Source organism: Chenopodium album, chromosome 9 (assembly GCF_948465745.1).
Source record: "Chenopodium album chromosome 9, dcCheAlbu1.1, whole genome shotgun sequence".
In the NCBI taxonomy this organism is placed as follows: Eukaryota; Viridiplantae; Streptophyta; class Magnoliopsida; order Caryophyllales; family Amaranthaceae; genus Chenopodium; species Chenopodium album.
In genome coordinates, this window is record NC_137842.1 from 57,218,432 (window position 1) to 57,290,520 (window position 72,089).

The following is a 72,089-nucleotide window of genomic DNA, read 5'->3' on the forward strand; positions in this document are numbered from 1 at the left end:
TAAGTAAAAAAAGTTGTGATGCCTAAAATATCCCCATTTTAAAATTAATTAAAAAAATAAAAATAAAAATAAAAACCACCACCCTGCCACCACCTTCCCCACCATTCCCTCTCCCCCTCCCCCTCCCCTTCCTACACCAAAATCGACGCCGACACCGGCGCCCAGCTCTACCTTTGCTGGTGCGCCGGCCTCCCCTGGTGACGCCCCGCCTCCCCCGCCCCCACCTCCTCTCTCTTTCCCCTTTTCGACCCTTCCTATTTTCCCCACTCAATGCCCACCGCCGATCACGTACTCTAACCACCACAAAACCGGTGCCCTTCCCCGACGACCCCCCTGTTTGCCGGCCAAAAATCCTAAAAAACCCCAAAACACCAAAAAATACCCAAACCCGTTTAGGGTTTTGAAACCAAACCTAGGAAATGGGTTTCGGTTTTCTGGTGGTTTTGGGTAGATTTCAAGGGTTTGTGGTGGTTTTGTCGGGGAATGGGTTCGTCGGGAGGGGTGTTGGTTTTCGTAGTGGTTTTGGGTGCGATAAGGGCCCGACGAACGGTGGTGGGGGAACTGGGAAAGAGAGGAGGTGGGGCGGGTGGTGATCGATGGGGGAAATGGGAAAGGGAGGAACGGGGCCGAGGTGGGGCGTCGCCGGCCGGAGGTGGTAGAGGACAGGCGTCGCCGACCGGAGGTGGGAAGGCAAGCTGGCTGGGGGTTAGCCGCCGGCACTGGTGCTGGTGGCTAGGTGAGGGGTTTGGGTTTTTTTTTTTCCTTTAAAAAAAATCTAAGAAGGGGTTAACCATAGGGTCAAATTAGTCATTACATCATTAGTTAACCATAGTTACGCTTAAAATGCCTAATTACCTTGCTTAATGTTTCCATTGATAAAACTTTTTAAAACATGGTTCACCAAAGATAATAACTTTTTTTTGCATTTGACCACTGAGAATGTTTATTATTAGAGGTCTACCAAAGAGAATTTCCCTTTTTTTTTTTAAGAAAAAGTATACAATTTATTTTCTTGTTTTCTTAGTACATTTGTTGCTAGTTTGTGTATTTGTTAAATTCTTAGTCTATAATGACAATGCTTTTGTTTTCAGTGTTAAGAAAACACAAATAATGTATTTAAGGCATTACAAACTACATATATGTTCGGTTTATATATTTGCATAAAATTAAAACCAATCACAGCAGTCTGTTTGCTTACTTATTATATACATATACATAAAATGTAGACTGATCATAATAGGTTGTTGTTTATTTAGTACATATAAGCAGCTTGGTAATTAAAGATACTGCCTGGTTGACTGTCTTAGGCATAGACATGAGGGAGAGCCCAAAAACTAAGCTGTTACTGTATGGCTATGTGATCAGCAAAAAAGGCTTCCAGCACTATACACATAACCCAAAAGGCATTTACAAGATGTCAGTAGTTCATTGAAGCTGATATTATACCAGAATCTAAAGAAAAATGTTCATAAATTGTTTAGTAGCATAGCATACCTTAAATAAAACTTATATTGTTGTTTAGTGAACTATGCCGTACTGAAAAAGGATGTCAGTTGATTGAAAAGGCTAACCTGCAGAAAAAAATCAATTCAACAATTAATCAATTAAAGAAAAGTATCTAGTTGGGTAATCTAATCTAAAAATAAATCACAAATCTTTAATGCACTATTATAATAAGAAATAAAAAGAAATCACTCATTGATGTAGCTAGATGATGCTAGCCATACAAAGAATATCATAGGATACTACATTTCTAACATAACCCAGATCTGCCTGATCAGCATCCATATCAGTTATAACACTTACATTTGCTGCTTCTCGAGCTCAAGACAGGGAAACAACATACAATTGACCATGAGAAAAACATGATCGTGGAAGATAGACAACAAATTTATTAAGTGTTTGCCCTTGAGCTTTGTTGATGGTCATTGCAAAGCTTATCTTTAAAGGAAACTGTTTACGCTGAAATTGAAAAGGATAAGCTGAAGACTCTGATGGTATTAACTTAATTCTTGGTATCAATACATGCTCTCCTTTATGATGGCCAACAGCAATAACACATTCAATGAGATTTGGGAAGAAATTTTTGCATATCAGCCTTGTTCCATTGCAAAGACCTGATGATGGTAAGATGTTACGCAATAATATAACTGGACTGTTGACTTTCAATAAAATTTCATGGGGACTCATGCCGCCAGGACAGAGCTTATTTAAAAATTCTGTAGGATATATGGGGCAATTATCGTCAATCATGGAATCATAACTTTTGTAGGCCACAGGTTCACCTGGAAATTTTGCTATTAAGATTTCATTAATAATATCTACATCGTCATTGATTGGTGTGAGTATAGCTATGGTGGTGAATATATTAGCATCAAATGGAGGCATATTCATTTCTGGAAAAGCAACTGAAGTCAGCTGCATATCTTGAGCTACAACAACATCTTAAGGCTGTATAATTGCTGGTGGAAGCTGAACAAGAGCATTATCACTGTTCTGCAACTGTCCATTTCCTAATGCCAGCAAAAGGCTACATAGGTTGGATCTTGTCTAGCTCGAATATTCTCTGTTAATCTAAACTTAATTAACAGCGGCCACAGAACATAACAGACCAGGCTAGCAGCAACTGCTTCGCGTTGTGTTCTTTTTGGGACAACCGGAAGAACTTGCCCGAAATCTCCTCCAAAGACGATAATTTTCCCTCCAAATAAGAGTTCAGGGTTACAAATATCCCTGAGTAACACATCAAGTGATTCAACATTTTTTTTTTTTTTTCCATTGAAGCCTCATCCCAAATGATGAGGGTTGTTTCTCTTAGTAGTGCAGCTAGATTGCCTTGTTTAGGCACATTACAAGCAAGTGACTCAAGAGGATCCAGTGGAATTTTAAACCGGGAATGAGCAGTCATTCCAAAGGGAATATTGGCTGCAGCTATACCAGATGTTGCAGTTGGCAAAACAATCTTATTCATGAGCCTTATTTCAGCATATAAAGCATTATATAAAAAGGTCTTTCCTGTTCCACCAGGACCTTCTATAAAATATGCTCCATGTTTTTTCTTTCTAACGTGATCCATTATAATATTAAAGGCCTCTTGTTGAGCCTGATTCAACTGACTCTTGCATTGTAAACAATGGTCTGGTATTGGAGCATTCAATGCATCTTCTATATCCTTTGTTCTTCGTATTTCATCATCATCAGGTTGAACTAAATGGTCTAAGCCATATGCAGCAAGAGAGCTGCCCATCGATTCCAGAAACCACTCAACTGATCTGACATTGAGTTGTCTTACTTTTTGTGGATCAGAAGCATATATGTGTCTAAAATCCTCGGACAAAAAGCTATAGTATTTCATCCAGAGAGAGACAGGATTGCTAGGTTGGCAAAAGATAAGTACAATAGCAAAGAGTTTGCGAACTGCAATTGGCATCTGAATTGCACAACCTTCTTTCAAACATAAATAAACTGAATCATCTTCTTCTAATAGCCTGAGTTTGAGTGCAGCTTGCTGAAATGTAGCACATAAATGACCATTCACTGTTCGCAGATCTTCAAATGACCTGGGACTTCTGACATTGTGCAGCAACAATCTAAGATAGTATCTTTCTCCTTCTGAAGGTCCAACAAAGCCAGTCTACCAATGACTATCTTTTTATTTTTCCTTTTATACCAATGTTTGCTACTTGCATCCCAACGATAGTGCTTAGAAAACTCATTGTATAACCAGCCTGTTCCAGATGGTAGCTTACAATTCATGCGGAAAAATTCTGTAAGGCAAGTTCTTGAACGCTTGTCATCTGAAACCACCGATGTAAGATGTTCATGGGGTCTTAACTGTATAAGCTGTGAATTGGGTAAGTGTACAGGAAAAGGCAAAACTGGTGGATGCATTTCGTATAAAATCAAAACCAAAAAGGCGCCAAGCAGCTTCACATGGAGAAACCCAACGACCTGATTGATATTGCTGTATTTCATCATGAATGGGCATAACATCTTTAGATTTCACAACATTGAAAGATATCTTGTCATGACCCTTATAAACATATTTGTATAGATACTTCACCGCCTCTATAGTAGAACAGACTTCAACATTTAAGTGGCAGTAAAAAAATGATGATAAATATGGATTATATGGAATGACCCATTGATTATCCATGACTGTCTTTCGAATTGTAACAGTCTCTCCTGTATCTCTTCTCCGATACATTGGATATCCATCATTGCTATTTCTTGTTTCATCACAAAACTGCTTTGGATACCCATATTTACAACGACCATGACTTCCCTTATGTTTCATGCAAGGACACTCTGGATCCAAATGACCACATGGACCATGCATCATGTACTTCAGAATAATTTTCCTAAGATGATTGTTGTCAGCAGATGGTATTTCAGCACAGACAAATTTGTCAAAGTCAGCAGGGCATTTGATTTTATAGTCCTGCTTTAGAATTATCAGGAAATGAGCATGAGGTAGGCCTCTTTTCTGAAAATCAATTACATAGATCATTGCTGCTACCTCACCAAACACCTTTTTCTTTTTAATCAAGTGTTTTAAAGCAAGAACTTTTGCTCTAAAGATCCTTGCAACAATATCTGGCCTGTCTTGTGCCTTTTCTCCAATAGCAAGCTCTTGTTTAATTTCAGGTCAATTAGCATTGCAGGTTATTGTAATGAATAAGTCGGGTTTGCCAAACCGCTGAACCAAAGCTATTGCATTTAAGTATCTCTTTTTAAGATCTCGAGGACCACCAATGAATGTTGGAGGCAGTATGACCTGTAGCCCCACATTTGATGCACAATTCTCACCACAATCAATAGTATCAAGGATTCCTTGATAGAGATCTGCTCTTATAGTCTGCTAATTTCTACGGAAAAAATATAACCGTGTATTCTCAACTTTGACATACATATCCACTATGTACTGTTGAAAGCATCTACCTCCTCTTATCAACATGTTATTAGGTCTGCACTGAAGCTTGTATGCATAGTATTCCCTAGCTGAAATGTTCCTATCTGTCTTTGATGAGCCTCCACTTGCACCTGAAAATGCACAATTTTTTCCCAAGTTTAAAGAATTGTAAAAACAGTTCACAGTACAACATTGAAAATCCCATGCTAGAATATAACCAAGCATATCACTCTACCCTTTTTCAGTAATAATCTGTCTGCTTTTATTCTTACTATACATCTCCTATATACATGGATTATCTAAGTGTTAAAAGATATAGAATGTACATACGCCTTGCTTCCTCCTCTAGCAGCTCTTCAGTAGTATGAACACTGCACGAAGAAACAAGATCAGTCTGTGATTGTAGTTGTTGTCTTCCACCTCGAGACATCTTTTTTAAACCTTGTGTCCACCCGCAATCACCATATGGAAAAAGCAGCGGATATTTAAAAGGATCATAGCAACCATAATAATGCATGATTCTATGACACAAACTCTTTTTAGGTAGATCATTATAACTTGACTCATCTTCTGATAAATCATTTTCAGCTAAATCATCTTGAGGTCTATCATGCTGAGATGTATCTTTTTTTGCCGTCACCAGAATATGGGGACTTTCTGATTCACTAGATGATGTACTTTCTGGCCATATGACAACAAATTCATCAGTTGAGGGAGTATTATTGTAAACACGCTGATCTGGCACAGTTGTCTTGTTTATTAATATTTGTGTAGATTCAGTCACCTGGATCTCTCTTAGTGAACGAAAGAATCTAGCATAAGGATTTAGTTTAGTAATCTCCATCAAAATAGCTAGCACATCTTCCCTGAGTTCTAGAAAGCAGCCAAGCCTTTTTTTGGCCTCAAGTTCTCCATCATAGAAATAGAGCTGCATGTACTTAGGTCTTTCCTTTCCAGGGAGTAAATAGGGAATATAATGATATAGCTGACCATGTAGCTTAAAGACATATATCCCCTTTTTAGTCTTAGCATCGAATTTTCCACCCAATGATGTAAATGCAAACATGTTGTTATATAAGCGTATATACTGCCTAAAATGTTTTGTATCTTCGTCCATAGAAGTAAGCAATCTCACAAGCTGTGCAGGGCATTCGTTTGCTGCAATCTCAACCTCACCATCAGCACAACAGAAGTGAGGTGTTTCAAAAGCAAATTTACGTGCCCCACACTTGGGACACTCAGTAGGAGAAGGAAGTTCATAGGGTACTGCAGGTAAGTTATTGCCAATTGCTGCATCAGGGATCCCTGCTTAGCAAAACATATTTGTAAAACATTGAAACATATATATCTTAATTAAAATGGGAGATACAAATACTGAATGTATTTATATTTCTATTCAAATGATTGCCATAAATATTCAGTGTCATATAAGATATGGCATAGTCTGAATTACTTGTAACAGGATGCTTGGGTTTAGGTATTTTGGCACGCTTTGTAGCTGGCAGACTCTGCATCCTAGCAAAACAGAAGCAGCAAAACACGTAGCTATTCCATTAGGTACTTTTCTAGGCATGCATAGCCTCTATTGCAGGAATTAAATGATATTTCTAATACGGAACAACTTCATGGATGTGAAAATTCACTGAAACGCATTTCAACATGTAAATATACCTCTGCATTTCATCCTAAGACCCAGATTCTAAACTTTTAAGTCGTTTAGTATTATATCCTTTTGAAGATGATGTTTCTCGTAATAACCGATCTACACCATGATTTTGAAAACACACAGCTCAGAATAAGAACCTTAGATGTCATATCTATTTATAATAAAGATAAATCACATGTTGCAGGACATACTCATAGCTGAACAGACAACGACTTCAGACAACTATCGTACTATAATTCCATAGTATGAGCAACTGTACTACATAGATCCTGGTTATTACCAAATATAGAATATAATATATAATATATATATATATATATAGTTAGCCAATAGCATTGCAATCACTTTAATAAACAAACAGCATAGAACAGCACATACATAAATTTTGCATATCTCATAAATCAAGAGAACAGGCTCAACAACAATCATACATAAAAACATTTAGCCAAGTCCATTCTATTATTGCATCAAATATATACTATACAAAATACATAAGATCAAAAATGCTTGTCACAAAAGATGCCTTACACAATGTCACTTAATACAGTCCTGATGTCAGACTGGAAAATAACAGATAGTCCTATGATAATTCTAGTACTAAGGAACTAACCCAGCTACACAAATAAACAAAAGAGCTAGGTAATACAACTACAGCAGCACCACTAATCTGCAATACACTAACAGGACCTAATTTTTCTTAGCACCAAGCTTTGCTCGCTTAAAACACTTAGCCAAATCTTTTGGAACTGGAAAGACAGAAACCATCTTATAGCCAGAATCTGCAGAAGGAGATGTTTCAGCATATATGTGTCTTAAAAGCCGCTTCTTAGGAGGCAAAGCAGGTGGAATAGACACGGGCACCTAAAATTCCTGTCCAAGTGGAGTAAGATAATCCTGCTCAATAAGAACAGTAGAAGGTTCCAGCTCCTCTTTAATTCCCAGCACACGTTCTTTGACACCTACATAGCTCTCCTTCTCTAAGGTACATAAGATGGCATCAAACCTAGCTGTTGTGACCTTATAATTGGCATCAACTATGACAAGGTTAAAGACATCACTAAGATAATCGATAGCCTTTCTAGCTAGGATTTGCTTAGCTGCAGCTGCAGTTTGGCAACGATCACTAAATAAACACCGAAAGCCTATTCCTTCTTTATGAGGCATGACAGTAAACCAGGAAGTATACTCGTCAGGAGAATGTTCAATCGTTTCAATTGGAGTGCACCTTATCTCAACAGTTCTAAAGATGGTCCTTAAAATGACAACAAAATCCACAACAATCTTCCTATAGTTATCCTCAGTTCCAAAATGAAGGTCTTCATACATACACACCTTACATTCCTCCTTTTCAATGCGATTTAGCTCTTCCTTCTTCAACCAAAACAACTGACCACGGCGATCATACATTTATTTCCTTAAATAAGTCACATCCTCAACAATTAATTCATATTTTTTCATTAGGTCATAAACAACCTTTCTAGTAGCCACTTCACAGGACTCTTCTACACTGCTAGTATAGCCACCAATGTAAACAGATGCAATGGGACCGCAATCTGTCTGGATCACCACATAAGCAATGCTTCCTGGCTCATCAACAAATTGGTAATCCGGATCAGGAAAGTTCAAGTACTTGGTAATTTGCTTTAGAAGGGCACGAACTGGCATCACTACTTGTGTGGGTGGCAAGTCCATGACCTGTAAAAACAGGCATCAAAATTTTTAAAAGACCCAAAGCACTAATCATTATATGCAACCCAAATTTAGATACCTAGACAATATTGGTTGACTTTTTACAGCAACAAAGCAGCCTATGATAGGACCACATATTCTCATACACAAACCTAGAAAAGCAGCTCATAGCAGCAGCATATATGACAACAAAAAAAACATTATTAAAGGGCAAATATATAGTTGCATACATGGACAAGTATAACTAATGCATAAAACAGGATACTTCCTAGAAAAAAAGCTACTCCCAAAAAAACTATAGAAGAGATGACATGAAACAAAGGATTCTCCTATGACCATATAGTATAATCTAACAACACACAAAGCAAGTCAACATTTCCTATCATTCATGACTACTTAGAACCATGCTTTCATCACTTTTCACCACCAAAGCACAATTAACAAATGACAAAAAATACATGCAAAACCCAAAGAAAGACTGACCATAATGCAACAAACATTTAGCTTAGCCCATAAATTCCAAAGCTACTCAACCTAAATACCAAATCTCCAGACCTACTGCATTACATGGCTAAACTCTGCAAAGCAGCACCCAAACCCCCAGAAAACAGAACAAGTATCAATCTACCACCATTATCTAACAAACACACAAACTACTCCATAAATCCCCAAATTACTGAACCTAAACAACACATTCCAAAATTAGCTACAACACACGACTAACTCAGCAGATCAACCTCAAAGAGCCAACAAAATCGAACCCCAAAAATCTACGCTCACCTTTTTTGGGTTCTATAAAAGCAATCCACTCAGATGCTGCCTAAAGCAACCGATTTATATTGAATAGATGCAAAAATTTGCTTATTCATAAATGAAAAAATCTAATCTATTCAAATGTCATACTACTTAGCATGCACTGATAGCTAATTATCTTTGATTTTGCAATCAAGAAAAATAATGAAAATTTCATAATTGGAAAGTATATGTTAATACGAATTTAATGACGTCTCAATTGACAATGTACAAATAAGGCTAAAAGTGTAGTCAAATTTACAAATAAGAAGTCAAGAACTGATCATAGACTATGTGACATACTCCAAACAACACAACCACACCTCCTAACAACACATAACATAATTCAGCAGATAACATCACACTAAACAGACCGCTCTCCCAACAATAACTAACATAAAAGCAACAGTATAGCATCTAAACCAAGCACTATATTTCATAACAACCAAAACCATACATTATGAAAACCTAATCCTACATTCCATGACTAAATCACAACAAACCAATAACAAATCATTTCACTGAACGCATCAAGTTCCATTCATCAAACAGCAACATAATGACACACCCATGTGTATACAAATTACAATAGAAAATCTTTTATGTCCTTGTCACCGTCCTGTAATATATGGAATTGTCTTGTGTCATGGATAATCAAAGTCTAGGTCCATAAGATTATTGGCAATTGTTCCATAGATCATAACAATGAAATAATCAATAAGATACATATATGCAATATACATTTATCCCAAGAAGCTAACAAGATTTAAGTTACCTGATTTTCTTTGCTTAAAACTAAATCACTTTGCTATGACTTTTTTATATAGCACCAACAGCAGAACAAATCAAATGAAAGAGAGAGCTCAAGTGCTAGACTTATTTAACCACAAACAAGGAAACTCATTTATATAAATTCACTATAAGTACAACCCAATATCCCTTTTTTTAAAAAATAAATACAAGTACACCTAATTTCAAAGTCTATTGTTAGTCAAAGAAGCATACACAAGGCTACACTCTAATAACCCCTAAAATATGGAAGACCAAATCCTTACAAGTAACAATTCTGATTGACTGAAAAAACATCTCCACCTCACACCACTTCTTTTCAATCTAATAATCACTAACATTTAATTAGCAACAAATTACTAATTAATTTGTAACCGAAAACCTTTTTAAAAAGCAAGGCAATTTTTTCAGAAATTCAGACAAACAAAACACGTGCACTAAGCAACACAACAAAATGCTTTAATATTAATTTTCAACATTAATGATCAACAATAAACCAGGTACGAAATAGTTAATGACTAAATCAAAATCACATGTGGCAAACTAATACATTACACTAAATCACCCATTTTTTCATGACTAATTATCAACACTGCTATGTAAAAGCCATTTTCTATGTGTTTAGTAAATAAAAAGGAAAACAAAACAAGGTAGAAAAAAAAACCCAAAAATCAAATCCTAAGAAATCAGTCTTTCCTTTTTTTCTTAAAAATATTTTTTCATTTGCTAAGAAAAAAACAGAATTGAGGAAAAAAAAATAACAAATCGTTTTTGAAATACCATTTTTCCTTTTTAAAAAAAAACAAAGATAGATTTTAAAAAAATTCTAACAATGAATAAAGGGGAACCCCAAAAAGGGAAAAGGAAAACTTTTGTTACGTGGGACCCACATCAGCTAGATACATTAGAAATCAGTGAAGACATTAGATACATACATTAGGAAAAAGGAAAAAAAAAAGGCAAGAAAAAAAAAAGAAAAAAAAGGCAAGAAGGGTAAAAACGGAAATGGACTGTAGATTTCAAATAGTGCCCACAACTTCTGGTTTTTAAAAGGGTAGAGAAGTTAATCAGTGATGTTCATTTAGAATACTCCTGTAGTCCTCCTCCATAATATGTGTGAATATTTTAAGGTACAACCGCCTACACCTTGCTTGGTACAGATAAAAAAATGTTGAAAGAACATATAGTTGTTTTGTAAAAAACGTATAGATATTTTGTAAAGAACATCTAATTTTATGTTTTTTTTTATATCTAAAAAACATTTGTAATATTAATAAATAACATGATTATATTATGTAATGTACATTATTTATATGCACCCACCATAATTTAAAGACAAAAAGAATATTACACAATAAACAATGAACATTATATCACAAATAAAAGTACATTACACTCACAATAAAAGAACATGGACATATGGTTTTTTCACTCGTTTTTGGTGCAATCATGTTCTTTTTACTTTAGGTATATGTTTATTATTTTTTAATAGTATGTTATTTTTACTACAACTGTATATTCTTTACATTTGTAGTATATTATGTTCTTTTCGTAAAACGTCTGTACGTTGCAAGGTATAAAAGCCCGTAGGAACCACACACTCTAATAAGTGTAAGCAGTTTTAAACAGTGGCGGATCCAGGATTTCCATACCTATGAGTCACCATGTCCATGTGAAAGCTAAGTACAAAAAATTTCCAGTAATCTAAGATGGAAAAGATTAAATACGATGGTTTATCATCATTTTCCAACAAATAATTTTAATTTGAAGAAGAAACAAAAAAAAATGTATCATCTCCAATGATCAGAAACCTCATTTGGAAGAGAAGTAAAATATGAGATGTTAATATAAGTCCATTAGCATTCAATGGACTACATCTATCTTTTTTACCATAACAAGAATAATAATTTTAGAATTACTGGAAATATTAGCAGGAAAAATTGAAAAGATTAAACTTAAAATTAACAAATTTTTTACAAGAATTAATAAAAAATTTAGCATTGAACACGTTCATAGAAATTCTGCAATTCAATTGGAGACATTATCACATTAACACAATCATATAGCAATTAATTATGAAACAAATCAAAGTACCAAACAATAACCAAATAGCCAACACTACCAAAGTACCAATACTACAATAAAATCAATGAAACACAACGATGAACAACCAAATTGCATCAACAAAAGTTCAATTCAATTAAACATAATCATGAATACCCAATATTAAACCCACCAAAATCCCTTTAAAATTCATTAACAGTATACATTAAAGCAAAAATAAACCCTAACTTCAGATTAATTCATTAATTACACTATCAATTAAAACATAAATTCAACAAAAACTTCTAAAATTCAACCAATCACAATGAAGGCCGCCGTTTACTCCGCTAGTACCACTACTCCCCGGGCTACCATTTCGTACAATAATCCCATTTTCTGGATAAAAAAATGGTTGAAATTTTAAAATTGAGAAGATTTAATTGATTGAAGACATTATTTTTTGATTTGGTAACATGGGGTAAATTAGAAAGAGAAGAAATTGATGGAATTTGCAAGAGGAGAATAGGAGTGAGAGTGGGAAAATTTATTTAGGGGTGTTTGGTCGGCTGGTTGATGTGAGAGAGGGAGTTAGGGTTGTGAGTTGTGGTTTGGTTGTTCGCTTCTTTCACGCGTTTTTCCTCTTCTTCTTCTTCTTTTTTTGGCACTGCTGAGTCACGTGACTCAGTGTGTACACGTGTAGGTCCACCAATGCTTTTAAAATGGGAAATAAATAAATAATCAAGTGTTCATAATTCATCATGACATTGAATGCTCACTTTTATTCGATAAGATGTTCATTCTCAAAAAATCAAATGTTCACTTAGTTTTCATTTACCTCACCAAAGTAATAGGTTTAATTTTTTTTCTTCATATTCATGTTACAGGATGTTATTCTCAGTATTTAATTGTTCATCTTAATGTTATAGGATGTTAGTTCTTATAAAATTAAAGGTTCATTTTCATTTTCAATTAATATTGACTTTTGTGTTTGTTAATTTGTCATGAATGTTCATTTTTGTGTTAATTGATGTTCAGTTAAAATTCTGTAATAACATTGACAGTTTGACGCTGAAAATAAATATTGGAAAAACACAGTTAGAAAAAGTTCAGGAAACATAAAGGAATATCAGATTATGTTAATATGATCTTTTTTTTTTTTAATTTTTTTTTTTATTTTACAGAATATGATCTTTACCTTAATAATTACAATATATATATATATATATATATATATATATATATATATATATATATATATATATATATATACATACATATAGTTCATACTTATTATGTGTAATGTTCATTAATAATATATAATTTTACAGAGCTTTTTTGGTGCAGTAGGCCACACCGTGTGGCCTGCTGCCAAGTCAGTATAAATAACGGATACAGACGCTCGCATAACGGGGTTACTATTCACGCTGATAACGGGGTTACTGGTTTTGTCAGGATTACTTGTATTTTTCGGGGGTTACTGGTTTTGTCAAGGTTACTTGTATTATTCAGGGGTTACTGGTTTTGTCAGAGTTACTCGTATTTTTCAGGAGTTACTTGTATTTTTTTCAGGGGTTACTTGTACGGATTACTTATTCAGGAGTTACTTGTATTTTCAGGGGTTACTTGTATTGTTTTCAGGAGTTACTTAAATTTATTTTAGGGGTACTTGTATTTTTTTTTTTCAAAGGTTACTTGTATGGGTTAATTCAAGGGTTACTTGTATGAGTTCTTTATTCAAGGGTTATTTGTATGAGTTACTTATTCAGAGGTTATTTATATGAGTTACTTCAAAGGTTACTTGTATGAATTACTTATTCAAGGATTACTTGTTACTTATTCAAGGGTTGCTTGTAGGCCCCATACCAAACCATTAACACCCTACAAGTAACCCTTGACCAAAACCAGTAATACCCTACAAGTAACCCCTAACCAAACCAGTAACACCCTACAAGTAACACCTTCACCAAACCAGTAACACCCTACATGTAACCCCTGACCAAACCAGTAACACCCTACATGTAATCCCTGACCAAACTAGTCTCACCCTACTAGTAACCCCTGACCAAACTAGTAACATCCTGCAATTTTTGACGAAGAATGTTCGATCTAAGATTTCATGAAGAAAACGAGCTCACATTTCTTTGGTTCTCATCGATTTCACTACTTCAAATGTTGTTGATGATCTTAAGGATAATAATCACAAATTTTCACAGCAATTTGACACCCAATTTCTACAATTTTGGGCTTTAATTGCAGCAATTTGGCAAAGAGGAGAGAGAAAATGGGTGGAGTAGAGATATGGTTGTTGGTGATGTGTGGTTTGACTCGAAGAAGAAGCTAAGAAAAGAGGAGAGAAAAAATGGGTGAAGTAGAGATACGGTTATTAGTGATGTGTGGTTTGGCTTGAAGAAGAAGCTAAGAAAAGAGGAGATAGAAGAGATGTGGTATTTTAAAAAAATAAAAATAAAAATAAAAATTGTGGCTGGCCACGCCGTGTGACCAGCCACATACAAAAATTTGTGATAATTTTAATAGGTATAATGAAAAGACCTAGAATATCAAGTTCAAAAGGTAGCATCAAAAGAGAAAAGAATTCCATTCAAGAAAAAACAGTCCAAGAGTGGGCACCTCATGAAGCTAAAAAAATAAGGTAAAGAAGAAGAAGCAACATTGGAAGCTGCTAAACAAAATGATGTAGAGCAAAAACAAAGCTTCTAAATAAATCATTTTTATTTATTGCAATGTTAATACCAATTTACGTAATAATTATTTCTCTTTTTTTTCCATGTTCTTCATTGTTGTTATATAATGTTCGCTTAAGATTCGGATTTTGATTTCCAATTTCAATGTTGCTTTCAAAACATGTTCCATCACAAAATGATCATTTTGTTTACATTTAATGTTCGTTTATTAAAATGAGGAACCAACCAAAGTTAGCTGGTCGCGAGACTAGCAAAAAGTTTGCGTTTTATTATTTTCCTTCATACGAGAGCCCGTTGGTCTTGAAATGTGGGATGCAGCACGGGCTGTCCACATACCTTGCGTGAAATATTCCATTTGAAAGTGAGGTGGATGAGATGTAAACTCATAGCCTTTATATCACATGACTTTTAGAAAATGCAGTTAAAAAAAAAGATCATGCACTCATGCTCTATACTGTCATAGTGTTATACATGGAGATTAGCAATAGCTACTCTCTCAAGTCTCTACTACCGAGGTCCAAAAACCATACATGGTTTATATACCATACCTTGCCAATATATAGAATAGGCCGGGTTTCGACTTTAATTTGAAGAAAGATGGTATTCACTTCTATGTTATAAGTTTGTAACGCTAAACTTATGAAAGACAATCAGTCAAATTGTAAAGTAGTCTTAGTTTAGATTTTCTCAAAACAGATACTCCCTGCATCACCAAAAGATTTCTACAATTCATTTTGCATGTATTTTAAGATAGTAATTTAAGGCTCTGTTCTTTTGATGAGATGTATGCTCTGCTTAAATTTGTTCTTGTAGCACCCAAATGTGTCTCCCCAAAACCAAACCCAGTGATGAATACCTTTCATGTCATTTGTTATCAAACAAAGCAAAAGTGTGAAAATTCTAGTGATGAGGATGTTTTTATTAAAATATCTCTTAAATCTGTTTTTGAAAATATTTCTTTTCTTACCCTATTTTTGAAAACGTGCATTCAAGTTTAGTTTGGTGCATGATATGGGTCCAATAATAGTGTAGTTGGATGGGGCTTGAAAAGACCTTTCCAACGATATATTATAAGCCCAATTCCGATAAATAATGAGGAAGTTATGGCCAAAATACTAAACTGGGCCCAAACCGGATTTTACCTACTAATACTAAACTGGGCCCAAAGGTTTTTGGCGACTCCACTGGGGAGGATTTCTATTTTAATTCCTAAAATTTATTTTGGGAATGATTTAGAATGAGTGGAGGAGACTCGAAAAGTTCTAAGTATTTCATGTGCGTAATTTTGGTTGACATTATTGGCATAAGCATAAAAAAGGTTCTCATTGGAAAGACCATCCGTAATGAGTCAAAAACATAGGATTTTTACACGTAGGAATTTAGGTAAATATCTTTCACAACTAGAATCGAAATAATACTACGAAAAAACTGAAAAATTCAAGAACAGAAAGCTGCTGAGGCATGTAGGAATTAGCGCTGAGAAAACAGCGTCGGCGCCTAACGTTGGCGTCGTCGCCGACGGGGCCAGCGTCTGGCGACGAAACTATTTTCTCGCGCCAATTTCTTCCACTATTGAGCCAGAAATCTACCTTCTTGTTTCGACTAGTTTTCTAGTACTGTTTGCTCGGTTTTACTTCCTGATTGAGTTTTTTCCTATTTTCTGAAACTCATATGTGTTCTACATATGGACATAACCCTATGGGAATTTATGCTCCATTTACCCAATCGAACGCTCCTGGAAACGAAGGGTACATCCGAGATTGTTGAATTCACCAAACCATGGAAGCGAGTTTAACTCGCGGGGTCCCATCCACACGCGCCAACCCTTCCAAAGGTAAGGCTTCCGCGCGGTGCATTTGGACTCATAACCATGGACCCTCTTTGACTAACCCATATCCTGAACTTTAGAGAACTAGAGTCATGGTTAGGTTGCAAACTCATTACATCATGTTGTGACTATTTGACTACTTGTGCATTATTTGCTTGTGCATACTTACATGTGATTAAACTGACCGTTTGGTTTGACTTGTAATTATGAATATGCTTGAATAAACTAAACAAGAACTAAATGACTTTTCTTAATTAATTGATTAATTAATTTGAGCTAATAAATATGTCTAAAATCGAGTCATAGTTCCTTTAAGTCAACCCGGATTTTTATTCCCTGATATTGCACAAACGTCAATTTGTTTTGGTCATATCCGGAGTTCTAGAAAAATTTAATAGTCTTACAACCTATGGATTTGTAGCCCTGAGTTTTATCTTTAATTTGGCGTTAGTTTTGTCTCAATCGAAGTCACAGATAAAAAGTTATGACTAAAATACTACTACCTGTCCAGTTTAGTGCACATACATGAGGTCTTAACTTAGTCTTTGTTCGAGTCTAGTCACATAGTCTAGTCACATGGTCATGACACACGTTTTAACATGTCACCTACACTCACTAGTCTTAGCACACACTTTGTACATACTCTTTTCACACCATGACCATGTTTTAGGTTCATGCATGAGTCGTTTTCCCGTCATTTGAGTTGAGGGTCCATCCCATTTCTATTTCCTTCCATGTTCTCTTCCCATCCATTGCATGTTGAATAGAGCTTGAGTCGAAATAATTAATAAAAAAATTTACCCCTAAATCCCCTTTCCACTACATTTGGTCAAGGAGTGAAGGGCGATTGATTAAGGACAACACCTTCGTTCAAGTGCTACTTTTTGACAAACCAATTAGTCGGAAAAGAAAATCTAATAAGAAGATAATGGCGTCTCAAGAACAAGTTAATGAACTCAAGAAGGATGTGGCCAACTTAACTGAATTAATGAAGAGTATAGTTCTTCAAGTCAATGACCCTGTGAGGCAACAACAAATGGAGCTCATGCAAGAAATCTTAAGCAAAGTATCCAATGACTATAGATTCCAGGGCATTAGCTCACAAGGGATCTCAGTGGACAAGGAGCTTCTTCCGCAGAAGTTCAATGCCAATGACATCCCTAAGTTTCAGCCAACGAACAATACTTACTTTCACTTAAGGGCCTTTGAAACTAGATGAACATTAAGGGGATTGATAAGAATATTTTTCACTCTTTATTCTCAATATCTTTAGAAACTGTTTGTCAACATTGGTTCTTTTCTCTTGATAAAGAGAAAACCTCTACTTGGGATGGAATAAAAAACGCTTTCATTGATGAATATAAGTGTAATATTCAAGTTAAAACCGACTATAGACAACTTAAGATGGTAAGACAAAAAGAGAATAAAGGCTTTACTTCTTTCTTTAATAAGTGGAGGGAAACTTCCGCTAAGATGATTGAGGTGCCCACCGAAAAAGAATCTGTAAGGATGTTTATCAAGAATCTCCAAAAGAGGTATTCAAAGCATTTAAAATATCAACATAATTTGAATACTTTCAAGGCCGTCTATGACATAGGTATTGAAATCGAAGATGACCTCGCAAAGAAAAAAGGTACTAACAATAGTAACCACAATTGCTGGAAAGGAAAGAAGAATGACAATCCTTCTTCTTCCGAAAACACCTACTCCAATAACAATGTTAGTACCTTTAACCATAACGATGTCTTAGCTATGGATAATCAAGGATCTTAAAAGAAACCCAAAAGAGAGTTCACACCCATTGGAATGACCTAAAATGTTGCTTTTGATCGTCTCTATGATCGAGGATTAATCAAACCTATTAGCCCTACTGAAGATCCAACGCCAGAAAAACGATCTTCAAGATGGAATCCCAATTATTATTGCAAGTACCATAAAAAAATGGTCATACCACTGATGAATATTACAGATTTCAAAATCTCATTCAAGATCTCATAAAAGCAAACAAGATCCTATTGCCTCTAGCTAGCAAGAAAACTGGGTGATGATAAGCACAAGACACAAGACGGGCTTCCACGACAAGATTTCACAACCTCTTTTTCTATTTTTTTTCATTATTCATATCCCCAATAAGTCTAGCATAGGCACCTTTTATTTTTCCTTAGATTATTTCGAAGGTTTTTCCATTTTCCCTATTAATAAAAAGAGCATTTGTTTTCTTGCATATGATCATTGCATTGCATTGCCCAAACAAAAAAAAATAAAATCCATGTCTAACTAAGCACAAGGTATACTAATGATTTGAGGCACCTCTTGTAGCCATGTTATACCTTTCACCTTGCAAATATACAATCTTTTCTTGATAAACCACTTTGAGCCTCGTCTAACGATAGACCTTTATTTCTTTAACCCACATCTACCTAACCTTGGGATGGGATGGTGTGTAACTTATGCAATTTTCAAAGAACAAAAGCTTGAGTGAATCAAAAGAATAAAACAGCAAAAACAATAAAAGTGTACAAAAGGGCAAGTGTTCCAATGTCTTTGACATGAACATGTCTTTGATATGAACACGTCTCAGATTACGTCTCTTATCAATGCTCGGTACTGTGCCTGAGAAACATGAATGCCAAGTGAGTGATAGACCGTATGATCGGGATTGGCCACACTTATATAAAAATATTCAAATATGAAAAATGAAAAAGCAAAAAAAAGAGTAAAATGTAAAGAGAGTTTAAAAGTGAGAAACCTCAAGCATAATAATACAAAGATTTAAAAGCAAGGTTGCACACCTGGGGGGGCTTATCTAGGGGCTTGAGCCTTTATCCTTTTCTTCTATAACCCTTAGCCTAACCACGTTACAAACCTTAAAAGACCTCTTTGAGGTATACGCACACTTGTGCGTGGTTCGGGTAGAGCTACGTTCGGCCTGATTCCTAACGGATACGTAGGCAACCTCACAAAGAGGAGCGGCCGTAATAAAAATGCATTCATATTTACGTTCACAATTGGTCATATCAAAGGATCTCCAATGCTCATCCCTATCCATTTAGAGCTAGACTTGGGGGCTTGATCCTTACATTATTAGCCTACCCAGCCTAAGAGTCACCACCATTCAATATATACTTCCCTTAGGAACCCTTTGTCATGAAATCTTAACACAACGCCGAAGCATGCCTTGTCATATCAACATCAATCATAATTGCATCACAAAGTATGAAGTACTTAGCCTCTGCGCCTAAGTTACCTAAATACTTTTATTATCGAGTCTACTAGGATAGTCTAAGATGTTACAATCCTTATACTATGAGAGACAACATTAATGGATTAAGCCCATTCAACATGAAACTTTAAACACTTCGATTCTTTTTTCGCGTTTTTCTTTTTTGGGAGAAAGTCGGTACCCTCCACAAAAATGACTGGAATTTTTGTTTTTCTGTATTTCGAGTCATGTACATATCGAGCTTCATGAGTCAACATTATGCACACATGAGTCACACAAAGTGAGTCATCATTAAGTCAAGTTTATACCTTGAGTCATGTCAAGTCAATGAGTCAAGCAACACTAAGTCTTAAGTCAACCCTAAAGAAAGATAAGCAAATTCCTATAGTCCAAAATATAAATGCAGGTACATTCCAGCGAGCAAGAACATTCTCGGATTTTTTTTTGAAAAAACCGCGAATAAAAACCTGACTCCAGCATCTGTAGACTCCTACTTTTGGCCTCTTGTACCAAAAGAAAGTGCGATGATGTTTCAAAAATCCGTTCTTCATGTTAGATCAAAGTTAAAGTGTGTATGGACTACGAAAAGCATTATGAAGTAAGTTAAAACCCATATTTGAGACCAAGTTATCTTAGATCCTTGTTAGATTACTAATTAGGCCTAAAACGTGTTCATACATGTTTAAACTTGATTAATAACGGACCCAAATGCGTCAAATGCAATGATTGGATCCAATGGAACCTACATTGTTGAAAACCGAGCCAAAAAGATAAACCAACTATCAAATTCCCGTGTAAGGACTATACAGATGGATAGCTTTTTCAAAGAGCTTTCCAACGGTACATTATAAGCCCAATTCCGAGCCAAAACGAAGAAGTTATGATCAAAACACTAAACCGGGCCCTAAAGCCGACACCCTTGCACTCCAACGGCCATAATTTTTGATCCATAACATATTTTAACCTAATTCTAACAGCATTGGAAAGTAGACATTTAGATATTTCCAATGATATCTCACGCGCCTTAATCCAACTCCGCAATCAAAAGTTATGGAAGTTTTAAAAACGCGTTTTCGTATAAGGCAAACCGCAAACCAGCGCAACTCAATCAGTTGCGCGCCTTGCGCGCGCGACTCATTGAGATGCGCGCGGCACCCAGCTCGACTGAGAGAGTTGCGCGCGCCACCTGACGGAGTGGCTCTAAAACCCTAAACCTAGATCCCTACGCCTATAAATAGGGGTCTTCGTTCAGCATTACGAGGACCGGAAAAATCAGAATTAAAACCTTTGTATTCTCAAAACCCTAATATCTCAACTTCTCTTACTATCATACTACTTTTTTCTTCTCTCTTCTCAAATAATTTCCAACCCTAATTGAATCCATTGAAGTCCTTGGAGGTACGAAGAAGAAAGAAAGTCCATAAACACATTAAACGGAGATTTAACATTAAAGAACGGTTAGTTTCCTGAGCACTTAGATAAATCACTTTTCTTTTATTGTTTAAATAACTTTAATTGATTAATTAGTGTTATTTGATCACTTTAAACAAAATTTTAATTTATTAATTCACATAGTACTCTTTCGTTAATCAAGACTAGAATTTGAATAATTAATTGTTGTTTTACCACTTAAGACAAGGCAAATATTGTTTATTTATTGTTCTTTCACGAATATTGATTAAATAAGATTAACGACTTTTTCAATGTAAATCCTACGTGATTAATGCTTGTAAATAAAATCAAATAACTTAGTCTTTAGGTATAACGTTGCATATATTGTTTGGTAATGAAATTGTGAAAAAGGAAGAGCTAGTAGAGGCCGTACTAGGGCTAGAGTAGCGATTCCTCCCTAAAAGGAATGTTATTTTAGTACCCTCACTCCCAAACTCATTTCTGGTTTATGTAGACTGATTTGGGCATGGGTAAACTTCTGATTCGTGCTAATTATTCCATGAACTCCACATGGAAGAAAGGAATGAATGAGGTTTATGAGTTTTCCTAAAACTCATTGGCGACTCCTACTTATTTCTTACAAAAAGGCGTGATGAGAGTATCATTTCTAATTCAAGGTCTCCCAAACACTCAGGTATTCAAATCCTAATACACCCTAACAAGTGTAAAGTCCTAGGCTTTTAAATGGAAAATGGGCATCTGAGGAAGGACCCCTTTACGATGGGATCACCCTCCTCACAGCATTAGACGACAAAATCTGTCGACGCGACGACAACGGTTTCTAGAGTGCGCTGGAGTAGCAATTAGATACGTGGCCCCATATTGGATTATGTGGACCTTATACAACAATTTCGGGTTCCTTGGTACGCCACTTAGCCCCTATAAGCTAATTTACATGATTAGTAGTTGGCTCGATTACAATCGCAGTAAGTGATTGACCTGACGACGATCGTCTCACTTAGCTTAAGCGCCTAAGCATTGGCTCATTACAAGCACCAAGGCATCGGTTCAACAACAAGCACTTATACGACAATTTTTCCAAGATTGGAATTCCATCCCCAACCGACAATATTTCCAAATATGGATTGTCACGCATTCTTCTTAAACGACAATTTTTCCAAGATTGGATTGTCATCTCTGGCAAAGTTTCCAAGCGTGGATTGTCGTGCTCCTGCTCTATTTGGCAATTTTTTTCCAAGTTCGGATTGTCATCGCTGGCAAGTTTTCCGAAACTGGATTGTCATATACATAGTTCCCTATGGCAAAATTTCCCAAAGGATTTTCGCAGGTCTCTATTCATCTTAATATTTCAGCAAAGGTTCCTCAATGTGGATGGTCATTCATTTCAGTAAGTGGCAAATTTTCCCGAAGTGGATTATCGATCGACTCTTTTTTGCAAAAGTTCTAAGACGCGGATTGTCAATTGTGGCAACATTTTCCTAAAAGGATTGTCGCATAACATTGGAAAATTTCCAAGGTGGATTGCTTTCAAGAGTTATGTTCCAAGATGTGGATTGTCGATAGTAGCAAGGTTCTATGATAGATTGTTACGAAGCATTGACAACTTTTCCCAAAAATGGATTTTGGCAAAATTTTTGAGATACGGATTGTGGCCTCATTGTGGTAACATTTCCAAGGACGGATTGTTACGTGGTATTGACAACTTTCCCTAAATCGGATTGTCATATACATTATTCAAGAGTTGTGTTGACAATTGTTCCTAAAGAAAAGAGGATTGTCATCACTAAAAGCATCAACAGCGAAATTCAAACGAGCATGGAGGATCGACGGGCGTTGATCTTCGGTAATTTTCTTCGGAATATTATCACAATAACTGAGGATGGCTTCAGGCGAAGCAATCTTTGATCATGTTCCCTGGCTTGCGGAAGAAAGTCACAAGGCGGTAGAAGATCGTTTCGAGCGAAGCAATCTTCGATAGTTTTCTCTGGCTTACAAACGACTATCACAACGGAAATTGGAGGCAGTTACTGGCGTAGCAGTCTTCAAGCGATATCCCCTAGCTTGTGGAAGATCGTCAAACAAAAAAGAAGATCTTTGTTCAGAGGCGCGTGGACATAACAAAAAAGCTCCATTGTTCAGAGATGAGTGAACATTAGCAACGGGAAAGCAGCAAGATGGCATTCCCTAGCTTGTGGATGGTCGTCACAACAACAAATGCAGCATCAAATCGATTACCCTCAGAGACGTGTGCTTGACGGTGCAAGATACGCGTTTCTTAACTCTCTTATCTGTTTTAACTAATGCTAGTTTGCAGGTATCGGCGTTACAAGAATGATTTAGGATTGCAGAACGTTCTGAATCATTCTCCGTCCCTATCATTACTTTGGCTTTTGTTTTCGAAACTTGCGTTTCTCCAAAATCAGTCAAAGTGGGGGCTTCTGTAGACACCCAAATGTGTCTCCCCAAAACCAAACCTAGTGATGAACACCTTTCATGTCATTTTTTATTGAACAAAGCAAAAGTGTGAAAAGTCTAGTGATGAGGATGTTTTTATTAAAATATCTCTTCTTTCTGTTTTTGAAAATATTTATTTTCTTACCCTATTTATAAAAAACGTGTAATAAATATTAGTTTGGTCCATTATATGGGTCCAATAATAGTGTAGTTGGATGGGGCTTGAAAAGACCTTTCCAACGATATATTATAAGCCCAATTTCGATGGATAATGAGGAAGTTATGGCCAAAATACTAAAATGGGCCCAAACCGGATTTTACCTACGACCCAATGATCATGTGGAGGGTCCAAAGATTTAATCCTATTCCTAAAATAATTAGGATTAATTAGAAACTTTCATAAGTTTCTAAAAGATCTTAATTATCCTTTTTGAAAAGATAAAATCAAAGAGTTTGAAATTGAGTAAAACTTTCTTTTTTTTTAAATCCTAATTCTATTCGAATTAAAAGATATTCAAAGACGGTCTGATATTATTTTTATGCCTCATAATATTTATCCAAATCTTATATGGTTGGATAGATCTTGAAATTATCTTTCCAATGATATATTATTATATTAATTCCGATCGCTATAACGAAAAAAAATATGAATGGAATACGAAACTCTATCCAAAACTGACACCCTTCCACTATTTCGGCCATATCTTTTTATTTACAAAATATTTTAATCTGATTCTAATTCAGTTGGAAAGTAGATTTAAAGAGATTTTCAAAGACATATTATATGACTTATTTAGACTTCTGAATCAAAAGATATGGTAAAAATAAAATTAAATCCGCAAAAAAGCTGTCCCAGCGCCAAACGACATGCCTGTCGCCCGGCGATGATATCTGTCGCCTGACGACGAGCTTGTCGTCTGGCGCTGCTCCTGTCGTTGGCGACAGGAGGTCTTTTATTCTGAATAGGACTCGAACTCTTTTCTTTTGATTTTCGTGTTATTTTTCTATAAATCTAGAAGCTTTCTTTCTCTCTTTTCTTTTTCTAAACCTTCTCTCTCTCAAAATTCATCATACATTAGTTCTAGACACACTTATCCAAGTTCGAAGTTTCCTTCGCCCTAGACGTGAAAGGTTTGATATTTCTGAGGGTTTGGTCTCAAATCTCTATTTTAATTATTTAATTTAATTGTTTGATTTTATATTTTTCCTTGAAGTTACTGACGTGTGTATTCTGTTATTAGAAATAGATACGAGGCATCGAAATAAGTATTTTAATTGTTTTATTTCTCTTTTGATATAGAAATCATGCTTAGATTATTTTAATTCCTAGTATCATATTAGGATGTTTACTGCTTCCTAGTATCATGTTTAGGATTAATTAAGTTTCTAATATCAATTATGATTATTTGATGCTTCCTATGTCTTTCTTAATATCATGTTAGTATCATGTTAGGGCTAAAGCTTTGATCTTTAATGTTTAGTGACATGTTAGGGTTTGTTATTAATCTTGTTAGTATCATGCCTAAGATCATGTTAATAATATTATGCTTTAACATGATTATTTTAATTATGATTGTTATTTTGATGATTATTATGTTGCTTGATATCCATTTATTGTTATTGCTTGATCACGCCTTTTATGCATGTTTAAAGAGAATTGGTACTTGTAATCACACTTAATAAGATAATTAATAATCTTGTTTAGGGTTAATATGATTATAATTCAAGTGATCGCCAATGATAGTTTTATTTGTGCATTAATATTCAACCAACATAGATAAACATGTTTAGGGTAAACCTAATGATTGCATGTTAGTCAAAAAGCGCACATGAATACGAGAAAAATAAAGTAGAGGCCTATTATTAGGGCAGGTTCAGTCTCTTTTAGGTTGGATTTGTACCTTCATCCCCGAACTTCCAGTCATGGTTCCAAACCTATTGGAGTTAATGATCTGTTGTATCGTTAAGGGGTGTAACCTTCACCATGTGAACGGTTTACAAGTTCCTAAAACTTGTCGGCGACTCTTTTACTCTAGATTCCTTCCCTCAGGACGGCACCATGCTTAAGTGTGTGATCACAGTGGGGCTCAAGTGTGTGATGACTTGAAATATTCCCTACAGTTCTACTTTGCTCTAGTAATTTGTTGGAAGTCCTAATCTACCCTAGGGATGGCAGAGGATCTAGACTTGACCTGGATCCGTAGATCTAGATCCGTTTTTCACGGATCTGTGTCTTCAAATTTTGGACCCGTCTGATCCGAGTCCTACTGAAAAAACGGATATGGATGCCAGATCCGGACCCGGACCCAGATCCTTTTTTTTTTAATTTTCTTATTAAAAAAAAACTTAAATTGTTTGTTTCTTTATTAAAAATGTTGATGATGTTAGTAATGATAAAGATTAGCCCTTTCAAGAGATGAATTTTAGATGCTCATATCGGATACATCATCGTTGTTTTTTCACTAATTCATTTGTAACATCGTACTTTTTTCGTTGTTTATAATTTTTATTTCAAAATATAAGTTAGTTACTTTGTGTTTTTAGATTAGTTGTATCACTTTAATTTAGGTTGAACTTAATAACCCCAACGGAAGTTAGAAATGCATTTTTTGACCCAAAAATTAAATTTGTTGCAAAAAATTAGACAAAATATATTAGACCCGTTTTGGACCCGGATCCGGACCTATATCCGTTGGACCCGTCGACAGACCCGACGGATCCAGGTCGGAACAGGATTCTAGATACAAAAACGGATCTGGATCCGAGTTTGGCCATCAGTACTTGATCCTGATCCGACCCGTTGTCATCCCTACTCTACCTTGTTAAAATTTGCCCTGGTATGCTGAAATCTGCTCTGCTCTGCTATGCTATGTTGAAATCTGTACTTGTAGGGAATATTTCAAGCATTACCCCAAACTTGAACCCCACTTTGATCATACACTTAAGTACGGTGGTGTCCAAAGGGAAGGAAGCTAGAGTAAAAGAGTCGCCAATAAGTTTTAGGAACTTGTAAACTGTTCACAGGGTGAAGGTTACACCCCTTAACGATCTAAGAGATTGTTAATTCCAATAGGTCTGGAACCAAGACTAGAAGTTCGGGGATGAAGGTACAAATCCAATCTAAAAGAGAAAGAACCTGCCCTAATAATAGGCCTCTACTTTATTCTTCTCGTATTCATGTGCGCTTTTTAACTAACATGCAATCAATAGGTTTACCCTAAACCTGTTTATCTAAGTTGGTTGAATATTAATGCACAAATAAAACTATTATTGGCGATCACTTGAATTATAATCAAATTAACCCTGTACAAGATTATTAATTATCTTATTAAGCGTGATTACAAGTACAAATTCCCTTTAAACATGCATAAAAGGCGTGATCAAGCAATAACAATAAATATAATCAAGCAACATAATAATAATCATAATCAAAATAATCATAATCATAATTATCATAATCATGTTAAAGCATAATATTAATAGCAAGATCCTAGGCATGATACTAACAAGATTAATAACAAACCCTAGCATGTCACTAAGCATTAAAAATCAAAGCTTTAGCCCTAACATGATACTAACATGCTATTAGGAAAGAAAATAGGAAGTATCATAGAAATCATAATTGATATAAGCAAATCACCCTAAATACGATACTAGGAAAAGCATCCTAGCATGATACTAGGAATCAAAATAACAATCTAAACATGATTTCTATATCATAATATCAATTAAACAATTAAACTACTTACTTGGATGCCTCGTATCCCTTTCTAATAACAAAATACACGTGTTATTAGTAACTTCAAGGAAAATAATAAAATTAAAGAATTAAATTAAATAATTGAAATAGAGATTAAGAAAGTTTAGACTAGATATGGGACCAAACCCTCAGAAATCAAACATTTCACGTCTAGGGAGAAAGCAACTTCGAATTATGCTAGGTGTGTCTAGATCTTGTGATTGCGGAATTTTGTATTTGTAAAAAGGGCTAGTCTAGAAAAGAGAGAGAAGAGAGTATCAAGAATTTTGATGAGAGTTGGTTTTGGGGAGACACATTTGGGTGTCTAAAGTACTACTCTGCTCTGCTGAAATCTGCTATAGTTTGCTCCACTCACCCTTGCTCTGCTCTGTCCAAAAGCTCAAAAAAACAGGGCTTAAGGGTGTAAGCGAACAAATTAATCAAAATGGCTTTAAGACAATCAATATTGGGGTGATAGGTTACAAACCTTAAAATTATTGTGATTAATTTGTTCTTTTAAACTCTTAAATCGCTTCCTTCACATGAATGGTAGAATTTTTTTTTGTGACGGAGGGAGTATAAGGGAAAAAAATAATTTAATATGCTTTTTACCAAAATGTAGAATGTATCTTTTGGTTAAACAGTTACGATTATTATAGATTGTAATATGTAAATTATTGTACGTAATGAGTACTTATATTTCTAGGTTAAAATTTCTTGCATATAAGGAGAAATCGGCAACCAAGGTAGTTTGGTCTAGTACTCTAGTGGTAGGCTCCCACCGTGTGATTGGAAGGGTCTTTGGAGGTGAGGATTACCCTTATCATTGCCTCCTCACTCCCAAATTGTAGCGGGCTGGGTTAACTTAAGCCAGGTACTAATTCAATAGGGTCATTCCTCTCATTTAAAAAAAAAAAAAAAAGAAATCGGCTAGAATTGGGCCAGTTCATGGGTATGTATCACCCAAAGAATAACTGGGCAAGCTTAACACCAAAGTAGCCCGAAAGTGAAACCCAATGAAGGGGAAAAAAAGACTACGTAATAATTTGAATGGAAATGAAGTGGGGTTTTTTTTCCCAAAAAAAAGGTGGTTGCGTTGACTTTCATCATTTCATGTTGCTGAACGTCACATGATTGAGGAAACTGCTTGTCCTTGGTGTGGGGCTGCGGTGGAATCAAGCTCTCATGCTTTGTTTGAATGTCAGCGTGTTCAGGAGCTCTGGGAGGACAATAGTTGTGTTGAACTGATCCATAGCAGAGCTGTTGATTTGTGTGAAATGGTGGTGAGTTGGGAAAAAGTGAATGTGAAGCTCAGGCAGCGTGTGGCTTTCCTTATGTGGTGCCATTCTCTTGGCTCGTATGCACAGGTATGTGGATGATTTTGATGCTTACAATAAGAAAATCTACACCCCTGCTCCTGTAAAGCGTAACCGTAGCAGTAATAGGTGGATAGCTCCTCCTAGGGGCAGCGTCAAGGTGAATGCGGATGCGTCTTTAGCTGAGGAGGGTTGGGGTGGAATGGGTGCCGTGGTTCGTGATGATGAAGGGAAAGTGTTGTTGGCTGCTTCCCGTAGAGTAAGAGCTTGGTGGCCTCCTGAAGTGGCTGAAGCAAAGGCATTGTGTTTTGCAATTGGTATTGCCGGGAAATATGGGTATAAGGACGTTATTTTGGAAACCGATTGCCAAGTTGTTGTGAACCGACTTTCCAAGGGAGCGATGTACTTCTCTGATCTTGATGGAATTCTAGAGGATATCTTATTTTTATGTAATACTTTTTCTTCTTTTGCTTGGTCTCATGTTAAGAGAGATGGCAACAATGTTGCGCATCATTTAGCTAAATTGTGGCCCTTCGGTGTAGAGTAAGTATGGGTGAATCATTGTCCCCCTAAAGTTGCTCCTTATGTACTCTTGGACACTTTGTCCATTGATTAATATAATGATTACACCGTATGGTTTCCCTAAAAAAAAAAGATGATCATAGTTTATAATCCCATCCCTGCTAATATTACATCAATAGTTCACAGTCCACTAGTATACACGTACTGTTTTTTTTTTTTTTTTTTTTTTTTTTTTTTTTTTTTTGAGGAAATACTATACACGTACTGTTAAGGATAGAATGTAAATATTTAAAGGAAAAAGTATGATACATTTTCCCGTATTAATATGATTTTGTATACTACGTATTATCAGGGCCGTCCCAACCAATTTAGGGGCCCTGTGCTACTTTTAACTCATTGCTTTTAGTCTTCTTTTTTTACATGATAAAACACATAAAACTTATGTTTGTATAATTAAGTTTATGAATTTGATGATAGCATTTCATTCACAAGTTTAACCCATATATTTCCTTTTTTTTTAGAAAAACTATATATATATTTATTAATTTTTTTGAATAAATATGTTTATCAATTAATTAACCTAAAGTGTAAAGTTTGATAAGCCTGTTTATTACATTAAAAAAATTAGCAAAACTGGCCTTACCTCTTAATTCCCTAGACTAATGACTAAACAAACCAAAAATAAGAAAAAGAAAAAAACAAGTAAAATAAAGGCTGGAAAAAAAAAAAAAAAAGAAAAGAGAATGACAGAAATTTTTTTAAAAAAAAGAGAGACATGGGGGTTCGAACCCCTGTACAACAATCCAAGACTAAATGTTTTAAGAATTTAACTGCTACCAACTCAGCAAATTTCATTTACACATCACATTGGACATTAATATTTCTTATATCAATAATAGTTTTCTTTTTCGCAACCGAATTTCTCAAGCAAACAACTTTTATATTCTCTCTAATTTTCTAAGGTGGTTCCTAGGTTTTCTAGGGTTCAAGTCTGTTCTTGAGTTTTTCATCCACTAAATTCCTTCTTTCTTTCCCTCTAAGAGTCACTAATCTACGGTTTTTTATTCATTCCTCTCTAGGAACCTCATTGATTTAGCCAATCAGGTTTTTTTGTGTTTTTTATACACTTTTTACTTGGTGGGATCTTGCTTGGGGCAAACGGTTGTGTTCTTGAAGGCCCACTTCATAACTTCATGCACTAATCTTGCTCCCTTGGTTTACACGTGTTACTCCCAAGCCTTGAGAGTGATTAGTGTCACTCGTATTTACAGAAGGGTTTAATAAGGATTGAATTCCTTTTCATTACCTTTCTCAGTTTATTCTCCTCCTTTTAGCTTTTATTACCTCCTCCTCTGTTCCTTGCTAAATTAAATTTACTCTTTCTTACTCTGGCTTTGTTGTTTACTTCATTATGGCTCTTAATAACTACTGGACGGTCTACCAATCAGGGGTGTTTTTAAATCAACCATTACAGAATTATTTAACTAATATCGATTGGAACAAAGCGGTTCTTGGGCGGTTTTTTGGGCCCACTCCTCCATGTCGAGCGATCGTGCAACAGATGGTCGATACTCAATGGCTCACACGAGGTAACATTATAGTTCATCGTACTGGTTGTTATTATGTTTTTGCATGCTCACATGTAGCGGACGTAGAAGCTTTACTTGAGCAACACTCTTTCATTTTGGATGGTCGTATATGCAACGTCCGTAGGTGTAATAGGTTTATGGTTCCTGCTAATGTGAATTTTGACATTACTAGACTATGGGTTCGTGTATATGGGCTTCCCTTAGGCTACCTAGACCCGGAATGGGCAGTTGAAATGCTAAAATTGGTCGGGGTAGTTGAAACACTTGATTATGATGGGGATGGGCTTCCGGAGGAGCCGGAATTTCGAGGACAAATGTTAGTTGATCTTTCTAAGCCCTTAATCCCAGGTTGTTTTGTTCCCGGAGAAGTTGATCCAATTTGGGTGTATTTTCGGTATGAAGGTGTTTTTTTGTTATGTAAAAAATGTGGTGTGGTGGGTCATGAAAAGGATTTCTGTCGTTGTTCGGATTATGTGGCGGCTAGGAGAATTCATGATCGTTTGGAGGACTTTGAGGTTCAAGGACATACGGTGCTATTCAACCCAAACACTAGACCTTTGTACACTAACATGATTGAGGGCACTCAAGAGGTCTTCACAACTCGTAATATTAGGGTCAATCTTCTTGTTTTAGCACAAGACTTTGAGTATGAGGATACTAGCTCAAGTAGTGGTACGACAAGTGCGGCTACTAATTCTGATAATGTGGATAATGTTCATGATAATTCTGATAATGATGATGCAGATAATCATTCTGAAGATAATAATCCAGAAAATAGTGATGCTAATGAGGACGCTGGTGACGATGAAGAAGAACCTCCTGATCAAAATGATGATGATAATCATGATTCTGATGACAGTAATGAACCTAATAACTCCTCGGATTTCGACTCCTCGGGAGCAGGGGATGGTGGTCTGCCGAATGGTGGGTTGAATGGTCATGGTCACGCAGCAAGTGGGGATGAAAATGACAACATTGAACCTGACTTCATTCCTATTAATGGAATTTATCAGAACAGGTACTTGTCTAACCCGATTCTTGCGGGTTCCTCTGTGAATTCGGAGAGTTTAGCATATGATTCAGCGGTACAGCAGGGGAGTAGCAGCTCGGGGTCGTCTGAAACGGACCCAACAACGCCGGAATCATACTATAATCCTAATTCAACTCGGTTCTTGGAGGAGAATCGGGCTGCAATTCCGCAAGGTGATCCATATGCACCATTTAATTTGCCACGCCATCATGTTTCCTATGCTGGGGGATTTCGCATTTCAGCTACATTGGAAGAAAGCTATTTGACTAATAGCTCTGATTCGGAGTTGGAGGATGTGGTCATGCCTGCTGTTGTTTGTGCAGCCGGCACTGAGGTTGATCCTTTGCTCGAAAATTTATCCTTAAATGATAACTTGGCACCTCATTCTCCTACAAATATGCAACCCACGCTTCCTGAACATCAATTAAGCTCGTCTCAATTCTCAAGGCCGAGAAAAAGGATTAATGCCACCCCCGTTCATCGATCTCGCTCCTATGGTCAGGCTCCCTTTTTTGGATACTTCGGTTCCTCTTGGTCTCAGAAACGGCGCAAGGTTAAGGCTCTAAATTTGCTAAGTAAAGGGGGGTTCACCAGACCGGCTACTAGCTCCACAATTGCTACACCTAAGTGCATCTCCGATGTCTCTACTGCAGCACACTTGGGATTTATTGGTGTTTCAGGTTATAAAAGGAAGATGGAAGAGGCTAGTACCGCTTCTTCCAGAAAGGTTCTTAAACTTTCTCATGATGGACTTGCTTCTATGGATTCTTGCAATGGCACAAGGGTTTCTTCTGCTCACTTGGCTTCTGATATCTCAAACAACCTTGGTAAGGCAGCTGGCCAGTCACAGCTCCCCAAGGTGTTATGAAGATCACATCATGGAATTGCCGAGGACTAAATGACCAAAGTTCTCCGAAGCTTCCTTATGTGTTTTGGTTACTACACACTTTTGTTCCTAATTTTTTGTTTCTTTGTGAAACTAAAGTTTCTGTCTCAGTTGTGACTAGCTTTCTTAGTAGTTCTAATCCTACCTCGGTTTTTGGGGTTGACTCCGAAGGTAGTAGTGGGGGTTTAGCGGTTTTTGGGTTTGTCTCGGAGGAGGTGTCTTGCGTTTTTTGTTGTTCAAATGTTGTACTTTGTAATGTAAAAATTCCTAATGATATAAGTAGATGTGTGATGTTTGTTTATGGTGCTCCGGTTGTAGAAGATAGACCTCAAGTCTGGGGTTTGATTTTAGATTTACTTGTTTTTGCTCCTAATTATTTGATTATTGGTGATATTAATCAAATAGAGCATAGTTATGATAAGTTGGGGGGTTCTTCTGTAATTAAGGGGTGGGATTCTTTTTTAGACTTTAGATTGAAATCATCTTTGCTTTCAACTCCCTTCAAAGGCCCCCCTTACACTTGGACAAACAATCGGGAAGCGCATGAACTTATTCTACAACGGCTCGATCACTCCTACATGACCTCTGATTGGTTCCAGATCTATCCAGATAGTCGTTTACTCAATCAACCGATCCTAGTTTCAAATCACGCTGATGTAGTGTTTGACGACTCGTCTTTACAACACAGGTCAACTCGTCCTTATCAACTGGACAATTGGTGCCTTAACTATACGCAGGTACAAGACTTCGTTCTTCAAACATGGAAAAGACATTCCATTGGCTCCCCAATGTTTACCCTCTCAAAAAATTTGGAACTGGTTAAGACCCTAATTCGAAAGTGGTGTCTTAATAACAAAAAATTTTGGGGCGTGGATTGGAAAAATTTCTCAGAGGACCTTTCCACTCAAGGACAGTCAATTCACTCAATTCTTGATGCGGTTCAGTATATGTCTAAAATGGTCTCTACTAAGGACAGTATTTTACTACAGCTTCAATTCTGGAGACAGCGCTGTAATAAAAATTGGATACTACAAGGGGATTGCCCCTCAAAAATTTTGTTCTCCAAAGTTAAAAGCCGACAGAAGAAGAATGAAATTATGTCCTTACTTGATGATCAAGGGGTGCTTCAACATGGTCAGGCGGACGTCCAATGTATTGTAGTCGCCTCACTTAAGCAGACCTTTAAGAGTGATGCCATGCCTTCCTATGATCCGGAAATTGTCATTGTTCTGCAGGAACTGGATCTACCGCAGTTCACTTCATCTCAAATTAATAACTTGAACAGAGTTTTCTCGGCAAAGGAAATTAGGGATAGCATGTTTGCATTAGGTAACTGTAAATCTCCTGGCCCGGATGGGATCACGGCGGAGTTCTTCAAAATGCACTGGGATGTAGTTGGAGATTCGGTAATCACTGCCATCCAGAGTTTCTTTCAAACAGGGTTCCTTTTAAAGGAATGGAATCAATGTCTCCTGGTAATGATACCAAAAATTGGCACTCCAACGGAGACTACTCATTTGCGTCCTATCAGCCTTTGTAATACAGTTTACAAATGTGCTTCGAAGTGCCTGGTTGCTAGACGGCAGTATCTTCCTCTTCTTATCTCAGATTCTCAACATGCCTTTGTTCAAGGCAGAGTTATGACGGATAACATTATGTTGAGTCACGAGTTAATGGAGAAAATTAACATTTCTAAATCTGGTTCTAATTGGCTCGCCGCAATCAAAATCGATATGAGCAAAGCTTATGATCGAGTGCATTGGAGCTTTCTTTTACAGGTCCTAAAGGCCTATGGTTTCCTAGCTCGTTGGTAGCAGATGATCCAACAATGTTTATCCACGGTCTCTTACAAGTCCCTAATCAATGGAACGACTTCGAAACCCTTCAAACCGAAGTGTGGTCTCCGCCAAGGTGACCCTCTCTCACCGTACCTCTTCCTTTTTTGCATGGATATTTTTTCAAGGATGCTGCATCTTGGTCAGGATTTGAAGTTATTTCAGGGAATTAAATTATCCAGGACGAGCCCTTATATATCACATTTATTCTTTGCGGATGACGCAATTATCTTTTTCAGGGCATCTTCTGAGTCCTGCACTAATATAATGAAAATTATTCAGCGGTTTACTAAGGTTTCAGGTGAAGAGCTAAATTTGTCAAAGTCCTTAATCAAGTTTAGCCCCAATATTAGTACCGCTAATCAGGCTAGTTTCAAATCATTGTTCCAAATGAAGCATGTTCAGGCGTTCAATCATCATCTAGGGGCCCCTATTGATTTCGTCTGAAAAAAAGAAGGACCACTTCCAATTCATTGTCGACAAAATAATCGGAAGAATAAATTGTTTAAATATTATTCGGATTTCTCAACCACATAAGTTAATTTTTATTAACTCAATTCTTGTAGCTATGGCTTCCCATCTTCTTGCTTGCTATGAGTTGCCGGTCTCAGTTACGGGGAAAATTGATTCGATACTAGCGCGCTTGTTTTGGGCGCATTCTGATTCTAAAGGAATGCACTGGGTTAATCAGGATACCATGCACCTTCCCCGTGGCCTGGGAGGGTTGGGCATTCGCTGCTTGTCATCTTTAAATAAAGCGATGCTTATGAAACAGGTTTGGCGGCTCTTCACTAATCCCCAGTTTCTAGTGTCTAAAGTTTTTGGGGCCCGCACAACCTTTCTTTCCAACAACTCTTTGAGTCGCCCGCGGTTCTCTGGCCGTCATTCTTATGGCCTTCGGGGGTTACTTAAAGCAGACTCTCTTTTACGACAAGGTTGGCATTGGAAAATTGGTAACGGTCGATCGACTCTTTCTGGTTCGGCTAGTTGGGTCAATGGTAGTATCCCGGAGTTTAAACCCGGGATTCCTTTACAAAATACTACAGATCTTACGGTCAGTTTTTTCATTCACCCTCATACCTTGGGCTGGGATAATGCTAAAGTTACTGATTGGTTTGCCCCTTCGGATGCTTCCACAATCTTAGCTATGGAGAGGCCTGATACGACTCAGGAAGATTTTCGTTATTGGTCCAGAACCCCGTCGGGGAGGTACTCGGTGAAAACAGGTTACGCAATGATACAACAACTACACTCTCCGACTTCTACATCTGATGGTATTGGGTCCTTTTGGAAAGTTCTTTGGTCGCTCCGATTACAACCAAAATGGAAGTTGTTTTTATGGAAACTGCTTCATTGTGCGCTTGCAGTTAAGGTGGAACTTGATCGTAGAGGTGTTCCGATTCAAGATGTGTATTGCGATCTTTGCACATCAGAACCGGAGGATTTACAACATCTCTTCAGAATGTGCTATAATGCACGAATAGCTTGGAGGGGTGGTTGCCTCGGCATCCGCTCAGAATTTAATGGAACCCTTTCTCTCTCAGATTGGATCCAAGATTATATCCGACTTTTTACTAGTTAGGATGGTCCTTCGGGTACGCGCTTGGGTAGCTTCGTCAGTACCCTTTGGACGCTATGGTTATGTCAAAATTCCAGAATCTTTAAGGTTTCTACTACTTCCCAGACGTTTGATTCTCAGTTAGCGCAGGTTATGGAGGCGCACATACTGTTTGTCAATACGGATGCTTCTACGAGCACCTCCTCCGTTGCAGGATATGCTGCGGATGCCTCTCCTCCGCCTGGGTTCTACACAGCTCAGCTTGGACTAGGCATCCAAGGACTGCCTCTACTTTCTCTCCAAATTGACGGATCCTGGTTCAAAGATTCTCAACAAGCTGGAATGGGATGGTGCGTGGATAATGCAGACCCGTTGGATGATCGGATCATTGGTGGCAGTAACTTCGGGATTTGCAACTCAGCTTTACACGCGGAGGCCTTTGCATGCATGTATGGGTTACAATGGGCTTTTGATTGCGGGTTTCGCTCGCTAACAGTTTTTACGGATTCCTATAATCTTGTCTCCCTTCTTAGGGGGGAGGGTCATGGTAACATTGCTTACCTTTGGCTCATTCGCAAGATTAAACTTATTGGCTCTACCTTTCAATTTTACTGCATTCACAAGGCAGATCGTCAGCGCGTGCATCGAGCTCATCAAATAGCTGGGGAAGCTTCTGTTAATTTTATTTGCTTTTATATTAATATGTAATATGTTTGTATCCTTTGTCAAAAAAAAAATAAAATAATTTTCTTTTTCAATTGGGGGCCGTCTCCATTTTGGGGCCCTGTGAAATGGGTCTCTTTGCACAGGCCCATAGTCGGCCATGCGTATTATATATTTAAATTTTATGTTGGGTTTATAATTTGGGAAGATTTTTTTGTATCATCTATGGTTATTTTAGATTTCTATAAATTCTTCTCTTCCAAAAAAAAAAAAAAAAAAAAAAAAAAAATTTGTATAAATTCTCAAGCATTTATAAAAAAACAAGTATTTATCCCGTTCAATGCACGGATTTCATTTTTTATCAAAATATATATATATATATATATATATATATATATATATATATATATATATATATATATATATATATATGCCAAGATACTTATTATATATACTACACGGCCAAGGAATTTTAAAATATGACCATTAGAATGATTTTATACCTATCGGTCACCTTCTAGGAAGAAGACAAATAGAATATAATTCATGTTCGTGCTAATTTAAGATACTCCTTTTCAAATTATAATTAAGTTAAACTAATAATTTTTTTTTTCCTTTTTTTTGAAAGAATAAATTATATCTTTCCTATTTCAAAGAAAATTGATGTATTATAAAATGAAAGTAAAACACATGATTAAAAAAAAAAGAACACATTATGATGTGAATAGTTAACTAAAATGTATGGGGTTTTTTATTTAAAAAATAAAAAACTAATGCAACCCTTTATAAAAAAAATTAAATGAAAAACAAAATAAATAATTTACAAATGAGCTGGCCCAGGTTTCTCACGGTGAGAAACTAGATTGTTTCTCACGAACACGTGGCATGTCCAATTGACAACTTTAGTAAAAAAAAACTACACGTCATATAGGCTGCCCATTATTTCGTTAAGTCACGCCGTTAGTCTTGCAACAATAATCACCTGAGTTTCATATGAAGAAGTCCCTTCTTCATTATCCAGCTTCATCTTCACACCTTCAATTGTACAGCTGTAATTGTTCACCTGCAATTGTTGCTTTGGTGAGCATTATCGTAGTTTTTGCTTTGGTCGTCTCGCTTGGTGGTGTCGGTGGTCGTAGGTTGCAAGTTCATATTAAGGTAATTTGTTTTCCCATTGTTTCGTGTTGTTGTTTCTTTCGGAACTTTTCAGGGAGTTATATCATGAATTTTTGTGGTTTAATGTTTAATTTTTGTTAATTTGTGTGAGACGTTGTTGAATTAGGGCATTGGTAAAATTTTGTTATGTGAATTACCTTTGCGGTTGATTGTTCTGATTTCTTTTACTTTGACAATAAAAGCTGTATTTTCGTTAAATTACGCAATTTAGTGTACTTATATTTGTGCTTTTGCTATGAATCTGCTACTGCTATTATTTTATTATACTTGGCTATGTATTCTGTTAATTTCTGTTTAGTATTTGATATTAGATCGTATTTGTAGGTGGATATGGATGTTAGTTTGTTAGGTGGGTGTGATGAGGTGGGTAATTTGATGGAAATTGGTGTAGAATATAGTCAACATGAAGGTTGTGTTTTGAATTCAGAGAACGTAAGTTCACTGGAGGTGGTCATGTTGAGGTGGGTAAGTTGATTGAAATTGGTGTAGATGGAAGTGAACATGAGGGGTGTGAAGTTTTGAGTGCAACTACTTAAGTTCACTAGGAGGTGGGTGTGATGAAGTGGGCAACTTGAAACTGGTCTTAATGCCATTGAACAGGATGACGTGAATACACAGTCCTTGGAGAACATCACCGTTACACAGACCATTGAAAAACACTTTATCATTGCCCACTAGAAATGGTAAAGCTAATAGTCCAGTGCAGAACTGCTCCCTAAATGAGAAAATTCAAACAATTGAGACTACTGTGTCCACGAATGAGTTCAGTGTGATAACCACTATTGACCCTCTTAAATCCTGGGAGGACATTGAGCAGTATTACAAAACATATGAAGAGTAGTGTGGATTTGGGGTTAGCAAGGTGCAAGCTGCTTCTAACAGTTCCAAAAGGATAAGCAGGATCACATGGAGGTGTGAATGTTGGGGTCCGCCAGACATGAGGGCCAGGCGGGAGGCAAGGAAAAGGGCCAAGTTAATGGATGTTGATGGCTGTGTAGGTAATGTGAATGGTGACATTGGTGAGGATGAGCTTGCACGTGGTAAAAAGAAATCCAAAAAATGAATCTGCTTAGCTAGGATATATGCTAGTCTTTCAAGTGATGGCCTATGGGTTCTGAAAATCGCCCACTTAGAACATACTCATATTCTTTCACCAAGCATGGCTAATTTGGTGAAAGAGTATCATATGAAGAATATGACCTCAACTGTACGAAAGAGGTTAGTTAATTATTACGAGGAGGGTGTACCTGTGACGTAAATTCGTGGGTGTTTAGGCACAGAGAATAAGAATTTGCCGAATATGAAGGATATGCAGCACGAGGTTTACAAGCATAGGTGCCTGAAGATGGTTGGGGGAGATGCACATGCAATGCTAGATTACTTTGATTATATGCAGGCTGATAATCAAAACTTTTACCATGTCCATAGGTTGGATCAGAAGGGTCGTCTAAAGGATGTGTTGTGGGTTGATGCAAGAAGTTGGGTGGCTTATGAGGAATTTGGAGACGTGTTGTGTTTTGATTCCACATATCTAACAAATAAGTACGAGCTACCATTTGCCAATTTCGTGGGAGTAAATCACCATGGCCAGTCCATTTTATTAGGTTGTGCTCTTGTTTCACAAGAAGACTGTGACACTTTTCGTTTGATATTCCAACAATGGTTAGCTTGCATGGGGAACAAAGCGCCCGCTGCTATTCTCACTGACCAAGCAGCTGCAATGAGGAAGCCTGTAGCAGAAATTATGCCTAATACACGCCATCGTTGGTGCATATGGCATATACTTAGGAAACTCCCCGAGAGACTTGGAAGCTATGCCTTGTAAGTAGTTCATTGTAAGCTTCGTTTTATACTCTTTTAAAACCTGACCTGCTGTTGATACATCTTGATTGTGTTTTTGTATCATAGGTATAAGCAGTTTAAAAAAACCCTTTAAAGGAAATAATGTATGAAAGTTTCACTGTTGAAGAATTTGTGAGTCGTTTGTGTGATGTAATGAAGTTGTACAAGCTTGAGGATAATGAATGGCTACAAGAGTTGTTCATTGAGAGGCACATGTGGATACCGGCTTACATGAAAGAGTACTTTTGGGCTGGTATGAAGACAACACAGAGAGTGGAGAGTATTAACAAGTTTTTGATGGATTTGTTACGCGAAAAACTAAGCTTTGTGAGTTCCTTGAAAAATATTGCAAAGCAATAAAGAAGAGGACCACCGATAAGATAGATGCTCACGCAAGGGATTCAAAATACATAAGGCGCCTTGTCAGTGGATTCAGAGCAGAGAAGCTTTTCCAAATAATCTACACAGATTACAAGTTTCAAGAAGTGCAAAAGGAATGTTCAAGGATGCTTTATGTTGTTCCTAAGGGTGAGAGAGTTATTAGTGAAACAGAAATCCACTATATTCAAGAAGACAGAGTTTGGCTCGTTGCTGAAGGAGCAAGTGAAGAAATCATCACCGAACACCGGAGGTTTTACTCACTTGTTTTCAACCTTATTACCAATGACACTATATGTGACTGTCGCAAGTTTGAGAAGGATGGTATTCTTTGTAAGCACATCATTAGAGTTTGGGATGATAACAAGGTCAAAGATATTCCATCAAAGTATATACTTGATCGTTGGCGGAAGGATATTCCGAGGAGGCACACATGAGTCAAGGTGGCTTATCACGATCCCAGTGAAACCAAAGAATTTAAACGCTGGAACAACTTGATTCATGATCTCGAGGCTTTGTGCGACGAAGCATCTGCAGTGGACAATGATACAGTTGAGGCTGTTCACAAAGCAGTGTCAAAGATTCGAGCGAAAATAAAAGTATGCCATGCTAAACACTTGGCAGCTAATGCTCCAACTGAGTGTTCAAGTTTCCTTTGTTCCGAAATTGGATCATCTAATCCCCAGAAAAGGCCAGGTAGTAAACCAATTTCAGTGTCCAAGGCACATAAAGTACCGATACCAGAAAAACCTTTTGGCTGCGAAGGAGGGCATAACAACTCTGTATTTGTGATTCATGATCCTTTATCTCAAAAAGGGCGTCGTGGGAGTCCGAAGGGATCTAAAAATAAGAGTGTGGCTAAATTAGGCAGCACACCGATGCATGTGACCGAGTCACAGAAAGTACCAAGGCCAAAAAGCGGAACACATCAAAACCATACCCATGGTGAAGTAACTAACAACTCTGCATTTGTAATTCATGAACCCGTAACTCAAAAAAGGTGACGTGTTCGTTCGAAGGGCTCTAAAAATAAGAGCCTGGATGAATTTGGCAGCACACCGATGGCTATGCCCCTGACTGAGTCACAACAAGTACCAAGGCCAGGAAACGTAACTCAACAACACTAGTAGAAAAACACTAAAGGCCACCGGTTTAAAACCCCCTTATGCCACCGGTTTTGAACCAGTGGGCATGTGAGGGGTGGCAAAAGCTTATTTAAAAGCCATCGGTTCAAAACCGGTGGAAAAAACTATTATTGCCACCGATTAACCGGTGGCATTATATATTCCCGCTTTTTTTTTTTTTTTATATATTAAATTTAAGCCAGCGGTTAACCGGTGGCAATTCTCCCATATAATTTTTTTTTTATTCACTTGAAATATCGAACAATTAAACCAAAAAAAAATTTCAACATCAAAATATAAATTGAATTTCATATTATCATTCAATATATATAAATCGCAAACTTACAACATATAATCAAAAAAAAAATTCCAATATAAATCAATATAATTGAAGTATTGAACAATTACAACATATAAATAAATAAAAAAAAAATATAAACCAAAAAAAAAAATTACAACATCAAAATAAAAAAAAAAAACCCATAGAACATCTAAACCAATATTCCTAAATCTTGATTCTTCGATTTCATCAATATACCTGCATCAATTAAAAAAAAATTGATTAAAATATATAAGCTGCGGGAAAAAAAAAATCCTCAGAACACTTGAACCCAGAAGATCGAGTTATACCCAGAAAAAACCCAGAAAAAAAGAATTTAGCCATAATTAAAATCGAATTAAACCCAAAAGATCGAATTAAAATCAAATAAAAATCGAATTAAAATCAATTTTAAAACTCAGAAAATTCGATTTTAAAAACCCAGAAAAATTCGATTGAAAAACCAGAAAAATTCAATTTAAAAACCAAGAAGAACTCGAATAAAATCGATTAAAATCAAATTAAAATCGATTTTAAAACTCAGAAATTTTGATTTAAAAAACCCAGAAATATTCGATTGAAAAACTAGAAATATTCGATTTAAAAACCAAGAAAAACCCAGAAGAACTAGAATTAAATCGATTAAAATCAAATTAAAATCGAATTAAATTCGATTTTAAAACTCAGAAAATTCGATTTTAAAAACCCAGAAAAATTTAATTTAAAAACGCAGATAAATTCAATTTAAAAACCCAAAAAAACCAACAAGAATCGAATAAAATCGATTAAAATCAAATAAAGATCAAATTAAAATCGATTAAAATCAAATTAAAATCGAATTAAAATCAAATAAAAGTCAATTAAAATCAAACCCTAACCTCGATTGAAGTCGGTGTTGCTCATGCATGTGTTCGTGGTGTTATTGCAGCGGTGGTGGTGTTATTGTTGCGGTGGAAAAATTGGTGGTGGTGGTGGAGATCGAAGGAGATGAGAAAGAGAACGAGGAGAGGGAAGAGAGGAGAGAGAAAGAGAAGGAGGAGAGGATGAAGGAGAAGAGGGGAGAGGGGATCGGAGCTGATCGAGGAGAGAGAAAGAGAAGGAGGAGAGGTGGGTTATGAACTGGAAAGAGAAGGTGGGTGATGAAACGGGTGGTGATGGGTGCGTGAAATGGTAGGGTTTGGGTACATAAAGGGCCGGGTTTTTTTTTTATTAGAAAGCCACCGGTTTTAAACCGGTGGGAATAATATTTTCCCCACCGGTTCGGTTTGAACCGGTGGCAATAATATCCCCGCCTATTTTTCCCCTGTTTTTGCCACCGGTTCTTTAAAACCGGTGGCAATTGAGCGTTGCATTTTTGCCTTTTTCTACTAGTGCAAAACCATACCCACTGTGAAGGAACTGACAATTCTGCATTTGTAATTCATGATCCTGTAACTGTAAAAACGCCTGGGGGGCGTCCAAAGGGATCTAGAAATAAGACCCTGGCTAAATTAGGCTACAATCATAGTAAGTCAAAAGCTGCAAAGGTAACAACCCCAATTACCTTTCTCATGGTCCTATTGCGTCTTAATTCACTACCACAAATTCACCTTTGTGCCACGAGTAAAATCGTGGCACAAGTTTAAAATTCTCGTGGCAATGTAGTGTAGCCACGGGAATTTTTAAATTTACTCCTGTGACACAAGAGGCCGTGGCTAGGAAATTTGCCACGGGAAAATGGATGTCGTGGCAAATTTCGAATTTTATGCCACGGGTATGTAACGTGGCAAACAAATTCACTTGCCACGAATATTAATGTGGCTAACAAGTTCTTTGCCACAAATTCTACCGTGGCTAATAAACTTAGTTGCCACAAACATTACCGTGACCAGTAATCTTCTTTGCCACAAATATTACCGTGGCTAATAAACTTTGTCGCCGCAATATACTGTAGCTAATTATTTATTTGCCACAAATAATACCGTGGCAAATAAATCCATTGCCACATTACTTTCGTGACAAATAATATCATTTTACACTAATGACTATCGTGGCTAATAATTTCAATGGGCATAAGCTTTAATTTGTTGCAGCATTTATGGTATACGCATAACTGAATATTAAAGATGGAGTTTTTCTCAAATAAGTCATATTTGTCATTCTTGAAATCGATATATAACATTAAAAAGGTGATATTATGTCTTGGAATCCCATTCATTCAAACATACTTGAATTCGATATCCATACATACAAACATACTAGAAATCAATTGTCTCATTGTCTCATCACTAGCTCACTCTTACTAAAATAAATAAAAAATAAAACACTCAAATCGTTTTGCTGAAGAACAATATATACTCTATATATATGTACAATGTGACAATATGTCTGTGCTCCGCTCCTTGTTACCTACAATAAATAAATAGATAAATGATCAAGTTAATATTTTTTCAAAAAGAGCACCAAAAAAAGGATATGTTTTCAAAATGAAAAAGTCAAATTGACACAAAATATAGAACAATTAACTTTAAGCTCATAAATTATAACAACTGGCACATGGCAAAATTCTTTAATGTCTAACTACTGCTGCTATAACAGGTGAATAATGTATAACAGGTGAATAATGTATAACTACTTTAAGCTCATAAACTTATATCTAAGATGAATCATGCACCAATGAATAATGTATAACAGGTGAAGATAGCATTACTTACTTCATTCCTTTGAACCTTGACTTCCTAAATCATCAGAATCTGATGAACTTCCTGCTCCAAGAAAATCCAGAAGTTGACTAAACTTCTTCTCCTAAACTGCATTATTATCAGCAATTTTTCTGTCCACGTCATTCTTAACAGCTTCCGCCTCTTTTTTGGCTTGTTCAGCTTCTATTTTAGCCTGTTCTGCTTCTGTTCTAGCAGTTTCAGCTTCTTTTCTTGCATCTTCAATTGCTTGATCTGCTTTCTTTATAACTTCATTCACCTCTTGAGTAAGATCAATTCGAGAGGGCTTTACTTTAAAATGTTGCGTTATACTTCTACCAGGTCCATGAGCTTTCAAATACCCATGTGTATCTTTGCCAAGCACATCTGAATAATTTGCTCATCTGTTTTCTCATTAAGACCTTGCTCTCTTTGTTCCTTTAATTTGTTTATCTCATCCTATGAATAAACAATATTAAGTTAGAAGATAAGATGGTAAATGTTAAATAGAAAATAACAAACATAAAACTTATAAACTTACTACTGCATGAGTGTTATTTGCCAAATTGATTGCATTCACAGCCTTCTCAGATTTTCTTGTACGAGTTGCAACCAATACATCAACTCGAGAACACTTCCCGCCATTCTTCTTCTTCTACAAACATTACAGAGTTTTTAGAATCAAATTACACTCCCAATTATTGTACGTTTGCATATTTTGAATAAGTACGAGAATTACTTCGTAAAATTTTTAGTGGTTTAGAAGCTAATGACATTTAGTTATGTCCAACATAATTTAAATTTCCATGTGTCAAGAATTCAGCTAATAAAAAAATAAAAAAAATAAAAAAAACAAATTCAGCTGGTGTAAAAGTTTTGTTGGATAATAAGGCCTACAGACCCTGAAGCCTACAAGCTACTGCTCCTTGATTTTACTATTGAAGAAAAAGTATGATTGTTTAGGTATAACGTCAAAGTGATACCTGACCCCTCTAGGATGTCATGATCATACGTACAAAGGAAGTAAAGGCTCCTACTGTACTCTGATCGACAAAATTAGTCTGATCAAAGCGTTTTCCTACCCGTCAGCATAATATTGCGGAGCACAAAGTCTAGCTTCGCAGCAGTAAGCTGCCGCCGAGTTTGATGCAAAATTTTATAGCTTGTGTAGAGGATGTAAGAGTAGAAGAACTCCCACAATTCAATAAGTGGGTAAAGGACAATAAATTCAAAGTCAAATTCTTCAGTTTGATAAGATTTCAGATCAGCTAAGAACTGCAGCAGCTAGCTCAGGTTATTATAACATTGATGACTCTTGCAAATTAGCAAGGTTTGTCAGCAAAAGAAATCAGAATTTTCAGCAAGACAGTAAGATTTTTCAGAAGAAAAATCGATATTCTCACAAAATCTAAGCAGTAGTTTCAGTTTTTTCGATGGAAAATATGAATTTCAGCAAGGAAGAAAGCTTCTCAGAAGATAATTCAAGATTTTGGCAAAGCAGTAATATTTCTCAGCAAGAGAAACCAGATTTTTCACCAAGTCAGTCAGAGTTTAAGCAAGAAAATCGAAGTTTCCAGCGAAAATCAGAACTTTTTAGCAAGCAGGATAATCAAATGTTTCAAAAAACAACAAGATTTTCAAGAAGAAAAAGCTATATCCTTGCAAAATTTCAGCAGGAGTCAGCATTTCCAGCAGAAAAATGAGAATTTCAGCGAGGTTGTAGGCTTCTCAGAAGAAGAAATAAAATTTTTGCAAGGAAATAAAGTTCCTCAGCAAGAAGAATCTGATTTTTCAGCAAGTCAACCAGATTTTTTCAGTAGAAAAATTAAAAACTTCAGCAGGGAAATCGAAATTTTCAGCAAAAGTCAGAATTTTTTCAGCGAGCGGAATATTCCGATGCTGTAGCAAGAAAGTAAGATTATTATCAAAGCAGTTATATTTTTCAGTAGAAAAATCAAAATCTCAGCAGATTTTTCAGTCGTGAATCATCAGTCTCCTTTAAGTCTTAGAACCGCTGTAGCACCTCTAAGACTTAGGGGGCTAGATGCAAGGGAGCAACTCTACACCGCTCCATCATTTGGGGGTTCTGTAATGTGGGATGACTCCCTCTGAGTCATATGACTAATAATTATCAATAGTCATACATAATTCACAATTCACAATGACTAGAATGGCACATTTCCAACAGAATTTGTCAGGTTTCTGTATACATCAATATATCGGAGGATTGAGTTTATTAACAAAAAAAAGGAGGAAATATGCCTTATTCTTAATAAATTCTCTCTATCTCCTTTGGTTCCGTTCTTTTGAGTTGTTTTGCTCTATTCTACTCTACCCAAAAACTCAACAAAAATAGGGCCGAAGTATTATAAACTTCAAACTTGTTAGTTATTAAGAATATTTATTTTTTTATACTACTTGCACAAACTCAGCATTTAACCATTGAACTTTATGGACATTTTCAGTGAAATTGCAATGGTGGCAGAAGATTTTTAACAATCATCAAATATGTATGCTTAGTTTTGTAAGATTCAAAGTTCATTTTTTTTTTTGTGCTAAAATTCAAATCAAAATGCATATGATAATAATTTAATAAATTATTATGATAAACTTGTTTTTGTGTGGCAGTCGAAGAACCACCAGGACTAAATCTCATTTTTAGATCTTAACCACCATCATGTATATAATTATTAATTATGGGAAATCATTAATCAAAGTCTTCAACAACCCTATTAGCTTATTAATTAAAAGCTACTTCATCTAAGAAGTACAGAGTAATAGTCTTCTAAATAATTTGCATGCATGAATCACATCATATATTTATTTATATGCTTTACATTGAGAGATTGATACCACTACAACTCAGTTATAGATTGTAAGTCTGAAGTATATCGGAGGATTGAGTCACACCAAATTGAAGCAAAAATCGAAAAATAAAATCAAAATTCGAGAACAAAAATCAGAAATTATGAAAATTAAAGAGAAAAAATCTTGAGCCTCGCCAAATTGAAGCAAATATCGAAAAATAAAATCAAAATTCGAGAACAAATCTGTTCAAGCATAGCAACTACAATCCAACATAATTCAATTGCTACCACATATGTATTAGAAAAAATAAATTAAAATTTCCATTGATTCACGCATTAAAACACAACATATGAGAAAAGAGAGCAGTAAATAGATCTAACCTTGAAATTTTGTCCAAGAATTGATCTTCTGAGCGTTAGTCGAATCTTCAAATTAGGGTCCTTAGAACGAACGGTTCTCGTTTATCAGCAAACAAGGTTTCTGAATTTTTTTTAATAGGAAGGTTTTTGATTTTTGAGGAGAATTTTGTGGTTTTTCTAAATTTGTTAATAAGTGGCGGCTAATGAAAAAAAAATTAAGCGCCTAATCTAATCGATTTTAGGATAGTAGGTAGTCGTACTTTTGTTTCGGATTTCCCTGATTGTATTGTCCCACTCTTGGTTTCTGATTTTCCTATTAATGAGATTTAGTCCCCTTTAGAGGCTTTATTCAAAAAAAAAAAATTTGGGATTTGTGAGGGGATTAGTGTTTGTGAGATTTTTTTGTTTGGGGTAATTAGCTACCTAATCGGTGAACTAACTTCTTTCTTTTTTTTTTTTTTTTTTTTTTTTTTTTTTTTTTTTTTTTTTTTTTTTGAATAGGGTGAACTAACATTATTTGTTAATTAAGATTAAGTGGTACTTTATATAAGTATCAATATAACATAATGACCTTATATCCTTTTTTAATCTTTTTTGTGTTTTGTTGATTTGTCTTAGTTTTTTTTTATTTAATTTGAAGTGGTTAATTCTATTTTTTTTATTACACATGTATGATTATTCATAATGTAATAACTTGTTATTACATTAATTATACTATCTTCGATTTTTATTAGTTGCAACTTCGGAATAATTTATATCTCACTAATAATGCCTCAAAGTTACAACTAATTAAAAATCAAAGGTTGTGTATATATATTATAGAATGTAGTATATATTGTTCCTCTAGAAAAAAGTAAGAAATGCATATATTATAAAGGTGCTTATTAATAATAATAATAAAAAAAAAAACGATATTACTTATTCAAGAGTTACTTATTTAAGGGGTTACTTGGTCGGTTAAGGGTTACTACTATTAAGTAACTTATAACCAACCGAGTAACTCATGAATAACTAACCCCTAACTGATAACCCTTGAATAAATAACCCCATAATAAGTGTCCTCGAAATATAAAAGTAATAACTGAAATTGAATTATTGATAAAATATTAATTGTGTTAATTTCCGACAATAAGTACACAATTAATTATGTTTTCTTACATTTAATAATCTAATAAGTACATAATTAATTATGTTTTCTTACATTTAATAATCTAGTTACAAAAAAAAAAAAAATATTGTGTGAATATCATTTCAGCTTAATTTTAATTTAATTCATTTCAGCTCCAATCAGTTTAGTTCAATTCAGTTCAGCTCTAATCAATTTAGTTCAGTTCAGCTCCAAATTTCCTTCATTCTTAAAAAAATATTCATTTCAGCTTAGTTTAGTTTAGTTAAGTTCAGCTCCAATCAGTTCAATTCAACTCCAATCAGTTCAGTTTAGTTCAGTTAAGTTAAGCTCGCTTTAGTTCAGTAAATGTGAACAAGCCCTTAGTCTAAGAAAGAGTTAAAGAGTAATTTAACTTTAATACTAATAGAGTTCCTCCATCCAATACTATTTTAATAATCCTATAAAATTGATTAACAATATTGTTAGAGTAATATTAGGTTATTGTTAATCCATGTTTTAACAACCCCATTCTAATTATTTCATATAATAGTATAGTCTCCTATCTAGATTAATTTATATATATAGGTACTTGTATAATCATTGTAATGTAATTTTGAAACTATGCTCATATCTATTACGGAGCACTAAATTATTTCAGATTATACTTATATTTATAAAATAAAACATTTATATATATTCATGTGTATTGAATGCTATGTTTGTTGTACACTATCTTTTTTTTTTTTTATATACTCCCTTCGTGTTTTTTTTAAGTGACACAGTTTGACCGACACGTAGTTTTAGGAGATTTTATTGACTTTAATAAAATAAGATGTTAGTGGGGTAGGTTGGAGGAGTGAAAAATGATAAAGTAAAAGAATGTGAGAGGAAATGCGGACCATGAAAGGAATGAGAAATGATAAAGTAAGAGATAGTGGGGTGAAAAAATATTATTAAAATGTAAGGAATTTCTAAAAGAGGAAGTGTGTCACTTTAAAAAAAAACAATTGTTTAAGGAAAGTGGGTCACTTAAAAAAACACGGAGGGATTATATAAAATCATTCATAAATAAAAGTTATACGACATCTAAAAAAAGATTTAGATCTACTAAATACGTAATAATTGAATCAAATCGAATCATTCGTAAGCAAATTCTCCATGTTATGATCGTTGTCTCATATCATACTATCTTATATCTATTCAGTGAGCAATTCGAATATAAAATTATAATTTTTTAAATAAAGTTCTAATCAATAAAAAATCAAAAAATAAAATATAAAAAATAAAATTAATTTTACAAAGCTACAAGTAAAATGTAGGAGGGAAATTTACCTCCATAATCAGTAAAGAGGTTGAAAATTTTGTGTGGAATTCTACCCCTAAAGTAAAACTCATCTACATTAGGCGGTAAAACTCCCTCCAAATCAATACTCAATATATCTAATCTATAATAAAAAAAATTTAAAAAAATCAAAAACAAAATTAAAAACAAAAAACATTAAGAAAAAGGGTGTAAAACACTTAAACACTAACAGCTTCAATTCCTCCACCTGCGTTCTTCATCCTTCACTCCATTTTTTTTTTAAATTTTTTTTTTTTGGGAAAGCCAGTTCTTTACTCCATCCTCTATTCTCTACCAATTTCAAGCTTTTAACCCAACTACTCTCTTCTAGACTCAAGTGGGAAATCTCAAATTCTCAGGTAAGTTCCTTCTCTCCTATATCTGAAATTTAATTTCTCTCTGAAATTATGTTTATGTAAATTAATTAACGTTATTTATTGGGGTTTTTTTTTTCTTAAAAAAAAAAATTTTAATATACATATATGTGTGATATCAAATATCATTTCGGGTTTCAATGGGTTGTGAAATTTGTTTTCAATCTATCATCATCCGTCAATTAGCTGATTTCATAATGTAACTCGAATTCAATGGGTTTCAAATCAACATTTTAACCATCAATAAAAGTTCTAGTGAGAGTTGTGCAACAGCTTATCATATAAGAGACCTATACATTGATTGAACCACGATGTGGTAATTGGAAATTGTGTTGAATTAGGGCTACTTGTATCCAGAATCTTCTTCGTAATTTACCCCTTTTGTGTTTTGGATTCGATTTTTTCAATTCTTTGTTTCTGATTTTGTTATTTTGATTTATTGTATTAGGTGAGAAGGGAAGACGGATTAAGGAATCCTGTTTTTTGAATATGGATGAGTGTGATGTAGCAAACTTTATAGCCATTTGCTGGGCTATTTATGGTGCTAGGAACTCTTAGATCATGGAGGGGGAGTGTAGGGACTATGGGGAAGTGCTGAGCTATGCTATAAAGACTGGAAATTCCAAGCCTGGTTTTTGCTGTGCTATTGCTGTTAGTTCAGGGAAGGCTGATGTTGTGTGTCGATTGGACAACATATGCTGGACTCTTAAAGGTTAATGTTGATGCTGCCTTTATAGGTGACTTTGGGTGTGGTTTGGGGTAGTGATCAGGGATGGTTTGGTGAAGTTATGGCTACAGGGGTCTAGCAGGGCAGTGAGAAGTGGGACGTGAAGGTGGCTGAAGCAAAAGCCGTGTGATGGGGGCTGCAGCTGGCTGCGAATATGGGTGCCCAAAATTTAGTTGAGGGTGATTGTTTGCAGATCTTCCAAGCTTTGAAGAGCGAAGAGATTGGCTATAGTGAATTTTCTTTAATTTTAGAGGATGTTTTGTTATTTTGCACTAACTTTGTTATTGTTTATTGGTCTTTTGTGAAACGAGGTGGGAATAGGGTTGCTCATGAATTGACCCGGTTTCATCATAGGGAAGTGGGTCAATGAATGTGGTTTGATGTAATTCCCTCTCGTATTCTTGATGTAGCTCTTCTTGACATATCTAATTAGCTCCCCTTTATGGGTTTTATAAAAAAAAAGAAAAAAAGAAAAAGAAAAAAGAAAAAAGAATGGACCATGTTTTATTGATTTGATATAAATCTGACCTGGATTCTCATTACTTTATTTCTTCATGTACATGTAAGAGGTTCTGGATTGAGAATACATTGAAGAAAATAGGACTCAAGGAAGATATAATCTCAACATTAATTAAGCTTTAAAAATGCTAACAAAAAAATAATAATTCTTTTGGTTTACTATTTGCACATTAAAATCGCATCATATAATAAGAAAAGGCTATGTTTTTTTTATAAAACCGTAGCAATTAGGTAAAAAATGCTATGATTTTGAATTGTAGCAAATACATGTTCCTATGTGTTACTCCTAGTTTTGCGGTTCAAAACCAGAGCAAAAGGCTTGAATAAAACCGTAGCAAGTGTACTAGTGTATTTTGCGTTGGTACTGCTCTACTTGTTCAGAATTATTGTAACATATGACTTTTAATATCAAATATATTCATCAATTTGACAAGACTAAGCTAATCTTCTAAAAAATGCAAATTAAAAAAAAAACAAAAATTAATAATAATAAAATGCAAAACAAAATATTTTTTGGCAATTTTACACTACATTGTTTTTTTTTTTTTTTTTTTAAATAATCAATAATTATAAGATACAACATTTTTTAAACAAATTTATTTGAATATTATTTGGGTAAATGTCATATGGTTAAAAATTTATAATAGTGCATAACCAACAATTTTATTTGAAAGAATTTGTAATTTTTTTGTTTTACATATTAATTTGTATTTCATGTTTGAAACTAATTGTAAATTTAACCATAATAAAAGAAATTTTGTCGTAAGATTCCTATCATTACACTAAGTTTATTTTCTTTAAAAGAAATATGGTCGGTTTATATTAACATATGTTTGCAACATAAATAAATTTTGATGTGGCACAAGTGTTATAATGATTGTCACATTGAATAAAATACCCGTGACACAAGTGTTTGTTTGCCACGAGAATAATATTGTCGTGGCATCACTGTCTATTTGCCACAAGAATATAAATACGTGTGGCATAAGTGTTTATTTGCCACGGGAAAAACATATAGTCGTGGCACTAGTTTCAGTTAGCCACGAACATCATTTTTCCCGTGGCATAATATTTGTTGTCATATCAAGTTTATTATTGAATTTAATTTTTCCAGTGGCAAGATCAAATTATGCCACGAATTTAGAATTCCCGTGGCATAATTCGTGGCACAAGTGGTGAATTGTTGTAGTGATTTGTAGTTACTAGTATCTTAATTATTTGTTCTGCTCCGTGTCCATTTCAAATTAGGCATCCAAATCTGGAGATGTCATAGGACAAGCTTCAAAGTTGCCAGTAATTTACTTTTGTAACAATTTCAGATTGCGTACTATTAATTTAATAAAGTGAACTCACAATACTTTCTCACAACAGAGTAAGCGTAGAACAAGACAGAACCCGTATGCCGAATTCAACACTGTTACACCTGAAGCTGAACGTGATGATTTCGACCCATGGGTTGCCACAGTGCATGGGCTCATAGAACACTGGTACGAGGATTCTGATGATTGATCACCAGTAATTTGTCGTGGGATCGTTGTTGTCTATCCTTGTAGTATCACTACTACTTCGTTTATTGAAAACCAAAATATGTCTAATGACTTACATATTTTTTCATTACTTGAATCTCCAGTGATGATCCGGTGTATATGAAACATTTTGAACAAGAGTATTTGTCCTCAAGGGCATGCAAAGACCACCATGTGTTGTTTGTGATGGACTAATTTGGTTCTAGAAGTACTAATTGGGTTCACTAGATTACTTTTGGACAACTCCTTTTGTTATTTGAATTGTAATTGAGTATTGATTTTTTTCACTTGAAACTCTTAGACAACTCCTTTTGTTATTTGATTTGTAATCGAAGTATTGAGTGGTTTCACTTGATACTTTTGGAGCTTGTTTCTGCATTTGACAATTATTTTTTTATAAAAAAAAATGATATGGGCCAATACGTCAGGCCAATTTAGTTCCTAGACCAAAATTGTTGAACAAACCATAAGGCCCAATTTACAACAAATAGAAACATTGTGCACAAGGGCTCTAATTACTAGTACAACCTACTTTAAGATCCAACAATATTATGATGTCAAAGGGTTTAGTTTAGGATTGGACTGAATCCAACCGATTAAGGTTTACCAACCCATGGCATTAGCCAACCTACATAACAACTTCAATGGAATGTAAAAGTAAGTTGCAAATTCCACAAACATAGTTGTAATTAACTACTTCAATAATTACTTCATTCTTTTGCATTGGCTGCAAAATTCGTACATCAAGATTTTGAGAACTCCATTACATCAACACAACATTAGCCAAACTACATAACTAAATACTTAAATTCATGAGATTAACGGTCACCAATATAATATTTTACAACAAAAGGGTGACTAAATATGAAACTTCCTACATCAAATTAGATTCAAAAGGCACATCAGACCACGTCCACCCACAACTTAATCCTCTGGAAACGCAATTACAAAATCCTCGTTCTTGATTCCTACTTCTCCAACGTCGATACGCCTGTTCAATCTCTTGTCCTGATGCATTAAAACAATACTCTTGGGATCTTTGTTGACCCCATTTCGTCATACCCTAGTCAGCTTTGTAGTAAGCCTTGCATGCACTTTCACCTCGTGGTATGGAGTACAAGTATTTCTCATGGTAAAATATTTCATTTTAGTGTTCATGTTGCTTCCAGGATTCTGCCAACAAAAATTGGCCAAATTAACCAAAGATTAGTTCAAACAACAAATCGTTCAAAGTACTTAGTATAAAAACAACACTGCGAAACTGCATCACTTGGGATTACATACCACCCCAATAGCGTCGAGGACATCACCAGATCTTATCCTCAAGCTTGCAGCCACATTGGTTGGTGAAATGACAACATCATTTTTTTAAGCACAATTTGAGTCGGGTTAAGATCAACACGTGATGCGTAATCAGCATACATCTCCTCAAAGGTTTCGTCATCCCTCATCTCATAGACAACCCCCAGTCATTACGTTGCCTACTCTTCACAAGGACAGTGTGTCAGTGTGGGTGTATGGAGAAGGCTCTCGATCTGCAAGAGGAACACGTACATCCTGTTCTAAAATATGACCAGAGCTGCTAGATAAGTCTGTCGCAGATGACGATGGTGGTGGGAAGTTGAGCGCCTGGCGTAGCGCGGCTACAATTTTGCCAGCTCCCTTATGTTCCTTAGCCCTGTCCGGAGGAGCACCACCTGCCATGCCTTTGTAAGGAACAGCAGCTCGCAGCCTTCTTAAGGCGTTACGAGTGATGACTCTTACCAGCAGGCTTCCTTTAATTTCTTTCTTGTGAAACGCCTATTACATCGTGGCTTAATAGTACATTTGGCTTTATGGTAGGAAGGATAACGAGTTGGGAATGAAGAAGGTTTGGTAAAGCCAAGTGGCGAGAGCAAAGTGATGGAGGAAGTGTTTGGAGCCATGGATGCTAGCACACAAGGTTAGGGTTTATAGAAAGGATATTGTTGGTTTGGTGGGAAAATAAACGGTTTCGCACCCCTACTATTTATAATGCTATTCACCCAATACAAAACTGCCACGTTATACAAAGTATTGGCAGGAATAAACATTCAGTGTGCTCTAATAGTGTTCTCATTTCCATACATATAGAATAACCTAATCAAGATCTATTGAACTTATACTTGAGTTTAAGTGAATAATAGTGTAACATGTTTTGGCTATAATTGGACCAACTATTTACCCTAATTGAATATCCATTCTAATCAATAAATTAATAAAATTTGTATACAAAAAGCTGAGATTATTAACACCTAGTTACATAAGGGTAGTCTAGGATAAATGTGTGCATAATTGTTATTATTTAAGTTGGTATATGATGATGAGGGATATTAGGAAATAATATTAACTTATTTTGAATTAAGTACCCATAACATATTGTTCACTTAACACCCACACGGTCATTATACTCACAGCGTTATAATTAACAGGGATATATATATATATATATATATATATATATATATATATATATATATATATGATAATCGAGATCAAATGTATCTCGCTATTTGCGGTGAAAATTGTAAAAGTTGAACAACCCTTTGTGAATATAATTGTAGACACCCATTTGTGTCTCCCCAAAACTAAACCCAGTGATGAGTACCTTTCACGTCGAATCATAATCGAATGAAACGAAAGTGTGGAAAGGTCTAGTCTTGCGGAAAGTTTTTTATTTCTTTTCTTTTCTCCCTGTTTTGGAAAACTTTATTTTAAGAAAACAGCCAATCCAGTTTGGTTGGTCCATGATATGGGTCCAATAGTGGTGTAGTTGGATGGGGCTTGCAAAGACCTTTCCAACGATATATTATAAGCCCGATTCCGATGAATATTGAGGAATTTATGGCCAATTTACTAAACTGGGCCCGGTTTGAGCTTTAAGTACGGCCCCATGATCTAGGGGAGGGCCTAATATGATTCATCATTCCTAATGCAATTAGGAATGGTTTTAGTCTTCTAGAACATTCTAGAAGGTCTTATCATTCCTAATTCAATTAGGACTCTTCAGAGTTTTAATCAAGATCAAAAAGCATTTTCGATTGAAATTATATTATTTTCTCTTCCAGTACGGTAAACTGATCAGATTTTCGAAAACGCGTTGAAATCCAATTTGGCGTCCAACCCCAGGCCTTGGCGCCAGACGCCAGCCATTGGCGTCTGGCGCTAGCCACTGGTCCTGGCGCCAAGATGGTTTTGCGGTCTTCAGACTCTGTTTTGATAAATTATCTTTTTTGGATGATTTTCTCTATAAATATCGTATCAAAAACTCCGTTTTCATTCACCAAGAATCATCAATTCTCTTCTTCATTCATTCACAAATATTCATCTACAATCGAATTGATCATCAATTCTTTTCATTCAATTTCTTTCATTCATCTCTTTCATTCATTCTTTTCTTAAAAACTTTGTTTTCACATACAAAATTCCGCATTCATTAGATCTAGAAACACCTAGCCATATTCGAAGTTGCCTTCGCCCTAGACGTGAAAGGTTTTAATTTCTGAGGGTTTGGTCCCAAATCTCTATTTCAATTATTTAATTTAATTGCTTTGATTATTATTTTTCTTAAAGTTACTAACATGTGTATTTTGTTATTAGAAAGAGGTACGAGGCATCAAAGTAAGTACTTTAATTGATTAATTGATATTATGATGTAGAAATCATGTTTATATTTTTATTATGATATTCCTAGTATCATGTCTAGGGTATTTTTAATATTAAATATGATTGCTATGATGCCTTTTATTTTCTTCCTAATATTTATGATTGTTAGTATCATGTTAGGGCTAAAGATTTGATTTTTATTGCTTAGTGACATGCTAGGGTTTGTTATTAATCTTGTTAGTATCATGCCTAGGATCTTGCTATTATTATTATGCTTTAATATTAACATGAATATGATTATAATTATAATTGTTATAATGATTATGAATACTATTATTTTGATGATTATTTTATTTATGATAATTATTTCAATTATTATTAATATGATGATTATTTTCTTTTATGATTATTATCATGATTATTTCAATTATAATTTATTTTTATGATGATGATATTCATTATTATGTTTCTTGATGCTTATTATTTATTGCTTGATCACACCTTTTATTGCATGTTTAAAGGGAATTTGGTACTTGCAATCATGCTTAATAAGATATTTAATAATCTTGTTTAGGGTTAATTGTGATTATAATTCAAGTGATCGCCAATAATAGATTTGTTTGTGCATTAGTATTCAACCAACATAGATAAACAAGTTTAGGGTTAATCCTATTGATTGCATGTTAATCAGAAAGCGCACATGAATACGAGCAGAATAAAGTAGAGGCCTATTATTAGGGCAGGTTCAATCTCTTTTAGGTTGGATTTGTACCATCATCCCCGAACCCTTATTTGGTTCATGACCTTATGGAGTTGACGATCTCTTGGATCGTTAAGGGGTGTAACCTTCACCTCGTGAACGGTTTACAAGTTCCTTAAAAACTTGTTGGCGACTCTTTTGCTCTATCTTCTTCCCTTTTGGACGCCACCGTACTTTAGTGTATGATCACAGTGGAGTTCAAGCTAGTGGGATTTTAAAGGCTTGAAATTATTCCCTACAGTTTTGGCGACTCCGCTGGGGTGGATTTCTATTTTAATTCCTGAATTTGTTTCGGCAATGATTTAGAATGAGTGGATGAGACTCGAAAAGTTCTAAGTATTTCATGTGCGTAATTTTGATTAACATTATTGTCATATGCATAAAAAGATTCTCATTGGAAAGACCATCCGTAATGAGTAAAAAACATAGGATTTTACACGTAGGAAATTTGAGAAATGTCTTTCACAACTAGGACTGAAATAACACTGCGCGAAACTGGATGATTTTATTGAGCACAGAAAGCTGCTGAGGCATGTGGGAAGTAGCGTCAGGGGTCAGAGCTTGGCGCCAAACTTTTAGTCGTAGCGCCAGACGCCAGTATTGGCGCCAGGCGCTACAGTTAAAAGTTGGCGCCAGTCTCTGTTTGCTGGCGCCAATTTCCCCCAATACCGAGCCAGAAATATGCGTTCTAATTTCGACCGGTTTTTCGTATTGTTTGCTCGATCCTGCTTCCTGATTGAATTTTTTCTCACTTTTCTGAAACCCATATGTGTTCTACATATGGACATAACCCTCTGGGAATTCATGCTCTATCTACCCGATTGAACGCTCCTGGAAAGAAAGGGTACATCTGAGAGGTTGAATTCACCAAACCATGGAAGTGAGTTTTTTCTAAAAACTCGCGGTGTCCTATCCACACGCGTTAACCCTTCACGGTTAGGCTTCTACGCGGTGCATCTGGACAATTAACCATGGACCCTATTTGACTAAACCATATCCCGAACTTTAGAGAACTAGAGCCATGGTTAGGTTGCGAACTCATTGCATCATATTGTGCCTACTTGACTAATTGTGCATTATTTGTTGTGCATATATATTCTATGCTCCTCTTAACCGTTTGTTGATTCGTGTTGAGATTATAATTAATGACTTCAAGAACTTTGCCTAATTAATTAATTGATTATTTAATTTGAGTCAATAAAGTCTAATTTTTCAATCGGAATTGACCTAGTACGACTTTAGGCATACCCCAGTTGACTAATAATACCGAAAACAGTCCCAGACCGAAGCTCCAATATTGGCGCCAAAGTCTGAGCTGTAGCGCCACATTATGGTGTGTAGCGCCAGACATTAACTAAATCGTCAGGCGCCAACCACCATAATGTGACGCCAGTCCTGTCGCTTGGCCGACAGTTCGGATTATTTGTCGAGTCATCACCTAGGGTCTAATTAACCAGTTTACTAATTAATTCGGTTAATTTTCGCTGTTAATAACACCTTGTCAAGTCATTAATCGAGTCTTAGTCACATAGTCTAGCCACATGGTCATGACACGAGTCTTAACATGTCACCTACACTCACTAGTCTTAGCACACACTTTGAGTACACATCATCATGACCATGTCGTAGGTCCATGCATGAGTCGGTCTTTCCGTCATTTGAGTTGGGGGGTACATTCTATTCCTAATTCTTCATATCCCTGCATCTAAATCTTTCTTCACATTCTTCCATCTTTCTTCACCTCCTCCATCCATTGCATGTTGAATAAAGTTTGAGTCAAATAATTACAATAAGTATCCCCAAATTCCTTTTCCACAGTACTTGGTCGAGGAGGGAAGGGCGATTAATCAAGGACAACCGCTTTATTCAAGTCTCGCTTTTTGATAAACCGATTCGTCAAAAGAGGAAGGCTAAAAATATAATGGCAACTCAAGAAGAAGTCAATGAGCTTAGGAACCAATTGGTTACCATGACTGAAACACTGAAGCTCCTCACACTTTAAGTCGATGATCCCGTGAAGCAACAACGGATGGATCTCATGCAAGAGAGTCTAAGCAAGCTATCTAGTGACTATAAATTTCAGGGCATGAGTTCGCAAGGGGTCTCGCTGGACAAGGAACTTCTTCCGCATAAGTTCAACGCCACTGACATCCCCAAATTCAAGGCAACAGATAACCCTTACTTCCATCTAAGAGCTTTTGAAACAATAATGAACATTAAGGGTATCGATAAGAAGGCTTTCTCTTCTTTGTTCCCACTATCTCTTGAAACTGTTTGCTAACAATGGTTTTTCTCCCTTGACAAGGAAAAAACCTCTACCTGGGAATCAATAGTGAATGCTTTCGTTGATAGGTACAAGTGCAATATCCAAGTTGAAACCGACCATAGACAACTTGAGATGCTAAGACAAAAAGAGAATGAAGGCTTTACTTCTTTCTTTAATAAGTGGAGGGAAACTTCCGCCAAGATGATTGAGGTCCCCACTGAAAAAGAATCCGTAAGGATGTTTATCAAGAATCTCCAAGAAAAGTATTCAAAGCACTTAAAATATCAACACAACCTGAATACTTTCAAGGCCGTCTATGACGTAGGTATCGAGATCGAAGATGACCTCGCAAAGCAAAAAGCTACTAATAATAGCAACCACGGTGGCTGGAAAGGAAAGAAGAGCGACAATCCTTCTTCTTCCGAAAACACCCACTCTAGTAATAATGTTAGTACCTTTGACCATAATGATGTCTTAGCCATGGACAATCAAGGATCTAAAAGGAAACCCAGGCGAGAGTTCACACCCATTGGAATGACCTACGATGCTGCTTTCGATCGTCTTTATGATCGAGGATTAATCAAACCTATTGGCCCTACCGAGGATCCAACACCAGAAAATCGATCTTCGAGATGGAATCCAAATTCCTATTGCAAGTACCATCGAGGAAACGGTCATACCACTGATGAATGCTACAGGTTTCAAAATCTCATTCAAGACCTCATAGAAGCAAACAAGGTCCCATTGCCTCTAGCTAGCGAGAAGACTGGGTGGTGATGAAGCGAATGACACAAGACAAGAGGCGAGCTGCAACGACAAGATTTCATGGCCTCTTTTTCTATTTCTTTTTCATCTTTTCTTTCCCCAATAAGTTTGGCATAGGCACCTTTTCTTTTCCTTTAGATTAATTTCGTAGAGTTTTCCTTTTTCCCTTTTTAATAAAATGAGCATTTATTTCCTTATATATGATCATTTCATTATATTGCATCAAATATAAAAAAAAAAAAAAAAAAAATCCATGTCGAATTAAGCAGAAGTTATACCAATGATTTGAGGCACCCCTTGTAGCCACATCATATCTCCTTTCGCCTTTCTAATTTACAAATCCTTTCTTCATAAACCACTTTGAGCCTCGTCTAACGATAGACCTTTCTTTTTTCAACCTACATCTACCTAACCTTGGGATGGGATGGCGTGCAACTTATGCAATTCTAAAGAACGCTTGTGCAAATTCAAAAGATAGCAAACGCAAAAAATAAATAAAAGTGTACAAAAAGGATAAGTGTTCCAATGTCTTTGATATAAAAATATCTTCGATAAGAACACGTCTCAGATTGTGTCTCTTATCGAGTGCTCGGTACCGTGCCTGAGAAACATGAATGCCAAGTGAGTGATAGACCGCATGATCGGGATTGCCCACACTTATAAAAATAAAATAAATGCTAAAGCAAAAGAAAGAGCTAAAAAAAAAGAGTAGAAAACCTCAAGCATAAAAATACAAATATTCAAAAGCAAGGTTGCACACCTTGGAGGCTTATCTAGGGTCTTGAGCCTTTATCCCCTTCTTCTTCAAACCTTTAGCCTAACCACGTTACAACCCTTAAAAAGACCTTTTTTGAGGTATACACACTTGTGCGAGGTTCGGCTAGAGCTACGTTCGGCCTGATTCCTAACGGATACGTAGGCAACCTCACATCGAGGTGCGGCCGTAATAAACATGCATTCATATTCACATTCACACACTTGCACCATGATCATATCAAGGGATCTCCTATGCTCATCCCTATTCACTTAGAGCTAGACTTGGGGGCTTGATCCCTACATCATTAGCTTACCTAACCTAAGAGTCACCACCATTTGACTCTTTTAATAAATAATATTTTTCCACACACTTAGCTCTTGCGGCCTAGCTTTAGTGTCACTATCACACACTGCACAGATACATGACCAAATATACTTCCCTTAGGAACCCTTTGTCATGAAATCTTAACGCTGAAGCATGCTTCGTCAAAATCACTCATAATTGTCATTGCATCACGAAGTATGAAGTGCTTAGCCTCCGTGCCTAAGTTACCCAAATACTTTCATCATGGAGTCAACCATTGAGATAGCCTAGGATGGATTAATCCTTGAACCTTGAGAGATAGTATCAAACAACATTTGACTAAGCTCATTCAACATGCATCTTCAAACTTTTGATTTTCTTTTTCACGTCTTTCTTTTTTGGGAGAAAGTCGGTACCCTCCACAAAATTGACGGAAAATTTTTGCTTTTCAGCATTTTCGAGTCGCACGATTACATTACAATGCACACACGAGTCATGTACACATTGAGTCATGTCGTGTCATATCACTTTGATTTGAGTCTAATACATGTGTCAAACACTTTGAGTCGAGTCAACCTCGAGTCAATCACAGCGAGTCAAGTTTATGCCTTGAGTCGTGTCAAGTCGATGAGTCAAGCAATGCTAAACCTTAGGTCAACCCTAAGATAATTAAAGAGATTGGCAAAGTTCTATAGTCAAAAATAAATACAGGTGCAGCAGAACAGGGAAGACCCTACTCCAGCGCCTGGCGCCAGAAATATTTCAGCAACGACAGAGCTCGAAGCCTCTTAGAAAGGTGATTTCGACCTCATACAACAATTTCGGGTTCCTTGGTACGCCAGTTAGCCCCTATAAGCAATTTGACATGATTAGTAGTCGGCTCGATTGCAATCGTAGTAAGTGATTGACCTGACAAAAAATCGTCTCACTTAGCTTAAGCGCCTAAAACACTGGCTCATTACAATTGGTTCAAAAGCAAGCACTTAAACGACAATATTTCCAAATATGGATTGTCGCGCATTCTTATTAAACGACAAGGTTTTCCGAAAATTGGATTGTCATCCCCAACTGACAATATTTCCAAGAATGGATTGTCGTGCATCTTCTTCAACAACAATTTTTCCAAGATTGGATTGTCATCTCTGGCAAAGTTTCCAAGCGTGGATTGTCGTGCTCCTTCTTTTATTGGCAAGTTTTTCCAAGTTCGGATTGTCATACATTCATCGGCTCGTTGGCAAGTTTTCCGAGATTGGATTGTCATACACCCAGTTCCCTATAGCAAAATTTCCCAAAGGATTGTTGTAGGTTTCTATTCATCATAAATATCGGCAAAGTTCCTCAACGTGGATTGTCATTCATTTCAATAAGTGGAAAATTTTCCCGAAGTGGATTGTCGGTCGACTCTTTTTTGCAAATGTTCCAAGACGCGGATTGTCAATAGTGGCAATAATTTCCCAAAAGGATTGTCGCATAGCGTTGGCAAATTTCCAAGGTGGATTGCTTTCAAGAGTTATATTCCAATATGTGGATTGTCGATCGTAGCAAAGTTCTTATGAAAGATTGTTACGAAGCATTGGCAACTTTTCCAAAAATTGGATTTTGGCAACTTTTCCGAGGTACGGATTGTCGCTTCATCGTGACAACATTTCCAAGGATGGATTGTTACGTGGCATTGACAACTTTCCCTAAATCGGATTGTCATACATCATACAAGAGTTGTGTTGGCAACTATTCCCAAAGAAAAGAGGATTGTCATCACAGCAAAAGCATCGACATACTGGTTCACAAGCAGCAAAGCGCCGACGTACTAGCATAGCAAATATTAAAAAGCAGTGATCTTTTCGAAGACTATCACAGCGGAAATTAGAGTCATATCAAAAAGAAGCTCTTTGTTCAGAGACGAGTGAACATCGAAACAGCAAGGTGGCGTTCCCTAGATTATGGAGAGTTGTCACAAACATCTGAGGATTGTTTCAAGAGAAGCAATCTTCGATAGTATTCCCTTGGACGTGGAATATTATCAATGCGGACGGAGATTGTTTCAAGAGAAGCAATCTTCGATAGTATTCCCTTGGATGTGGAATATTATCATGGCGGAGGGGATAGTTTCAGGAGAAGCAATCTTCTAATTTGGAAGCAGTTACAGGCGTAGCAGTTTTCAAGCGGGATGTCGTTCTCTAGCTTGTAGGAGGTCATCAAAACAAATCGGTTACTTTCAGAGACGTGTGCTCGACGGTGCAAGATACGCGTTTCTTAACTCTTTTATCTGTTTAACTAATGCTAGTTTTGCAGGTATCGGCGTTACAAGAGTGATTTAGGATCGCAGAACGTTCTGAATCATTCTCCGTCCCTATCGATACTTTGACTTTTGTTTTCGAAACTTGCGTTTCTCCAAACTCAGTCAAAGTGGGGGCTTCTGTAGACACCCATTTGTGTCTCCCCAAAACTAAACCCAGTGATGAGTACCTTTCACGTCGAATCATAATCGAATGAAACGAAAGTGTGGAAAGGTCTAGTGTTGCGGAAAGTTTTTTATTTCTTTTCTTTTCTCCCTGTTTTGGAAAACTTTATTTTAAGAAAACAGCCAATCCAGTTTGGTTGGTCCATGATATGGGTCCAATAGTGGTGTAGTTGGATGGGGCTTGCAAAGACCTTTCCAACGATATATTATAAGCCCGATTCCGATGAATATTGAGGAATTTATGGCCAATTTACTAAACTGGGCCCGGTTTGAGCTTTAAGTACGGCCCCATGATCTAGGGGAGGGCCTAATATGATTCATCATTCCTAATGCAATTAGGAATGGTTTTAGTCTTCTAGAACATTCTAGAAGGTCTTATCATTCCTAATTCAATTAGGACTCTTCAGAGTTTTAATCAAGATCAAAAAGCATTTTCGATTGAAATTATATTATTTTCTCTTCCAGTACGGTAAACTGATCAGATTTTCGAAAACGCGTTGAAATCCAATTTGGCGTCCAACCCCAGGCCTTGGCGCCAGACGCCAGCCATTGGCGTCTGGCGCTAGCCACTGGTCCTGGCGCCAAGATGGTTTTGCGGTCTTCAGACTCTGTTTTGATAAATTATCTTTTTTGGATGATTTTCTCTATAAATATCGTATCAAAAACTCCGTTTTCATTCACCAAGAATCATCAATTCTCTTCTTCATTCATTCACAAATATTCATCTACAATCGAATTGATCATCAATTCTTTTCATTCAATTTCTTTCATTCATCTCTTTCATTCATTCTTTTCTTAAAAACTTTGTTTTCACATACAAAATTCCGCATTCATTAGATCTAGAAACACCTAGCCATATTCGAAGTTGCCTTCGCCCTAGACGTGAAAGGTTTTAATTTCTGAGGGTTTGGTCCCAAATCTCTATTTCAATTATTTAATTTAATTGCTTTGATTATTATTTTTCTTAAAGTTACTAACATGTGTATTTTGTTATTAGAAAGAGGTACGAGGCATCAAAGTAAGTACTTTAATTGATTAATTGATATTATGATGTAGAAATCATGTTTATATTTTTATTATGATATTCCTAGTATCATGTCTAGGGTATTTTTAATATTAAATATGATTGCTATGATGCCTTTTATTTTCTTCCTAATATTTATGATTGTTAGTATCATGTTAGGGCTAAAGATTTGATTTTTATTGCTTAGTGACATGCTAGGGTTTGTTATTAATCTTGTTAGTATCATGCCTAGGATCTTGCTATTATTATTATGCTTTAATATTAACATGAATATGATTATAATTATAATTGTTATAATGATTATGAATACTATTATTTTGATGATTATTTTATTTATGATAATTATTTCAATTATTATTAATATGATGATTATTTTCTTTTATGATTATTATCATGATTATTTCAATTATAATTTATTTTTATGATGATGATATTCATTATTATGTTGCTTGATGCTTATTATTTATTGCTTGATCACACCTTTTATTGCATGTTTAAAGGGAATTTGGTACTTGCAATCATGCTTAATAAGATATTTAATAATCTTGTTTAGGGTTAATTGTGATTATAATTCAAGTGATCGCCAATAATAGATTTGTTTGTGCATTAGTATTCAACCAACATAGATAAACAAGTTTAGGGTTAATCCTATTGATTGCATGTTAATCAGAAAGCGCACATGAATACGAGCAGAATAAAGTAGAGGCCTATTATTAGGGCAGGTTCAATCTCTTTTAGGTTGGATTTGTACCATCATCCCCGAACCCTTATTTGGTTCATGACCTTATGGAGTTGACGATCTCTTGGATCGTTAAGGGGTGTAACCTTCACCTCGTGAACGGTTTACAAGTTCCTTAAAAACTTGTTGGCGACTCTTTTGCTCTATCTTCTTCCCTTTTGGACGCCACCGTACTTTAGTGTATGATCATAGTGGGGTTCAAGCTAGTGGGATTTTAAAGGCTTGAAATTATTCCCTACAATAATATTAAGTCTTTTTTACATTTAAGAATCACCAAGTTAGACTAGCAACAATTCAGCTTTACAAAACCCTTTTAACTTAGTTAGTCTAGATATCAAAAACTAAGTAAAAAAATCAATACTTTCATCTAAATAGGTAATGCATGCCCATTGTACGTTGCTCCAATCTATGCTTCACTAAGAGGGAAAAGCTTGTTTTTATCCTTTGGACGGTTTAGGCTGATGAGACAAGTCTCTACTATGCATTTTCTGTAATACACTTTCCTTCTTCCCAGTTGAATACATATGCTAGCAGGCTCTATTCCTATTCTCATGGCATTTCAAGTCAATTAAGCATAAGAGAGCTAACTCAAGTTCATCTCTCGATCCTTCGTTGAGAAAGCTTGGATAATAGTTCTAGAAATGGCCATATACAAGAACTAAGCAATTAAACCACTAAAGCTCAACTAATTAACACCCAACAATTACCAAATTAACACATGTAGCAAGCAATTAGTGACTCCATTGAAGGTTTTACCCAAACCCTAAAAAATTAGACTACTCACAATCCATAAAGTTTAAAGCAATTAAGGTTATCAAGCTACTCATGAACAACATTCAAACTAAAGAATAAGCTAATTAACTATCTAAGCAAACAAGAATTAAGCAAGATAATTAACAAACAAAGCAATTAAAATGGAAGAGAAGAGTAAGAAAAGTTACTAGAAGCTTCAACTTTAAATAACAATGGTGGAACTTGTCTTCTACAATGATTGAGATTGAAATTTCAAAGCTAATAATTAAAATCTAACTAATGATTTGAGAATATTTGTGTTTCTAAGATTACAAACTAAGAGAAAGCTCTAAAAACTAGGATACCGTACAATAGAGCTAAGGGGAGTATTTTTATGACCCCCAAATAAACAGGACGGAGAAAACAAGAGTCGGGCTCGTCAGCAGGTCAGCACGGACGTGCTAGGATCTGCACGGACGTGCAGCTTAAGAAGCACGGATGTGCCACCTACTGCACGACCGTGCATAGCAAGTCAAAAGCTCAAGTTTGGCCTGGGAAAGACGCACGGACGTGCAGCCTTAAGAACAACCGTGCTTAGGGTCATGCACGGACGTGATGCACTCTTGCACATCCGTGCGGGCTTTGGCATAAAGTTAGAGCATGCTAGAACACCCCAGCACGGACGTGCAGGATGTGGCACGACCGTGCAGGGTATCTTAGGCTCTATTCTTCACTTTTCTTTGGTTTTGCTCCTTTGTCTCATCTTCAAACCTCGGTCTATAATCCACATATGCTCCAAAATGATCGTCTTTGGACCTAAGAACTCAACAAAAACACTAACAACCCGTGAAGAAAAGGATACACACAAAAATGCACGATAATAGAATAAAAGTGAACCAAAACATAAATTTGTCAAGTAAAGAAGGTTCAAAATTGCCCTAAAATCATATTGAATAACAAGTTATCAAATCGCCCCAAGCTAAGCTTTTGCTAGTCCTCGAGCAAAACAAACATGTCAAAACAAGAAGGAAGATTACTTGCTAATGATCAAACCAAGGAGATGAATTAAAGAGGAAACACAAAAACACAAATCCACATGGTAATAACCATAGTCACTTTTAGCACAAGTGAAAAGCAATTTAAACCCCTAAGTCGCCTAAGAGGACGAATTTTTTATCTCGTGAGGGTTTCCATTGAGCTTAACCCACAACTCACAAAAATCACATCATCACTATCAAAGTAATCAACACACCAAAAGCAATGTTTTTATTGCCCAAGTCGACTCATCGGGATATAAATCACAAGCAAGACAAGTGAACGACTTTCAAGAATTACTGATCATACAAATGTGCACATGAGTTGGGGGTAGAGAGGAGAACTAAGAAAGTTTGCAATAGGATACTTCTTTAGACCTTTTACTAGTTCATTAGAGCACGTCTAGATACTCCAAAGTTGTAACAAGCCCTCTTTCGGTTATAAAATCTCAAAATGCAAGTCCACCTTCCAAATTGCACTCCCAAGCCCCTTTAACTACACTCTAAGTCAACAAAAAAAAAATCAAAATAGACAATGTGTGGGAGGCATCCACAAGTTGACCTCAAGATTAGAAAAAGTGAAAATTTTGAGAATTTTGGAGGAGTTTTTGTTCCCCTTTTCTTTTTTCTATATTTGTTTTTTTTTTTTTTTTAATATACATTACCCTCGCCTCTTTTAACTGCGAGCGTCTCTTTCTTTTGTTCGAAGCATGTGGCTTATTATGCCACTTATTACATAAGATACAAATAGAACCAATTCCCTAATAGAGTTTCATTTCGGGAAGGAAAGGGGGCACACCAAGGGCACAAGGGACCGCAAATTGATACAAACATATCCTACTTTGGGCAAATTTGACAATATCCTATGGTAGACGTGCAATTGAGCATTCATCGGTTTTCATTTCATATAATCTAATGCAATCAAGATTAATGGACCTCTAAATGACCCCAACTCTTGCACACACCCTTCTAAAAAAACTTTTACTCATCACTCAAGAGTCAAGCAAGCAAAACATATAAGCATCGTCATTTGAGTCTCATCCTTGGGTTTTTTTTTTTTTTTTTTTCTAGTTACTAGAAAGCAAGAATAATTACAAAGTTGAGCTAAACAAAGCTAAGCATAAAAATAAGGAAATTTTCACATTTGCTACCACCGAAAGCACCCTGCTTCACACTTACAACCACTTTAATTTTTTTATTTTATTTTACTACCACATAAATTAGACTTTGTTAAAAATCACTACCATTTAACGAAATCCTTTAAGGTTCTGTTAAATGGACCCCAATATTTTATTAAATAATAATTTAATTTATTTTTTTAAAAAAAAAACTTAAAAAACCAAAACCCCTAGCCACCAAAACCACCAAACAACCACCTTCCCCCCTCCCTTTTCCGACACCCAAACGTTCCCTTGACGCCGGCGAACTATAGACCACCACATCTACCACCACCATAACCCCCAAACCCGGAAACTCCCCATACCACCACCACGACACCACCTTAACTCCCAAACCCAAACCACCACCAAAAGCCCTATACCCAGAACACCACCACCCACAAACCACACCTCCCTTGTCTCACCACCACGCACAACACCACCGCGGCAGAAGTAATTTGCGGCAATAGCAAATCGAGGCAGCAACAATGCAATTGCGGCAGCAGCAAATCGAGGCAGCAATTTGTGGCAGCAGCAACGGCAATTATGACCAATCGCAACAACCACCCTAAAACGGTGGGAAATCAGAGGAAAGAAAGAGTGTGGTGTCGTCTACGGCGGTTTAAGGTGGCAATTGCGGTCAATCGTAAACAACACCACCCTAAAAACGAAACCCTAAAACCCATTTAGGGCGGTTTTAAGGGTGGTGTTTAGGTTCAGGGTCGGTTTTTTTGGTGAGGGAGAGGTGGGGGCATGGGATTGGGGCTCGAAAGGGGCTGCTGTTGGAGTTTGCGGCGGAAAGGAGCTGTTGGTGGAGTTCGCGGGGGAAAGGGGCTGCTAGTGGAGTTCGTGGCTACCGTGGGCTGCTGGTGGAGTTTGCAGCTGCCGTGGGCTTCTTTGGGCGCCGGTGTTGATGGGAAATGGAGGTTGGATGGTGGCAATGAGGGTGGTTGAGAATGGAGTGGTGGCGGTGAGGGGGTTGGACGGTGGTTGGGCTCCACTAACGAAAATAGTAACGACATCAGGCAAATGGTAGTGATATCTAAAATTTTAGGATTTGGGTGGTAGTAAAATAAAATAAAAAATTAAAGCGGTAGTAAATGTGAAGCAGGGTGCTTTCGGTGGTAGCAAATGTGAAAATTTCCTAAAAATAAAGCATAACTATACATCTAAATAAAGAGAGAGGAGAAGTATTCACAAGTTAAGAGATTTGAGTTTAGGGTGTTAGATTTCAAAGGGAGTAATTTTGGATTTAAGGGATTTGGATTTTAGGAACATACATGAACCAACACATGAGCCAATGACTCCCCCCCCCCCAAGTTATCATGAACATTGTCCTCAATGTTAAAACAATATAGGTACAAGAGGAGGGAAAAAGAAATACTAACTCATTGGCTCGGGCCGCCTTGGGAGCTTGAGCCCCCGGGGTACCAATGTCAATACATGTTTTGGAATTCACCCAATTCTGACTGAAGACCGTCAAAGCTTGTCCTCATATTGTCGTAGGAGGACCTCATGTCTTCGTGAGACTTTCTCATAGTCTCAAATTTGGTTGACATGCGGGTGAAACCCACATTCATTAGCTGAATCTGCTGCTCGAATGAAAGGGGTGGGTTGTCCTCACCCACACCTTGACCTTGGTACCCTTGTTGATACCTTTGTTTTTTCTCATGTTGATGTTGATAGAATTGTTGTTGGAATTATTGTTGTTGTTCTTCTTCTTCTTATTCTTGTTGTTGTGGCTGCTCTTGCCCTTATTCCTCTTCACCGGGAAGCCATGGGAGGTCCCTCTAAAAAACCCAGTTGCTCTCGTCGGTAATGAATGTCTTCTCTGGGTCAGGAAGGTAGGCATAAGGTCGCCCACTCACATACAACAAGTATGGGTGTGCCCCTTCTGCGTCCACAACCCATCTCATGGTCCTCAACGATTTCATATCAAGCTGTGTCGGCCCTGGACAAACCTCCTCATCTGCAAAATCAAGGTTAAGAGCAGCAACAATAATAGTGATCATGCCACCTATGGTGATGTTGCCGGACCCTGTGGCAACATCCTCTAGGTGGTTAACTAGCCAAGACCATACATATAAGGCTATGCTGCCCTCACTCAAGTGCTAAAGGAAGTAAAGCTCCCTTGTGGACACTAGCCTAGAGCTATCTCCCCTAGCAAACGTTGTGTTTGCTGTAGTCTGCTAAGAAAGCCTAAAGCCGGGGTGGATAATAGCCGTGGCCTTATCGGTCCTAAGGTTGTACTCGAAAAGGCCCGTGATTTTTCTCCAAAATTCACCTGCATTGTAATTACGGGGGTACATATCCCTTGGACATATGGTTCTAGTCGTGGGCCACCCAAAGGCTTGATTTACCCTCCTTATTGTCAAGTTATGTAGGGAATTCATGAGTTAGAAGGTAATGCGGCGGGGGGTTTTGTTGGTGTCTCGTTGCACTTGGAGGGTAGAAAGGAACTCGAAGGTTAGTCTCTTGTAAGTCGTTGCATGCAATCCTAACCAAAACCCTAGGCTGGAGCCCTCAAACAACATCCTCACATCGTCCCCTACACCTAATTCGTTGGCCACATCATCATTGTAAAATTTAATCGGCCTAATTCTCCTTCTACTATTTCTAATAAAAATGTTCAAAAAGGTCGGATCATTAAAGATTATTCCCATTGTATCCACTTGTGGTGGATCAACAGGGGGAGGAAGAGAAGGGTTGCGGTACCTAGCATCGGTGTTTCTAGGTCGGTTTCTTCTAGACATACTCGGTCTTTATGCAATGCAATCAAACAAACCAAGACAAGATAATCGCCACACAACCACACAAAGAAACTAGGTCCACTAAGTCGACAAATCAAAGCTCAAACAAGGCCAACAAACACAACTCAATCAAGCCAAGCTAGTGCACCAATGCAATTTACCATAATTTCAAGCTCTAAGTCCACCACCTAAACAAGGCAACCAAATCACCAAACAACCAATACAACCAATACAACCTCAATAATGCGATTAATAACAATTTCAACACTATTTTCATGCACTATTATCAAGAAAATCAACACAACAATTCACTTAAGCAAGTATGTTCTTCATTCACAAAAATTAATCCCTCAATTCCAAACTTACTTACAAAATTTCAATTCTCACAACATTCACCAGACACCTTTAAATTCACAAATTCTTGACAATTATCAACTATCATTCACTCACAACCAATTCAAACAAACTTTTCCAAGCAATTACATGAAAAAATTCAAGAATTTAAGCATAAAATTAGTAAAAGGAAGGAACGAATATACCGAACGTGTTGTGGGTGTAAAACCAGCAAATGAACCTCCCTAAGCTTCCTTGTGCTTGCTTGAACTTACTCCTTCAACCAATTACTTAAATTTCAACCCACGAAGAAAACCCCCAATTTGATTTTTTTTATGTTAAGGTTTGATAAATTGGGTATTTTTTTGGGTTTAAAAGTGGAAAAGGAGTAGTAGTTTGTGATTTAGAGTGAAAAGGAGTGAAGATTTTTGAGAAATTTGTTGAATTTTGGTGTA

The 72,089-nt window shown here is 36.3% G+C and overlaps 2 protein-coding genes and 1 long non-coding RNA gene across 3 annotated transcripts; 1 reads left to right on the top strand and 2 right to left on the bottom strand.

Annotated features, from left to right (window-relative positions):
- Positions 1-2,584: 2,584 nt before the first annotated feature.
- Positions 2,585-7,985, bottom strand: LOC145557774 (uncharacterized). Its single transcript, XM_081618951.1, has 9 exons — positions 7,488-7,985; positions 7,283-7,439; positions 7,189-7,192; positions 6,366-6,427; positions 5,243-6,217; positions 4,942-5,043; positions 3,910-4,632; positions 3,684-3,797; positions 2,585-3,612 (listed from the first exon to the last, which is right to left on the bottom strand). Exons 1-9 carry the CDS (start codon positions 7,983-7,985, stop codon positions 2,585-2,587), a joined length of 3,663 nt encoding a protein of 1,220 aa, XP_081475077.1.
- Positions 7,986-28,380: 20,395 nt separating this feature from the next.
- On the top strand, positions 28,381-29,113 carry LOC145557775 (uncharacterized). Its single transcript, XM_081618952.1, has 2 exons — positions 28,381-28,520; positions 28,618-29,113. Exons 1-2 carry the CDS (start codon positions 28,381-28,383, stop codon positions 29,111-29,113), a joined length of 636 nt encoding a protein of 211 aa, XP_081475078.1.
- Positions 29,114-43,641: 14,528 nt separating this feature from the next.
- On the bottom strand, positions 43,642-47,665 carry LOC145558604 (uncharacterized). Its single transcript, XR_014092557.1, has 4 exons — positions 47,355-47,665; positions 44,708-44,821; positions 44,182-44,625; positions 43,642-43,876 (listed from the first exon to the last, which is right to left on the bottom strand). It is a non-coding gene; the product is annotated as an uncharacterized LOC145558604 (long non-coding RNA).
- Positions 47,666-72,089: the final 24,424 nt, after the last annotated feature.

Excerpts from the sequence above, each read along its gene's own strand:
- LOC145557774 (XM_081618951.1), bottom strand. The coding sequence starts at position 7,985 with ATGTATGATCGCCGTGGTCAGTTGTTTTGGTTGAAGAAGGAAGAGCTA. Across the intron at positions 7,440-7,487 it reads AGGAGCTGGAACCTTCTACT|GTGCCCGTGTCTATTCCACC; the intron begins GTTCTTATTGAG and ends CAGGAATTTTAG. Across the intron at positions 6,218-6,365 it reads ACCCAAGCATCCTGTTACAA|GGATCCCTGATGCAGCAATT; the intron begins GTAATTCAGACT and ends TTTGCTAAGCAG.
- LOC145557775 (XM_081618952.1), top strand. The coding sequence starts at position 28,381 with ATGATTGAGGAAACTGCTTGTCCTTGGTGTGGGGCTGCGGTGGAATCA. Across the intron at positions 28,521-28,617 it reads CATAGCAGAGCTGTTGATTT|GTATGTGGATGATTTTGATG; the intron begins GTGTGAAATGGT and ends TCGTATGCACAG.